Source organism: Pelophylax lessonae (assembly GCF_965119305.1).
Source record: "Pelophylax lessonae genome assembly, chromosome: 2".
NCBI classification, from domain to species: Eukaryota; Metazoa; Chordata; class Amphibia; order Anura; family Ranidae; genus Pelophylax; species Pelophylax lessonae.
In genome coordinates, this window is record NC_138769.1 from 722024153 (window position 1) to 722096241 (window position 72089).

At 46.5% G+C, this 72089-nt stretch overlaps 3 protein-coding genes and 3 pseudogenes across 6 annotated transcripts in view; all 6 read left to right on the forward strand.

Annotated features, from left to right (window-relative positions):
• LOC309548281 (sodium/potassium-transporting ATPase subunit beta-1-like) overlaps positions 1-798 on the forward strand; it is a 388713-nt pseudogene extending 387915 nt beyond the window's left edge. Inside the window, exon 3 of the transcript XR_014226163.1 lies at positions 1-798. This exon is cut by the window's left edge and continues 55 nt beyond it. The product of XR_014226163.1 is annotated as a sodium/potassium-transporting ATPase subunit beta-1-like (transcript).
• A 6847-nt stretch (positions 799-7645) lies between these two features.
• LOC309548282 (tetraspanin-2-like) lies at positions 7646-8585 on the forward strand (the record flags this gene model as incomplete). The annotated part of the gene is made up of 1 exon (XM_082248225.1): positions 7646-8585. A coding segment is annotated over one exon (699 nt), but the record flags the coding sequence as incomplete, so codon positions are not given.
• Positions 8586-9245: 660 nt separating this feature from the next.
• LOC309548283 (sodium/potassium-transporting ATPase subunit beta-1-like) lies at positions 9246-10429 on the forward strand (annotated as a pseudogene). Its single transcript has 2 exons — positions 9246-9256; positions 9579-10429. The product of its transcript is annotated as a sodium/potassium-transporting ATPase subunit beta-1-like (transcript).
• Positions 10430-17262: 6833 nt separating this feature from the next.
• On the forward strand, positions 17263-18282 carry LOC309547299 (tetraspanin-2-like). The gene has a single exon (XM_082247132.1). The coding sequence runs from the start codon at positions 17455-17457 to the stop codon at positions 17974-17976; it is 522 nt and encodes a 173-aa protein (XP_082103258.1). The 5' UTR covers positions 17263-17454; the 3' UTR covers positions 17977-18282.
• A 5949-nt stretch (positions 18283-24231) lies between these two features.
• Positions 24232-25690, forward strand: LOC309548284 (sodium/potassium-transporting ATPase subunit beta-1-like; annotated as a pseudogene). Its single transcript has 2 exons — positions 24232-24253; positions 24386-25690. The product of its transcript is annotated as a sodium/potassium-transporting ATPase subunit beta-1-like (transcript).
• A 9917-nt stretch (positions 25691-35607) lies between these two features.
• Positions 35608-55943, forward strand: LOC309548285 (sodium/potassium-transporting ATPase subunit beta-1-like; the record flags this gene model as incomplete). Its single annotated transcript, XM_082248226.1, has 3 exons — positions 35608-36126; positions 49423-49806; positions 55726-55943. The coding sequence occupies exons 1-3, from the start codon at positions 35826-35828 to the stop codon at positions 55941-55943; spliced, it is 903 nt and encodes a 300-aa protein (XP_082104352.1). The 5' UTR covers positions 35608-35825.
• Between the last annotated feature and the right edge of the window lie 16146 nt (positions 55944-72089).

A 72089-nucleotide genomic window follows, 5' to 3' on the forward strand; every position in this document is an offset into this window, starting at 1 on the left:
CTATGAACCAAAGTATCAAGATCGTGTAGTGCCACCAGGACTCACACAGGTGCCCAGAGCTTTAAAAACAGAAATCTCCTATTCATTAAATGACCCAAAGTCGTATGAAGAATATGTGAATAGTATATCTAGGTTTTTGGAGAAATACAACAGCAGCAAGCAGTTAGATCCAGAGATTTTTAAAGACTGCTCTGAAAAACCTACAACCTACACAGACCAAGGACCAATTCCTGAAGATGGTAGCAAGAAATTATCATGCAGGTTTGATAGGAGTTGGCCTGGAAATTGTTCTGGTTTACAAGATCCAACCTTTGGCTTTAAGGAAGGCAGGCCTTGTGTAATCATCAAGATGAACAGAATCTTGGGATTTAAGCCAAAGCCCCCAAAAAATTGATCTTTTCCTGAAATCCCCTGAGCAACTTACAATCCATTTGTTATCCCTATTATTTGTGCAGGAAAGAAAGAGGAAGATCAACCTAAGATTCTAGATGTGGAATACTTTGGAATGGCCAGAATTGCTGGATTCCCACTGAACTACTATCCTTACTATGGAAAGCGGATACAGTCCTACTATCTCCAGCCCCTTATTGCTGTTCAATTTAATGTCACCATGGGCACTGAAGTCCGCATTGAGTGCAAGGCGTTTGGCGAAAACATACACTATAGTGATAAAGACCGCTTTCAGGGACGTTTCGATGTCAAGTTTGACATAAAGAGCTGATTATAGGCACAGCTTGGGTAATACCATAATTAAATTCAATTTAACAAAAAAACAAAACAAAAAAAAAAACCCAAAAAAACTTTTAGTCTTGAACAGTCAGTCATGTATGGGACCTACACTAAATATACAGTGGTTACGGAAAGTATTCAGACCCCCTTAAATTTTTCACTCTTTGTTATATTGCAGCCATTTGCTAAAATCATTTAAGTTCATTCTTCTTCCTCATGAATGTACACATAGCACCCCATACTGACAGAAAAACACAGAATTGTTGACATTGTTGCAGATTTATTAAAAAAGAAAAACTGAAATATCACATGGTCCTAAGTATTCAGACCCTTTGCTGTGACACTCATATATTTAACTCAGGTGCTTTCCATTTCTTCTGATCATCCTTGAGATGGTTCTACACCTTCATTTGAGTCCAGCTGTGTTTGATTATACTGATTGGACTTGATTAGGAAAGCCACACACCTATCTATACAAGACCTTCCAGATCACAATGCATGTCAGAGCAAATGAGAATCATGAGGTCAAAGGAACTGCCTGAAGGGCTCAGAGACAGAATTGTGGCAAGGCACAGATCTGGCCAAGGTTACAAAAAGATTTCTGCTGCACTTAAGGTTCCTAAGAGCACAGTGGCCTCCATAATCCTCAAATGGAAGACGTTTGGGACGACCAGAACCCTTCCTAGAGCTGGCCGTCCGGCCAAACTGAGCTATCGGGGGAGAAGAGCCTTGGTGAGAGAGGTAAAGAAGAACCCAAAGATCACTGTGGCTGAGCTCCAGAGATGCAGTCAGGAGATGGGAGAAAGTTGTAGAAAGTCAACCATCACTGCAGCCCTCCACCAGTCGGGGCTTTATGGCAGAGTGGCCCGGCGGAAGCCTCTCCTCAGTGTAAGACACATGAAAGCCTGCATGGAGTTTGCGAAAAAACACCTGAAGGACTCCAAGATGGTGAGAAATAAGATTCTCTGGTCTGATGAGACCAAAATAGAACTTTTTGGCCTTAATTCTAAGCGGTATGTGTGGAGAAAACCAGGCACTGCTCATCACCTGTCCAATACAGTCCCAACAGTGAAGCATGGTGGTGGCAGCATTCATGCTGTGGGGGTATTTTTCAGCTGCAGGGACAGGACGACTGGTTGCAATCGAGGGAAAGATTCATGCGGCCAAGTACAGGGATATCCTGGACAAAAACCTTCTCCAGAGTGCTCTGGACCTCAGACTGGGCCGAAGGTTTACCTTCCAACAAGACAATGACCCTAAACACACAGCTAAAATAACGAAGGAGTGGCTTCACAACAACTCCGTGACTGTTCTTGAATGGCCCAGCCAGAGCCCTGACTTAAACCCAATTGAGCATCTCTAGAGAGACCTAAAAATGGCTGTCCACCAACATTTACCATCCAACCTGACAGAACTGGACAGGATCTGCAAGGAGGAATGGCAGAGGATCCCCAAATCCAGGTGTGAAAGACTTGCTGCATCTTTCCCAAAAAGACTCCTGGCTGTATTAGATCAAAAGGGGGCTTCTACTAAATACTGAGCAAAGGGTCCGAATACTTAGGACCATGTGATATTTCAGTTTTTCTTTTTTAATAAATCTGCAACAATGTCAACAATTCTGTGTTTTTCTGTCAGTATGGGGTGCTATGTGTACATTCATGAGGAAGAAGAATAAACTTAAATGATTTTAGCAAATGGCTGCAATATAACAAAGAGTGAAAAATTTAAGGGGGTCTGAATACTTTCCGTACCCACTGTATATGCTTTACACTAGCTTTCTGCATTTACTAGGGTTAGAATGTAAAATCAAGGTGTAGCAATAGCAGCGAGTATTTATTATACTGTAAATTTAGAAAAACGAATAAATGAATTGAACCTTGGGACATGCCCATTTTGCTGTAAATTATAATTCCATAATCGAAATGTAGTAAGCAGTGTTTCTGGCCCCAATATATATTGCTACATTGTGTATATTATTTTTTTTGTGTACTTGTACAGTAGCATATGTGCAGACTCTACAGCACGGGTGGCAAACACAAGGCCCGCAGGCCGATTCCGGCCCGCCAGGCCTTTTCATGCGGCCCGCGGCTGCCTGCCACCTCTGTGTCAGTGTAAAGAGAAAAAAAACATCCTCCGCACCTCTTTGCGGCCGGCCAATCTCCAAGGAGACATCTCACGCTCCCTCTCCTAGCGGCGCCGCGTGTGTTTGTGTGCATGCTCGTGTGCCGGCCGGTCTCCATGGCATCCTACGCTCCCTCTGTCCTAGCGGCGCCGGCAGATCGAGCTGTGCGCATGCCCGAATCTCCTGCTCCGTCTCTTCAGTCCCTCTAGTGGCGCTGGCTTGTACTGTCAGTGCTTTTTTCTTTTTTTTTTTCCTGTCAGCTAGTTGCAACTCTGAGAGCGGGATTTTTGCCCAGTACAAACTACATAGGCAGAACTTGTACCAGAGCAGGGACAGATAGGAAGGTAGGATAATGTACAAATGTGAGAGAGTTCTTTTGGGTTTTTTTTGGCGAGGGACTGGGGTGGGGTGGTGAGGGCTTTGGACGCAGGTGGGAGGATGGGAGCAGAACGCACTCCTGAGCCCCGCACGCCAAAACTCCACACGCAACCCCGCACTCCAGGCGCAGCGCACTCCTGAACCCGCACTCCATATGCAGCACACTCCTGAACCCCACACTCCGTACGCAGCGCACGCCAAAACTCTTCACGCAACCCCGCACTCCATGCGCAGGGCACTCCTGAACCCGCACTCCATATGCAGCGCACTCCTGAATCCCGCACTCCGTACCCAGCGCACGCTAAAACTCCGCACGCAACCCCGCACTCCATGCAGAGGGCACTCCTGAACCCGCACTCCATATGCAGCGCACTCCTGAACCCCGCACTCCGTCACCAGCGCACGCCAAAACTCTGCACGCAACCTCGCACTCCGTACGCAACTCTGCACGCAACCCCGCACTCCATGCGCAGAACACTCCTGAATCCCGCACTCTGTCCCCAGCGCACACCAAAACTCTGAACGCAACTCCGCACGCAACCCCACACTCTGTACACAACCCCACACTCCGTACACAGCGCACTCCTGAACCCCACACTCTGTACGCAGTGCATTTCTGAACCTTGCACTCTGTGAATGAATGAAAGAATGAAACCTTGGAAACATCTGAACCCTTTACCGACTCCATCCAAATCTACAAGAAAACATTTTGAGTAGAGTTCCACTCTAAAATTTGTACTTAAGCTTACCATCTTTTTTTTCTCTTTAGATAATAAAATGGAAAGAGCAAACAAAGTGGAGGCAACTATGGAGGAGAAGCAAATTGCCTCACCTCCTGCCGTAATCAAAGACCTGACCAGGAGAATCCCAATAGTAAGTATTCTGGAACGTTCTACTGATTAGTTAGTTCTGGGTGACCAGGGTGAGGAAAGTCCCATGTCTATAAAGAACAGGTTTGTACCAACTACAGCAGAGGAAGGGAGAAGGAAACCCTCTGAATATCTGGAAGCCATGTTTCCTCATATGGGGAACATGTTTAGTGAATGTTCCATTCCTGGAGAATTGGGGATGAGCGGTGACGGCAGAATCGCCAAAACAACAGAACGAGAGCGGCGAAGAGGAAGAAGAGAACGGTGACGAGATGACTTGTTGTGACTGCTTTTCTGTCCTACATCCATTAAATGCTCTGTGTTGGCTCTTGAGACCGATACAGGAGCTGAGAAATACAGTAAGTACCCTAAAAATGATCCTGCTTAGTTAGTCCTATAGATAACTAGCAGTCTCTCACAAACAAGCAGTTTAGGACTAGAGCAGGGGTATTGAATTCAAATTCTCATAGGTCCGGCCATTAAAATGTTTATCCAGCAGAGGTCCGAGTCTCTATGACTCGGTTTCATCACATTACGGCCCCTCCCTATTATATTAAAGTTTCCCCTTTTACATCAGTGTCATCAGTCCTTCCCTTTACATCACAGCCTCCCCCTTTACACTACAGAGCCCCTTTTACATTGCAAAACCCCCGCTTTACATCACAGAACCCCCCTTTACAATACAGCCCCTATTTACATTACAGTGTCAGTTTACATCACCGTACCCCACTTTACATTACAGCACCCCCTTTACATCAGAGCACCCCTTTACAACAAAGCCCCTCTTTACAATACAGTGCCTTCACATTACAGTGCCTGCTTTACATCACAGCCCCCCTTTGCATCCAAGTCCACCCATTTTACATCACAGCCCCCCAGCTGCCCAAGCAGCTGTTCCCACTTGCTTTAAACGCACCTCCATTGTGCCAGTGCCGAAACACTCCAGCCCAACATGCCTGAACGACTACCGCCCTGTAGCACTGACACCCATTGTCATGAAGTGCTTTGAGCGGCTGGTCCTGGCTCACGTGAAGGACTCTCTGCCATCCACATTAGACCCTCACCAGTTTGCCTATTGCAGCAATAGGAGCACAGAAGATGCAGTTTCAATGGATATAATAGAGGGCCTCCACAGGAATATCCCCAATATAGAGGAGAAAGGAGCCCAATTCCAGTCTATAATCAATTCGCTCCCTTGGCCAATTACCAAGAAGAAGAAGAAGGAAGAAATGTACAAAGAAATGATGAAAATAGGAGAGAAAGGCACAGGGAAGAAGGGGAGAATAGGTCTTTTTTAGAGAAAGGAAGGGATGCTCACTCACCAAAGAAAAAAGACGAATCAAGAAACCCAAGAAGAAGCATGGAAAAAAGAGAGGGAGTAGAGGAGGAAAGAGAAAACAAGAGGAAAAGAGACAGATAGGACCGGGAGTATTCAATATCAGTAATAAAACATTAACACAGGAAGAATTAAAAGTCCTAGATAAAGGACTGAAATATGCTCCAAAAAAGAATTGGAATAAATTTGAAACCTATATAGGGATTCAAAAATATATTCGGCAATTAAATGTGAAAAAATATTTATTGAGTAACCCTATAAAAAGTACAACCTCTACCTCCAACTCGGACCAGATACAGCACTTTAAGAAATCGATCTGTTTTTAATCCTCAAATACATGACAATAGACACATAGGAGTTTTTAAAGACATGGTTTTAGAAGATATAAAAAATCTGAAAATAAAAAAATACGATGAATCAAGAGCTATACAAAGTGGATTAAAGAAATTGCAAAGAAGAAAGGATATTATAATAAGACCAGCAGATAAGGGGCGGAGGAATCGTTATTTTAACTAAGGAACAATACGAGAACACAATGAAAGAAATGCTGGAAGACTCGGTGACTTATGAAAAATTGTCTAGTAACCCCATTTTGAAACATAGAAAGGAACTCAAACAACTTTTACACTTAGGCCTCAAAAAGAACATATTGAATAAAAAAGAAGCCAAATATCTTTTACCAGAAGCCTGCAGGACTTCACAAGAATAAAGAAAATCCACCACCAAGACCAATAGTGAACGGTATAGAATCTTTAACATCAAGACTGGGTCAATATATTGACTCATACATGCAGCCAATAGTACCCCTTACAAAAGCTTTTGTCAAAGATACTAAACATATTTTACAGATTTTAGACGAACTACCTAAATTTGATAATAATATTTTTATGGCGACGGTTGATGTAGCAGCTTTGTACACTATAATTAATCACCAGGAAGCACGTGAATCAGTGAAATGGGCGCTGCGGAAGTATACAACGCTGGTCTGCAAGCAGAGGAAATTTATAGTAAGATGCCTAGATTTTTGTTTGGATTAAAACTATTTCTGGTACAATAAAACCTATTACCACCAAAAAAATTGGAGTTGCCATGGGCGCAAAATTTGCACCAAGCGTCGCTAATGTTTTTATGGCAAGATGGGAAGAAGACACGATTTTTAAAGACACTCCAAAGGAACTTTTTTTAAACAAAAGATTTATTGACGATGTATTTTTAATATGGAATGGCACTTTCGAAACATTGGAAAACTTTTTAATTAAATTAAATGAGAACGATAAAAACATTAAACTGACACGGGAGATCAGCAATAAACAAGTGACATATTTAGATCTTGGAATCATACAAGATGAAGAAGAAAAGAAGATTATCACGAAAACTCACTTCAAAGACGTTGATAAGAACAGCTATCTCCCCACAGATAGTTGCCACCATGCGAATTGGATATGCAATATCCCGAAAGGTCAATTACTAAGACTAAAAAGGAATTGTAAAAGAAAGAATGACTTTTAAGAACAAGCTAGAGTGATTGGAGATAGATTCGTTGAAAAAGGTTACGATCCAATCTTCATTGCAGACAAAATAAAGGAAGTTGGAAATTTAGAAAGAAAAACCCTAGTAATGAACAAAGAAAAAAAAAGAAAAAAAATTTACAGACAAATTACCCATTTTACTGGATTACAATATGCAATACAAAAAGATAGAAAAAATAATTAAAAAACACTGGGAGATTTTAAAATTAGATAAACACCTTGGCTGCAATTTACCTGAAAAACCCGTCTTTGTTTACAAAAAAGCACCAATAATCAAGAATATGATTGTTAAAATGGTGGTTGATCCGCCCAAAAGGAATCTCACGTTTTTTTCCGGAAAGGGATTTTATCCCTGTAAGCGATGCTATGCATGTTTAAAAACCAAAAACCCTAAAGAAAAAGACTTTGATTTTAAATCTACAAGAAATGGTCTTATTCATAAAATAAAAGACTTTGTATGCTGCAACACTGAAGGTGTAGTGTATGCTCTAGAGTGCGACTGCGGCTTACAATATGTCGGGAGAACAAAGAGGCTATTGAGAATTAGAGTGAAAGAACACATCAAAAATATAGAGAAAGGCTTCGAAAAACATAGCGTGTCTAGACACTTCGACAAACACCATAACAGAGATCCTTCTAAATTAAAATTTTGGGCAATAGGGTTGCTGTGCTGTGACATCTGTTGCTGATCGGGAGAGTAGCCGGGATAGGGAGACTCAGCGGATCTCTGCGATGTGTCAAGTACCTGCTACTCACCTTCAACCTCATCTTCCTGCTGGCAGGATCTGCAATAGTAGGTGTTGGCTTGTGGCTTCTATTTACTGGGAACATTAAAGAACTAAGTGAGGGCGACGAAGAGGTGTATATATTCTTTTTTGTTGGGCTTTATGTACTGATAGGAGCTGGTGCATTGATGAGGCTGATTGGCTTCTTTGGCTGCTGTGGAGCTGCCCGTGAATCTCAGTGTTTGCTTGGGGCGTTTTTTGCCTGCCTACTTGTCATTTTTGCTGCAGAAGTCACAGCAGGAGTATTCGCATTTTTGGGCAAACAACGGACTATTACAGATGCTCAGCATTTATACACTAAGGCATATGAAGACTATTTGAAAAAAGAAGGAGGAAATGAAACTGTGCAAGATTTTCACAAATTTGCAAAATGCTGTGGAAATGCAGACCCCCAGAGTGCACAGCGTGTGAGCAGCTTGTGCTTGGAGGATCATAAAGAACACAAGGACTGTTTGGAAGAGATTGCAAAGGTGCTACATCACAGTTTCCAAATAGTTGGAATTCTTGCGGTTGCCACAGCCGGAAAAACTATCTTCGGTATGATCTTCAGTATGGTCCTTTGTTGTGCCATACGAAATTCAAGAGATATGCTGTGATCTGCCTATTGTGCCTTCCACCCCAGATCATCACCGTGGTACCTGCTGGCACAGGGACTGTTACACACCTGTCGGCTTGGACAAACCTTATTACCCAAGTAATGTATAATAAGCAAAATGCTATAAGCTATGCTTTGTATAAAACTAAGCAATATATTATAAAAGCCGTTGCTCCGAGGAACTGTTATTGAATGATGTAGCCATTTTTAAATATTGCATTTTCCGGTTAATGCTCTAGGAATTGTCTCCTTAACATGTAATTTGCTACTTTATAAAGTTTCAATACGTCTTTTGATTTTGGTGTAAATTGAGGCCTTATCTTTATATCTAGCTACAGTTTTATTCTTTTATTTAACTAAAATGTTAATATTGCTGTAAAATTACTGTATACATAGTAGATGTTTAAGATCATCTTATGCATTTGTTATATACAAAGATAATAACTATTTGAAAAAAAAAAAATAAATTTTGGGCAATAGAACCTTATAAGAAACACTGGAGAGGAAGCCACAAAATACGCTCCCTTAGTCAACGTGAATCCTACTGGATTCACACTTTGGATTCCCTCACCCCTAATGGCTTGAATATAGAGTTCGATTTAAATTGTTTTATCAGTAATTTTTAACTAGATTTTAGAAAGATTTTATATCCTATTTATTGCCCTTTTTTTTTTAGACTAACGAAATAAAGATATTTATAATAATTTAAAATACATGAAAATTTTAAATAATTAGTTTTAGAAAGCTGTGCTGTAGAATTTAATTACCCTTCTTTGACCACTAAAAAAGATTTATTTATAGGTATAATGAATGAAGTTATCAATAGGCTAATAAAATATCCCTTGAATTTTAGAATAGATTTTAAATATACGGTTGGTTTAGTATATGTGAGTAGTGTAAGTATGACCCTTTGGTACACATATATCTTTTATTTTATTTTGGTCCGTATTTCCCTGAATAGATTTAGGAGTTTTTTAAGTGTATCACCTATCCAACATGAGATTGATATATGAGAATATTTATACTATATTGATTTCTTTAATTATTCATTTCTTTGGAACATTATCGATTTTATAGCGTGTTTTTATGAAGTTATTAGAAAGACCGTGTACGTCACTTCCGGTCTGTGTAGCCTCGGAACAAATATGATCCAAGAAGTTATGATCAAACTATTCGAAATATAGCCAAAATAGGGATTAAATAATAGACGAATACTTAAAAGATAAATTGATAAGTTTAGCTGGTATATTTATTGGGACCATTCAAGTGCTTCTGTTAACCATCAGTATCTATGAACCAAAGTATCAAGATCGTGTAGTGCCACCAGGACTCACACAGGTGCCCAGAGCTTTAAAAACAGAAATCTCCTATTCATTAAATGACCCAAAGTCGTATGAAGAATATGTGAATAGTATATCTAGGTTTTTGGAGAAATACAACAGCAGCAAGCAGTTAGATCCAGAGATTTTTAAAGACTGCTCTGAAAAACCTACAACCTACACAGACCAAGGACCAATTCCTGAAGATGGTAGCAAGAAATTATCATGCAGGTTTGATAGGAGTTGGCCTGGAAATTGTTCTGGTTTACAAGATCCAACCTTTGGCTTTAAGGAAGGCAGGCCTTGTGTAATCATCAAGATGAACAGAATCTTGGGATTTAAGCCAAAGCCCCCAAAAAATTGATCTTTTCCTGAAATCCCCTGAGCAACTTACAATCCATTTGTTATCCCTATTATTTGTGCAGGAAAGAAAGAGGAAGATCAACCTAAGATTCTAGATGTGGAATACTTTGGAATGGCCAGAATTGCTGGATTCCCACTGAACTACTATCCTTACTATGGAAAGCGGATACAGTCCTACTATCTCCAGCCCCTTATTGCTGTTCAATTTAATGTCACCATGGGCACTGAAGTCCGCATTGAGTGCAAGGCGTTTGGCGAAAACATACACTATAGTGATAAAGACCGCTTTCAGGGACGTTTCGATGTCAAGTTTGACATAAAGAGCTGATTATAGGCACAGCTTGGGTAATACCATAATTAAATTCAATTTAACAAAAAAACAAAACAAAAAAAGAAACCCAAAAAAACTTTTAGTCTTGAACAGTCAGTCATGTATGGGACCTACACTAAATATACAGTGGTTACGGAAAGTATTCAGACCCCCTTAAATTTTTCACTCTTTGTTATATTGCAGCCATTTGCTAAAATCATTTAAGTTCATTCTTCTTCCTCATGAATGTACACATAGCACCCCATACTGACAGAAAAACACAGAATTGTTGACATTGTTGCAGATTTATTAAAAAAGAAAAACTGAAATATCACATGGTCCTAAGTATTCAGACCCTTTGCTGTGACACTCATATATTTAACTCAGGTGCTTTCCATTTCTTCTGATCATCCTTGAGATGGTTCTACACCTTCATTTGAGTCCAGCTGTGTTTGATTATACTGATTGGACTTGATTAGGAAAGCCACACACCTATCTATACAAGACCTTCCAGATCACAATGCATGTCAGAGCAAATGAGAATCATGAGGTCAAAGGAACTGCCTGAAGGGCTCAGAGACAGAATTGTGGCAAGGCACAGATCTGGCCAAGGTTACAAAAAGATTTCTGCTGCACTTAAGGTTCCTAAGAGCACAGTGGCCTCCATAATCCTCAAATGGAAGACGTTTGGGACGACCAGAACCCTTCCTAGAGCTGGCCGTCCGGCCAAACTGAGCTATCGGGGGAGAAGAGCCTTGGTGAGAGAGGTAAAGAAGAACCCAAAGATCACTGTGGCTGAGCTCCAGAGATGCAGTCAGGAGATGGGAGAAAGTTGTAGAAAGTCAACCATCACTGCAGCCCTCCACCAGTCGGGGCTTTATGGCAGAGTGGCCCGGCGGAAGCCTCTCCTCAGTGTAAGACACATGAAAGCCTGCATGGAGTTTGCGAAAAAACACCTGAAGGACTCCAAGATGGTGAGAAATAAGATTCTCTGGTCTGATGAGACCAAAATAGAACTTTTTGGCCTTAATTCTAAGCGGTATGTGTGGAGAAAACCAGGCACTGCTCATCACCTGTCCAATACAGTCCCAACAGTGAAGCATGGTGGTGGCAGCATTCATGCTGTGGGGGTATTTTTCAGCTGCAGGGACAGGACGACTGGTTGCAATCGAGGGAAAGATTCATGCGGCCAAGTACAGGGATATCCTGGACAAAAACCTTCTCCAGAGTGCTCTGGACCTCAGACTGGGCCGAAGGTTTACCTTCCAACAAGACAATGACCCTAAACACACAGCTAAAATAACGAAGGAGTGGCTTCACAACAACTCCGTGACTGTTCTTGAATGGCCCAGCCAGAGCCCTGACTTAAACCCAATTGAGCATCTCTAGAGAGACCTAAAAATGGCTGTCCACCAACGTTTACCATCCAACCTGACAGAACTGGACAGGATCTGCAAGGAGGAATGGCAGAGGATCCCCAAATCCAGGTGTGAAAGACTTGCTGCATCTTTCCCAAAAAGACTCCTGGCTGTATTAGATCAAAAGGGGGCTTCTACTAAATACTGAGCAAAGGGTCCGAATACTTAGGACCATGTGATATTTCAGTTTTTCTTTTTTAATAAATCTGCAACAATGTCAACAATTCTGTGTTTTTCTGTCAGTATGGGGTGCTATGTGTACATTCATGAGGAAGAAGAATAAACTTAAATGATTTTAGCAAATGGCTGCAATATAACAAAGAGTGAAAAATTTAAGGGGGTCTGAATACTTTCCGTACCCACTGTATATGCTTTACACTAGCTTTCTGCATTTACTAGGGTTAGAATGTAAAATCAAGGTGTAGCAATAGCAGCGAGTATTTATTATACTGTAAATTTAGAAAAACGAATAAATGAATTGAACCTTGGGACATGCCCATTTTGCTGTAAATTATAATTCCATAATCGAAATGTAGTAAGCAGTGTTTCTGGCCCCAATATATATTGCTACATTGTGTATTTTATTTTTTTTGTGTACTTGTACAGTAGCATATGTGCAGACTCTACAGCACGGGTGGCAAACACAAGGCCCGCAGGCCGATTCCGGCCCGCCAGGCCTTTTCATGCGGCCCGCGGCTGCCTGCCACCTCTGTGTCAGTGTAAAGAGAAAAAAAACATCCTCCGCACCTCTTTGCGGCCGGCCAATCTCCAAGGAGACATCTCACGCTCCCTCTCCTAGCGGCGCCGCGTGTGTTTGTGTGCATGCTCGTGCGCCGGCCGGTCTCCATGGCATCCTACGCTCCCTCTGTCCTAGCGGCGCCGGCAGATCGAGCTGTGCGCATGCCCGAATCTCCTGCTCCGTCTCTTCAGTCCCTCTAGTGGCGCTGGCTTGTACTGTCAGTGCTTTTTTCTTTTTTTTTTTCCTGTCAGCTAGTTGCAACTCTGAGAGCGGGATTTTTGCCCAGTACAAACTACATAGGCAGAACTTGTACCAGAGCAGGGACAGATAGGAAGGTAGGATAATGTACAAATGTGAGAGAGTTCTTTTGGGTTTTTTTTGGCGAGGGACTGGGGTGGGGTGGTGAGGGCTTTGGAGGCAGGTGGGAGGATGGGAGCAGAATGCACTCCTGAGCCCCGCACGCCAAAACTCCACACGCAACCCCGCACTCCAGGCGCAGCGCACTCCTGAACCCGCACTCCATATGCAGCACACTCCTGAACCCCACACTCCGTACGCAGCGCACGCCAAAACTCTTCACGCAACCCCGCACTCCATGCGCAGGGCAGTCCTGAACCCGCACTCCATATGCAGCGCACTCCTGAATCCCGCACTCCGTACCCAGCGCACGCTAAAACTCCGCACGCAACCCCGCACTCCATGCAGAGGGCACTCCTGAACCCGCACTCCATATGCAGCGCACTCCTGAACCCCGCACTCCGTCACCAGCGCACGCCAAAACTCTGCACGCAACCTCGCACTCCGTACGCAACTCTGCACGCAACCCCGCACTCCATGCGCAGAACACTCCTGAATCCCGCACTCTGTCCCCAGCGCACACCAAAACTCTGAACGCAACTCCGCACGCAACCCCACACTCTGTACACAACCCCACACTCCGTACACAGCGCACTCCTGAACCCCACACTCTGTACGCAGTGCATTTCTGAACCTTGCACTCTGTGAATGAATGAAAGAATGAAACCTTGGAAACATCTGAACCCTTTAACGACTCCATCCAAATCTACAAGAAAACATTTTGAGTAGAGTTCCACTCTAAAATTTGTACTTAAGCTTACCATCTTTTTTTTCTCTTTAGATAATAAAATGGAAAGAGCAAACAAAGTGGAGGCAACTATGGAGGAGAAGCAAATTGCCTCACCTCCTGCCGTAATCAAAGACCTGACCAGGAGAATCCCAATAGTAAGTATTCTGGAACGTTCTACTGATTAGTTAGTTCTGGGTGACCAGGGTGAGGAAAGTCCCATGTCTATAAAGAACAGGTTTGTACCAACTACAGCAGAGGAAGGGAGAAGGAAACCCTCTGAATATCTGGAAGCCATGTTTCCTCATATGGGGAACATGTTTAGTGAATGTTCCATTCCTGGAGAATTGGGGATGAGCGGTGACGGCAGAATCGCCAAAACAACAGAACGAGAGCGGCGAAGAGGAAGAAGAGAACGGTGACGAGATGACTTGTTGTGACTGCTTTTCTGTCCTACATCCATTAAATGCTCTGTGTTGGCTCTTGAGACCGATACAGGAGCTGAGAAATACAGTAAGTACCCTAAAAATGATCCTGCTTAGTTAGTCCTATAGATAACTAGCAGTCTCTCACAAACAAGCAGTTTAGGACTAGAGCAGGGGTATTAAATTCAAATTCTCATAGGTCCGGCCATTAAAATGTTTATCCAGCAGAGGTCCGAGTCTCTATGACTCGGTTTCATCACATTACGGCCCCTCCCTATTATATTAAAGTTTCCCCTTTTACATCAGTGTCATCAGTCCTTCCCTTTACATCACAGCCTCCCCCTTTACACTACAGAGCCCCTTTTACATTGCAAAACCCCCGCTTTACATCACAGAACCCCCCTTTACAATACAGCCCCTATTTACATTACAGTGTCAGTTTACATCACCGTACCCCACTTTACATTACAGCACCCCCTTTACATCAGAGCACCCCTTTACAACAAAGCCCCTCTTTACAATACAGTGCCTTCACATTACAGTGCCTGCTTTACATCACAGCCCCCCTTTGCATCCAAGTCCACCCATTTTACATCACAGCCCCCCAGCTGCCCAAGCAGCTGTTCCCACTTGCTTTAAACGCACCTCCATTGTGCCAGTGCCGAAACACTCCAGCCCAACATGCCTGAACGACTACCGCCCTGTAGCACTGACACCCATTGTCATGAAGTGCTTTGAGCGGCTGGTCCTGGCTCACGTGAAGGACTCTCTGCCATCCACATTAGACCCTCACCAGTTTGCCTATTGCAGCAATAGGAGCACAGAAGATGCAGTTTCAATGGATATAATAGAGGGCCTCCACAGGAATATCCCCAATATAGAGGAGAAAGGAGCCCAATTCCAGTCTATAATCAATTCGCTCCCTTGGCCAATTACCAAGAAGAAGAAGAAGGAAGAAATGTACAAAGAAATGATGAAAATAGGAGAGAAAGGCACAGGGAAGAAGGGGAGAATAGGTCTTTTTTAGAGAAAGGAAGGGATGCCCACTCACCAAAGAAAAAAGACGAATCAAGAAACCCAAGAAGAAGCATGGAAAAAAGAGAGGGAGTAGAGGAGGAAAGAGAAAACAAGAGGAAAAGAGACAGATAGGACCGGGAGTATTCAATATCAGTAATAAAACATTAACACAGGAAGAATTAAAAGTCCTAGATAAAGGACTGAAATATGCTCCAAAAAAGAATTGGAATAAATTTGAAACCTATATAGGGATTCAAAAATATATTCGGCAATTAAATGTGAAAAAATATTTATTGAGTAACCCTATAAAAAGTACAACCTCTACCTCCAACTCGGACCAGATACAGCACTTTAAGAAATCGATCTGTTTTTAATCCTCAAATACATGACAATAGACACATAGGAGTTTTTAAAGACATGGTTTTAGAAGATATAAAAAATCTGAAAATAAAAAAATACGATGAATCAAGAGCTATACAAAGTGGATTAAAGAAATTGCAAAGAAGAAAGGATATTATAATAAGACCAGCAGATAAGGGGCGGAGGAATCGTTATTTTAACTAAGGAACAATACGAGAACACAATGAAAGAAATGCTGGAAGACTCGGTGACTTATGAAAAATTGTCTAGTAACCCCATTTTGAAACATAGAAAGGAACTCAAACAACTTTTACACTTAGGCCTCAAAAAGAACATATTGAATAAAAAAGAAGCCAAATATCTTTTACCAGAAGCCTGCAGGACTTCATAAGAATAAAGAAAATCCACCACCAAGACCAATAGTGAACGGTATAGAATCTTTAACATCAAGACTGGGTCAATATATTGACTCATACATGCAGCCAATAGTACCACTTACAAAAGCTTTTGTCAAAGATACTAAACATATTTTACAGATTTTAGACGAACTACCTAAATTTGATAATAATATTTTTATGGCGACGGTTGATGTAGCAGCTTTGTACACTATAATTAATCACCAGGAAGCACGTGAATCAGTGAAATGGGCGCTGCGGAAGTATACAACGCTGGTCTGCAAGCAGAGGAAATTTATAGTAAGATGCCTAGATTTTTGTTTGGATTAAAACTATTTCTGGTACAATAAAACCTATTACCACCAAAAAAATTGGAGTTGCCATGGGCGCAAAATTTGCACCAAGCGTCGCTAATGTTTTTATGGCAAGATGGGAAGAAGACACGATTTTTAAAGACACTCCAAAGGAACTTTTTTTATACAAAAGATTTATTGACGATGTATTTTTAATATGGAATGGCACTTTCGAAACATTGGAAAACTTTTTAATTAAATTAAATGAGAACGATAAAAACATTAAACTGACATGGGAGATCAGCAATAAACAAGTGACATATTTAGATCTTGGAATCATACAAGATGAAGAAGAAAAGAAGATTATCACGAAAACTCACTTCAAAGACGTTGATAAGAACAGCTATCTCCCCACAGATAGTTGCCACCATGCGAATTGGATATGCAATATCCCGAAAGGTCAATTACTAAGACTAAAAAGGAATTGTAAAAGAAAGAATGACTTTTAAGAACAAGCTAGAGTGATTGGAGATAGATTCGTTGAAAAAGGTTACGATCCAATCTTCATTGCAGACAAAATAAAGGAAGTTGGAAATTTAGAAAGAAAAACCCTAGTAATGAACAAAGAAAAAAATAGAAAAAAAATTTACAGACAAATTACCCATTTTACTGGATTACAATATGCAATACAAAAAGATAGAAAAAATAATTAAAAAACACTGGGAGATTTTAAAATTAGATAAACACCTTGGCTGCAATTTACCTGAAAAACCCGTCTTTGTTTACAAAAAAGCACCAATAATCAAGAATATGATTGTTAAAATGGTGGTTGATCCGCCCAAAAGGAATCTCACGTTTTTTTTCGGAAAGGGATTTTATCCCTGTAAGCGATGCTATGCATGTTTAAAAACCAAAAACCCTAAAGAAAAAGTCTTTGATTTTAAATCTACAAGAAATGGTCTTATTCATAAAATAAAAGACTTTGTATGCTGCAACACTGAAGGTGTAGTGTATGCTCTAGAGTGCGACTGCGGCTTACAATATGTCGGGAGAACAAAGAGGCTATTGAGAATTAGAGTGAAAGAACACATCAAAAATATAGAGAAAGGCTTCGAAAAACATAGCGTGTCTAGACACTTCGACAAACACCATAACAGAGATCCTTCTAAATTAAAAATTTGGGCAATAGGGTTGCTGTGCTGTGACATCTGTTGCTGATCGGGAGAGTAGCCGGGATAGGGAGACTCAGCGGATCTCTGCGATGTGTCAAGTACCTGCTACTCACCTTCAACCTCATCTTCCTGCTGGCAGGATCTGCAATAGTAGGTGTTGGCTTGTGGCTTCTATTTACTGGGAACATTAAAGAACTAAGTGAGGGCGACGAAGAGATGTATATATTCTTTTTTGTTGGGCTTTATGTACTGATAGGAGCTGGTGCATTGATGATGCTGATTGGCTTCTTTGGCTGCTGTGGAGCTGCCCGTGAATCTCAGTGTTTGCTTGGGGCGTTTTTTGCCTGCCTACTTGTCATTTTTGCTGCAGAAGTCACAGCAGGAGTATTCGCATTTTTGGGCAAACAACGGACTATTACAGATGCTCAGCATTTATACACTAAGGCATATGAAGACTATTTGAAAAAAGAAGGAGGAAATGAAACTCTGCAAGATTTTCACAAATTTGCAAAATGCTGTGGAAATGCAGACCCCCAGAGTGCACAGCGTGTGAGCAGCTTGTGCTTGGAGGATCATAAAGAACACAAGGACTGTTTGGAAGAGATTGCAAAGGTGCTACATCACAGTTTCCAAATAGTTGGAATTCTTGCGGTTGCCACAGCCGGAATAACTATCTTCGGTATGATCTTCAGTATGGTCCTTTGTTGTGCCATCCGCAATTCAAGAGATATGCTGTGATCTGCCTATTGTGCCTTCCACCCCAGATCATCACCGTGGTACCTGCTGGCACAGGGACTGTTTCACACCTGTCGGCTTGGACAAACCTTATTACCCAAGCAATGTATAATAAGCAAAATGCTATAAGCTATGCTTTGTATAAAACTAAGCAATATATTATGAAAGTCGTTGCTCCGAGGAACTGTTATTGAATGATGTAGCCATTTTTAAATATTGCATTTTCCGGTTAATGCTCTAGGAATTGTCTCCTTAACATGTAATTTGCTACTGTATAAAGTTTCAATACGTCTTTTGATTTTGGTGTAAATTGAGACCTTATCTTTATATCTAGCTACAGTTTTATTCTTTTATTTAACTAAAATGTTAATATTGCTGTAAAATTACTGTATACATAGTAGATGTTTAAGATCATTTTATGCATTTTGGTTATATACAAAAGATAATAACTATTTGAAAAAAAGAAAAAAAAAATTTTGGGCAATAGAACCTTATAAGAAACACTGGAGAGGAAGCCACAAAATACGCTCCCTTAGTCAACGTGAATCCTACTGGATTCACACTTTGGATTCACTCACCCCTAATGGCTTGAATATAGAGTTCGATTTAAATTGTTTTATCAGTAATTTTTGAATAGATTTTAGAAAGATTTTATATCCTATTTATTGCCCTTTTTTTTTTTAGACTAACGAAATAAAGATATTTATAATAATTTAAAATACATGAAAATTTTAAATAACGGAATTTTTGTAAAATCTTACCTGTAAAATTCCTTTCTCTGAGTCCTCCGACAGTCGCCGCCTCTTCATATTCGTCACATATGGGGTATTAGACTTTGCTCCGAAGGAGTAGCTAGGCAACAGAATATGTTAACAATAAAGCTTTTAACATATCCCACCCTCAAGGGGTGGTCCCCTCAGTCAATACCCTCCTACTTCCTGCAACCATATCTCAGTTTTAGTGGAATAGCAGTAGAGTATACAATCAAACCCCAAAAGAGGGGCGAGGGCGGCGACTGTCGGAGGACTCAGAGAAAGGAATTTTACAGGTAAGATTTTACAAAAATTCCGTTTTCTCTTACGTCCTCCGACAGTGGCCGCCTCTTCATATTCGTCACATATGGGGACGTCCCAAAGCAGTGCAAACATGAGGGGTGGGAAACGCATCCGCGCCGAAAGGCAACGCAGTCTCCGCATCAAAGAAGGAACCTTACCAAAGGTAGGAAACCAGCTGGGCAACAGCAAAAAACAAGTGCTCAACAGGAGCAACAACTCAGGAAAAGACAAAAAACCAGGGGATACAAAACTTATCCCAACAGCCAGGAGTCCCCAACAAGGGACCCTAGGGAACAGCCGCACTAAGAACCTTGCGGCCAAAGGAAGCATCCGCCGATGCCTGAACATCTACTTTGTAGAATTTTGTGAAAGTGTGCACGGTCGACCAAGTCGCCGCCTTACACACCTGGGCTACAGAAGCCCCATGACGACAGGCCCAAGACGTACTCAGAGATCTAGTAGAGTGCGCCTTCACAGGCACAGGGGGAACCTTCCCCTGCAAAGCATAGGCCTGTTCAATGGTCTGCCTGATCCATTTGGCGATGGTAGAGGCCGAAGCCGCCATGCCCTTCCGAGGACCCTCTGGAAGAACAAACAAGGAGTCCGTCTTTCGAAAAGACTCAGTCGATTTAAGGTAAACCTTAATCGCCCGAACAACATCCAGAGAGTGCAATCTCACCTCCTTTGGATGTTTAGGCTTCGTGCACAACGAAGGCAAGACAATATCCTCATTAAGATGGAATTCCGAAACTCGTTTCGGAAGAAAAGAAGGATTAGGTCGCAAGACCACCTTATCCAAATGAATAACCAGGTACGGAGACTTGCAGGACAAAGCCGCCAGCTCCGACACTCTGCGAGCCGAAGTGATCGCCACCAAAAAGGCGACCTTTTTGGACAACATAGACAACGAGATCTCCCTGATCTGTTCAAAAGGAGCACGTTGTAACACAGATAGAACGAGATTCAAGTCCCAAGGGGGCAGAGGATCCCGCCTCGGGGGAACCAGATGCCGCACACCCTGAACAAAGGTGCCAACCAATGGGTTGGAAGCCACGGGACGTTGAAACAGAACGGCCAGAGCAGACACCTGACCCTTTATCGTAGCCAGCGCCAAACGCTGATCAACACCCGTTTGAAGGAAAGACAGCACACGGGACACCGAGTACGTGCGGGGTGAAAACCCCCTGGACTCACACCAGGCAAAATAGGCCTTCCAAGTACGGTAATAAACCTTCCCCGAGGAAGACTTCCTCGCGTTGATTAAAGTATGAACGACCTCCGGAGAGAGACCCCTCTCCTTCAGGACCTCGGTCTCAACAGCCAGGCCGTCAAAGCCAGCGACTGTAAAGCAGGATGGTATATCGGTCCTTGAGACAGTAGATCGTCTCGAAGAGGCAGACGCCACGGGGCGTCGACCGCCAGATTCACGAGGTCTGCGTACCAGGACCGGCGAGGCCAGTCCGGTGCCACAAGAATCACCGTGTTGCGTTCCGAATGTAACCTGCGAAGGAACCTGGACAGCAACTGAATCGGTGGAAACGCGTACATCAGCCTGTACTGATGCCACGGGGCCACTAACGCGTCCGACGCGTCTGCCCGAGGGTCGCGCGTCCTTTCCACGAACCTCATCACCTTGTTGCTGAGACGAGACGCGAACAGGTCCACATCTGGAAGACCCCACTTCGCGCACAACATCTGGAAGACAGCCGGATGGAGACACCATTCCCCCTGATCCAGGGTCTGGCGACTCAGATAGTCCGCCTGCCAGTTCTCCACACCCGGAATGTGAACCGCCGTTATCGCCGGGACATGAGTCTCGGCCCAAGACAGAATGTCGGCCACTTCTCGAGCCGCTCGGGCACTCCTGGTGCCCCCTTGGTGGTTGATGTAGGCCACCGCCGTGGCATTGTCCGTCTGCACCCGAACCGGGCAACCCTGCAGCCGGTCCGTCCAGCGATGAAGACAGAGACTTATCGCACGCAATTCCAGAATGTTGATCGGAAGGGAAGACTCCCCCTCCGACCAAGTCCCCTGAGCGGACAGAACGCCCAGAACACCACCCCAGCCCGACAGGCTGGCATCCCTGGTGATCACCGTCCACGAGATCGGACGAAACGACTTGCCCCCGGACACCAACGGGGACTGGAGCCACCACAGAAGGTTTTCCCTGGTGCGAAGACTCAACGAGATTTGAAGATCCAGAGATTGAGGTCGCCCGTCCCACCTGGACAGGATCTCCGCTTGGAGACCCCGCGTGTGAAACTGGGCGAAAGGAATCGCCTCGAAGGCCGAGACCATCAATCCCAGACATCTCATACACGTCCGCAGAGACGAGTTCGGAACGTCCCTGAGGGACCTGACTTCCTCCCGGAGAGTCCTGAGTTTGTCTTCCGGCAGGAAGACCTTCGCCTGCACCGAGTCCAGTATCATTCCCAGATAGGGGAGACGAACCGACGGACTCAGTGTCGACTTTGGAAAATTTATCGTCCAACCAAACTCCTGCAGAGTTTGCATCGTGACAGACAGGTCCTCCTCCAGACCCTGGCTGGTCGCAGACCGAACCAGAATGTCGTCCAGATACCCCAGGACAGAAACGCCCTGGGCCCTCAATAATGCCAGAACCGGTGCAAGCACCTTGGTGAAGACCCGCGGAGCCGAGGCGAGACCAAAAGGCAATGCCACGAACTGGTAGTGATCCCCCGCAATGGCAAATCGAAGGTACCTCTGATGACCCTCGAATATGGGGATGTGAAGGTACGCATCCTTCAAATCGATGGAGGCCATGAATTCCCCCGGAACCAGGGCAGCCACCACCGACCGCAGGGATTCCATGCGGAACTTGCGAACCCGCACAGAGCGGTTCAGAGCCTTCAAGTCCAGAATCGGACAAACCTTGCCCTCCTTTCTGGGCATGGTGAACAGATTGGAATAAAACCCCCGAAACCTGTCCCGATGAGGCACCGGAACCACCACTCCCTGAGCCCTCAGGTCCCGCACCGCCAGGTGCAGGTCCCGCAAGCGCTCTGGAGACAGCTGAAGATTTGAGGGAAAAAATCTGCTCTCCGGCCGAGAGAGAAACTCGATCTTGTAACCAGATCGAACGATTTCCAGAACCCATCTGTCCCGCACACGGGCCAACCAGGGCTGAAGAAAACCGAGCAAGCGTCCCCCCACCCCAAAACTGGGTGAGGGCGCCCCTTCAGGCCGAACTGTTATGGGCTGCAGGTCCGGATTGGCCGGACTTCTGTTTACCAGACCAGGGCTTCTTCAGAGAGCCTTGACCTTTGAACGGTTTGCCCTTGTAGTGCGGCCGAAAGGCACGAAAGGACCCCTGAGGGGGCCGAAAATTAGCATGCTTCTTCCCAGAAGCCCCCTTAGCCTTGGGGAAATGGGGCAAGAGAGTGCTCTTACCCCCGGTGATCCCCTTAATCAACACATCCAGGGACTCCCCAAAAAGGCGAGACCCATCATAAGGCAGATTGGCTAAGGTCTTACGTGAAGATTGGTCCACCGACCAACATTTTAACCAAACCAGGCGACGAGACAACACCGCCACGCTGTGCACACGTGCAGCCAACGGAATCAGGTCCAGGTCCGCATCACACAGATACATGACACCCTGGTGGATCTGATCCACCATATCCAGGGTCGCCGGCGAGGCCGAATCGGCCACTAGGACGCGCCTAAGCATCTGCGTCCAACTTGCGATCGCCTGGGCCGCCATGAGAGAAGCAAACAGAGCCTTAAGCATAGAACCCGTAACAGAATAAGTATGACGGGCAAGAGACTCCAGTCTCCTATCCGTGGCATCACGGAAAACAGGGGAACCCTCTGCAGGAATCGCAGTGGCTTTGTTCAAAACCGCAATTGCATGATCCACTGGTGGAGGCACACACCACCTTTCATCAGTGGCAGGCGAAAAAGGATAACGCAGCTTGAATTTACTTGGTACCGCAAAAGGTTTGCGCAGATCGCGCCATTGATCCTTAACAGCGCGCTGAAAATCAGCATTGCAGGGAAAAACCTGCGGCGTCCTGCGTTTCCTCTGCGTCCCATAAGCCGCCAAGGCAGCGGGGGGACACACTTCGTCCTGCAAACGCAGCGTTTGCTTAATGGAAGCAATCAACTCATCCATGATTGCAAGCTCTTCAGGCGAGCCAGGGGGAGAAGTATCAACCCCCTCAACTTCAGCCTCCACCTCAGACCCCACTAGATCAAGAGAGGAGCGGGACCCCGATAAGGAGGCCCCCGCCATAACAGCCCCATCACCTTCACCCTCAGAATCAGAGGAAAGAGCAACTCTGGGCCTTTTAGTAGATTGAGCAGCCACCAGCATTTGCACCTGAGCAGCAAGGCCAGCCACAATAGTGGCTAAATCCCCCCCTGGGGGGGAAACAGCGGTCCCCTGGCTTTCCACCAATACTGTAGGAAATTTGCCCTCCTGAGAATCCATTGCCCCTGTAATGCCAGACAACCAAGGGTTAACTGCCCCTTTTAAGCAAGCGCGGCAAGCGCAGCCCACCGCACCACACTCAAGCACAATGAGACCCCCACAGGGAATATGCAAACTGAACACAGGCAATGGATAGCAAGAACAGAAGGATAAAACCTGAGGAGACCCTCGCCGCTGCTGCTGCCTCGATCGGTGTTCCTGGACATTAAAACTGAGATATGGTTGCAGGAAGTAGGAGGGTATTGACTGAGGGGACCACCCCTTGAGGGTGGGATATGTTAAAAGCTTTATTGTTAACATATTCTGTTGCCTAGCTACTCCTTCGGAGCAAAGTCTAATACCCCATATGTGACGAATATGAAGAGGCGGCGACTGTCGGAGGACGTAAGAGAAAATTAGTTTTAGAAAGCTGTGCTGTAGAATTTAATAACCCTTCTTTGACCACTAAAAAAGATTTATTTATAGGTATAATGAATGAAGTTATCAATAGGCTAATAAAATATCCCTTGAATTTTAGAATAGATTTTAAATATACGGTTGGTTTAGTATATGTGAGTAGTGTAAGTATGACCCTTTGGTACACATATATCTTTTATTTTAATTTGGTCCGTATTTCCCTGAATAGATTTAGGAGTTTTTTAAGTGTATCACCTATCCAACATGAGATTGATATATGAGAATATTTATACTATATTGATTTCTTTAATTATTCATTTCTTTGGAACATTATCGATTGTATAGCGTGTTTTTATGAAGTTATTAGAAAGACCGTGTACGTCACTTCCGGTCTGTGTAGCCTCGGAACAAATATGATCCAAGAAGTTATGATCAAACTATTCGAAATATAGCCAAAATAGGGATTAAATAATACACGAACACTTAAAAGATAAATTGATAAGTTTAGCTGGTATATTTATTGAGACCATTTAAGTGCTTCTGTTAACCATCAGTATCTATGAACCAAAGTATCAAGATCGTGTAGCGCCACCAGGACTCACACAGGTGCCCAGAGCTTTAAAAACAGAAATCTCCTATTCATTAAATGACCCAAAGTCGTATGAAGAATATGTGAATAGTATATCTAGGTTTTTGGAGAAATACAACAGCAGCAAGCAGTTAGACCCAGAGATTTTTAAAGACTGCTCTGAAAAACCTACAACCTACACAGACCAAGGACCAATTCCTGAAGATGGTAGCAAGAAATTATCATGCAGGTTTGATAGGAGTTGGCCTGGAAATTGTTCTGGTTTACAAGATCCAACCTTTGGCTTTAAGGAAGGCAGGCCTTGTGTAATCATCAAGATGAACAGAATCTTGGGATTTAAGCCAAAGCCCCCAAAAAATTTATCTTTTCCTGAAATCCCCGGAGCAATTTACAATCCATTTGTTATCCCTATTATTTGTACAGGAAAGAAAGAGGAAGATCAACCTAAGATTCTAGATGTGGAATACTTTGGAATGGCCAGAATTGCTGGATTCCCACTGAACTACTATCCTTACTATGGAAAGCGGATACAGTCCTACTATCTCCAGCCCCTTATTGCTGTTCAATTTAATGTCACCATGGGCACTGAAGTCCGCATTGAGTGCAAGGTGTTTGGCGAAAACATACACTATAGTGATAAAGACCGCTTTCAGGGACGTTTCGATGTCAAGTTTGACATAAAGAGCTGATTATAGGCACAGCTTGGGTAATACCATAATTAAGTTCAATTTAACAAAGAAAAAAAAAAAAAAAAAAACTTTTAGTCTTGAACAAACAGTCATGTATGAGACCTACACTAAATATATATGCTTTACACTAGCTTTCTCCATTTACTAGGGTTAGAATGTAAAATCAAGGTGTAGCAATAGCAGCGAGTATTTTTTATACTGTAAATATAGAAAAACAAATAAATGACTTGAACCTTGGGACATGCCCATTTTGCTGTAAATTATAATTCCATAATCGAAATGTAGTAAGCAGTGTTTCTGGCCCCAATATATATTGCTACATTGTGTATTTTATTTTTTTTGTGAACTTGTACAGTAGCATATATGCAGACTCTACAGTATCCGCAAAGCCATGTTTCTGTTGTATGATCTTCCTTTATGTGATCAAACCTGCAGTCCAAGGTGTAAATACTCTATCATGGGAATAAAACTGGCATGGTATTTTTGTTTTTGTAAAAGAGATGGCCACCAATAAGAATATTTAATAGCACTCCATAAAGTCATGTCAGTGTGGCTTTGATGTTATTTAGGGGGGAAGGGGGTTCTTTCCTATTTTCTGTTTAGCTTCAGTTACATTTATGAGGTGATGGGTTGTTCTGCGCTTTGTATTTAATGCATTTTTTTTTTAATTCAATCCTCCCTTTATTTCTTATTTCATGAAGGTGTGTTGAGGCCTGGGTCAGACTGTCACTTTTTTGCAAGGAATAGGGCTAATTGTTTTGAGTTATATGTTTTTTTTTTTTTTTAGATTTTTTAGGAAGCATCAACGTTTGGTGCTGTGTCTTTACAAATGTTTTAACCATTTTCATGGTGGAAGAATTTTAAATTTATGCAGTTGTACAATTTTATTTTTCCTCAAGAGAAAAACGAATGTATGAAATAAACCAAAGTCACGTGTTGAAAAATAAATCTTTATTTAAAAAAAGAAAAATGCAATGCAGTATCCATAGGATGTATTATGTGTCTACTGTGTGCACATTGTTCAAAAATCTGTAATATTTGCAAAGAGTACAGTGCTCTTTCAGTCAAAACATCAGACAATAAAATGAATAAATAAAAAAAAAAAAAAAATAGTAAGCATCGGAGACCGGACGGTCTCTTAAGGCGAGGCATTCTATGCAGACTCCACCCCTACCGAGGAAGTCACAGCTGAGAGAACATTGACGTAACACGTATAGGGGGCGGAGCCTGCATACCCGACGTCACATCCCTTCCTGAACTGTGATGAGAGGCTTTAGAGGGAGAGACCAGAGCAAATAAGAATACTTAAAATGCAATACCACACCCAAGAATTTAAATTTTGGAATAACTCAAGTTTTAGGGGGATTGTACCTGAAGAGGGAATTTGGGAGTTTGTGTTAAAGGGGGGGATTTGGGAGCAGGACCACTGATAGAATTCATGGGGCCCCGTACAGTCAACCTGACGAGGCCCCACTTCAGCCCCACCCTCAACCCCACCCCAGACCCGCCTTCAAACAAAGTGTTTGTTTTTCAAGTTTTAAAAAGAGAAGTTAAAAGAAGAAGAGTGGAGAGAAAAGATAGAAAGGGCATTGAAAGCAGAGGAGAAGTCGATTCCTGCACCATTTGACAGTTCGCACTGCGATCTGGGGGTGTCATTGCCTTTACATTGACACCCCCAGCGGTTTGCAGAGAGCAGTGTGAACCAGTGTGCGATACAGGTGCGATGCGGTAGCTGACACCGAAACGCAGGGTTTCCCTTATAGCACCAGGGTGAACCGTCACTAAGAGCCCCTCCAAGTTCCCTCAGGGCTCCTAGTAATGTCCTCCCCCTCTGGCATTTATACTCCTAAAAGTACTAAACTCACCACACTGGCTGAACATATAGAAAGGGTCCAAGAGGAAGAAGAGAACGGTGATGAGATGACTTGTTGTGACTGCTTTTCTTTCCTACATCCATTAAATGCTCTGTGTTGGCTCTTGAGACCGATACAGGAGCTGAGAAATACAGTAAGTACCCTAAAAATGATCCTGCTTAGTTAGTCCCATAGATAACTAGCAGTCTCTCACAAACAAGCAGTTTAGGACTAGAGCAGGGGTATTGAATTCAAATTCTCAGAGGTCCGGCCATTAAAATGTTTATCCAGCAGAGGTCCGAGTCTCTATGACTCGGTTTCATCACATTACAGCCCCTCCCCATTATATGACAGTAATAAGCAGTGACAGGTACTCTTTATGGAGGGATCGGGGGTCTAAAAGACCCCAAACCCCTCCTCAGTATTCAAAAATGCAATTTTCTGCCTTTTGAATACATTGAAATGCAGTCACTTTTTTAAATTCGGCGTCTTTAGCCGCCAAGTAACCCGGACGTGACATCATGGACGCCGCTTCTGGATTACATCATCGGAGACCCGATCGAAGCCAAATCCGCTATGTACAGAGTGCAGAGTTCAGGGGTGCATTACATATAGAATGCAGGGTTCAGGGGCGCATCACACACAGCGTTCAGGGTTCAGGTTTGCGCTATGTACTGTAAGATTCTGGTACCTTTGGTACCCTTATTTTCCATTTTCCTTTCAATATTGCGTCCCACCTTTCTAGTTAGGTGGAACGCATACACCTTTAAGACGGATGACATCATCGCTGAGCGCCGCTGAGCGGCTATTTCAATCGCCGGCGTTCTCTCTCATGTTGTTCGTTCAATGCCATCTGTGAAGCAGCCATACCTGATGTCACTCGCTCTTGTATCTCGCTACCTGAACTTGTTTCACTATCTGATCCTGTATTTCGCTACCCGATCACTCTTGGCATACTGCTTTCACTCTATTGTGCCTACATGCTTACAAGCCTTGTCTTGCTGCCGGAACCTCCAGCTATTTGCCTTTACCTGGAACAGACCGGAACATCGCTACTGATCCCGTATCTCGCTACCGGATCACTCCCTCACTACTGGACCCCTCTACTTACTAACCTTACTAGTGATAAGTACCCCACAGGGGAATCCTCCATAACTAACTTACACTATCTACCTCTGCACATTAAGGACTGTTACTATCTATGCATACTAATTCTATCATCTGCACTGTTACATAGATTGCTAGCTCTTGAGTCTACTACCATCTATCCTTGCACTGGGTTAGTCATCTGCTGTCCTTACCACCTGTTACCATACATGATTACTAACCTATCTGCATTCTACCTACTACCATCTACTACTCTCCTGAACAATACTATCAAGTGCTTACCATTACTGTCACTGCTCACACCTGTCCCTTCAGCACATCACCTCCATACTATCATATACATCCTATCACTCCAGGAACATCTTATTGAGTGTGTGTATATCTGTATGCTGAAGCAGACAGGCCCACAGTGATGAGTCTGGAGAGTTGGATCTGGTATTCCAACACATCTCTACATGACTACTGAGTGGAGATTCTGCAGCTGCAAATCCAGCTTACTATAAAAACGCAGGAGCGTTACATGTACAGAGTGCAGGGTTCAGGGGTGCATTACACACAGAATGCAGGGTTCAGGGGTGCGCTATGCACAGAGTGCAGAGTTCCAGGGTGCATTACACACAGAATGCAGGGTTCAGGAGAAAATGCTTTCGAAAATTGTATTATAATATTAAAGCAACACAGTTTCGAATGGAATGGGGACGGGTTAGTAGGTTCGCACCTCATATGAGTTACTGATGTCTGCGACCCCACTGGGAGGATTCTGCTCACTTCTTCTCCTGCTGAGATGACAGGAAGTGAGAAGAAACTATCCCGGTTTAGGACACAGAAAAGAATGAAACCTTGGAAACATCTGAACCCCTTACCCACTCCATCCAAATCTACAAGAAAACATTTTGAGTGGAGTTCCACTCTAAAATGTGTACTTAAGCTTACCATCTTTTTGTTTTTCTCTTTAGATAAGAGCAAAAAAAGTGGAGGCAACTATGGAGGAGAAGCAAATTGTCTCACCTCCTGCCGTAATCAAAGACCTGACCAGGAGAATCCCAATAGTAAGTATTCTGGAACGTTCTACTGATTAGTTAGTTCTGGGTGACCAGGGTGAGGAAAGTCCCATGTCTATAAAGAACAGGCTTGTACCAACTACAGCAGAGGAAGGGAGAGGGAAACCCTCTGAATATCTGGAAGCCATGTTTCCTCATATGGGGAACATCTTTAATGAACGTTCCTTTCCTGGAGAATTGGGGGATGAGCGGTGACGGCAGAATCGCCAAAACAACAGAACTTGAGCGGCGAAGAGGAAGAAGAGAACGGTGACGAGATGACTTGTTGTGACTGCTTTTCTTTCCTACATCCATTAAATGCTCTGTGTTGGCTCTTGAGACCGATACAGGAGCTGAGAAATACAGTAAGTACCCTAAAAATGATCCTGCTTAGTTAGTCCCATAGATAACTAGCAGTCTCTCACAAACAAGCAGTTTAGGACTAGAGCAGGGGTATTGAATTCAAATTCTCAGAGGTCCGGCCATTAAAATGTTTATCCAGCAGAGGTCCGAGTCTCTATGACTCGGTTTCATCACATTACAGCCCCTCCCTATTATATTACAGTTTCCCCTTTTACATCAGTGTCATCAGTCCTTCCCTTTACATCACAGCCTCCCCCTTTACACTACAGAGTCCCTTTTACATTGCTAAACCCCCGCTTTACATCATACAATACAGCCCCTATTTACATTACAGTGTCAGTTTACATCACCGTACCCCACTTTACATTACAGCACCCCCTTTACATCAGAGCACCCCTTTACAACAAAGCCCCTCTATACAATACAGCCCCTTTTCATTACAGTGCCTGCTTTACATCACAGCCCCCCTTTGCATCCAAGTCCACCCATTTTACATCACAGCCCCCCAGCTGCCCAAGCAGCTGTTCCCACTTGCTTTAAACGCACCTCCATTGCGCCAGTGCCGAAACACTCCAGCCCAACATGCCTGAATGACTACCGTCCTGTAGCACTGACACCCATTGTCATGAAGTGCTTTGAGCGGCTGGTCCTGGCTCACCTGAAAGGACTCTCTGCCATCCATATTAGACCCTCACCAGTTTGCCTATTGCAGCAATAGGAGCACAGAAGATGCCGTTTCCATGGCACTGCACTAACAATGGATATAATAGAGGGCCTCCACAGGAATATTCCCAATATAGAGGAGAAAGGAGCCCAATTCCAGTCTATATTCAATTCGCTCCCTTGGCCAATTACCAAGAAGAAGAAGGAAGAAATGTACAAAGAAATGATGAAAATAGGAGAGAAAGGCACAGGGAAGAAGGGGAGAATAGATCTTTTTTAGAGAAAAGAAGGGATGCCCACTCACCAAAGAAAAAAGACGAATCAAGAAACCCAAGAAGAAGCACTGAAATATGCTCCAAAAAAGAATTGCAATAAATTTGAAACCTATATAGGGATTCAAAAATATATTCGGCAATTAAAATGTGAAAAAATATTTATTGAGTAACCCTATAAAAAGTACAACCTCTACCTCCAACTCGGACCAGATACAGCACAGCACTTTAAGAAATCGATCTGTTTTTAATCCTCAAATCCATGACAATAGACACATAGGAGTTTTTATAGATATGGTTTTAGAAGATATAAAAAAACTGAAAATAAAAAAATACGATGAATCAAGAGCTATACAAAGTGGATTAAAGAAATTGCAAAGAAGAAAGGATATTATAATAAGACCAGCAGATAAGGGCGGAGGAATCGTTATTTTAACTAAGGAACAATACGAGAACACAATGAAAGAAATGCTGGAAGACTCGGTGACTTATGAAAAATTGTCTAGTAACCCCCTTTTGAAACATAGAAAGGAACTCAAACAACTTTTACACTTAGGCCTCAAAAAGAACATATTGAATAAAAAAGAAGCCAAATATCTTTTACCAGAAGCCTGCAGGACTCCAATTGTATATATGTTACCAAAAATTCACAAGAATAAAGAAAATCCACCACCAAGACCAATAGTGAACGGTATATTATCTTTAACATCAAGACTGGGTCAATATATTGACTCATACATGCAGCCAATAGTACCACTTACAAAAGCTTTTGTCAAAGATACTAAACATATTTTACAGATTTTAGACGAACTACCTAAATTTGATAATAATATTTTTATGGCGACGGTTGATGTAGCAGCTTTGTACACTATAATTAATCACCAGGAAGCACGTGAATCAGTGAAATGGGCGCTGAGGAAGTATACAACGCTGGTCTGCAAGCAGAGGAAATTTATAGTAAGATGCCTAGATTTTTGTTTGGATAAAAACTATTTCTGGTACAATAAAACCTATTACCACCAAAAAATTGGAGTTGTCATGGGCGCAAAATTTGCACCAAGCGTCGCTAATGTTTTTATGGCAAGATGGGAAGAAGACACGATTTTTAAAGACACTCCAAAGGAACTTTTTTTATACAAAAGATTTATTGACAATGTATTTTTAATATGGAATGGCACTTTCGAAACATTGGAAAACGTTTTAATTAAATTAAATGAGAACGATAAAAACATTAAACTGACATGGGAGATCAGCAATAAACAAGTGACATATTTAGATCTTGGAATCATACAAGATGAAGAAGAAAAGAAGATTATCACGAAAACTCACTTCAAAGACGTTAATAAGAACAGCTATCTCCCCACAGATAGTTGCCACCATGCGAATTGGATATGCAATATCCCTAAAGGTCAATTACTAAGACTAAAAAGGAATTGTACCAGAAAGAATGACTTTGAAGAACAAGCTAGAGTGATTGGAGATAGATTCGTTGAAAAAGGTTACGATCCAATCTTCATTGCAGACAAAATAAATGAAGTCGGAAATTTAGAAAGAAAAACCCTAGTAATGAACAAAGAAAAAAATCGAAAAAACTTTACAGACAAATTACCCATTTTACTGGATTACAATATGCAATACAAAAAGATAGAAAAAGTAATTAAAAAACACTGGGAGATTTTAAAATTAGATAAACACCTGGGCTGCAATTTACCTGAAAAACCCGTCTTTGTTTACAAAAAAGCAACAATAATCAAGAATATGATTGTTAAAACGGTGGTTGATCCGCCCAAAAGGAATCTCACGTTTTTTTCCGGAAAGGGATTTTATCCCTGTAAGCGATGCTATGCATGTTTAAAAACCAAATATCCTAAAGAAAAAGTCTTTGATTGTAAATCTACAAGAAATGGTCTTATTCATAAAATAAAAGACTTTGTATGCTGCAACACTGAAGGTGTAGTGTATGTTCTAGAGTGCGACTACGGCTTACAATATGTCGGGAGAACAAAGAGGCTATTGAGAATTAGAGTGAAAGAACACATCAAAAATATAGAGAAAGGCTTCGAAAAACATAGCGTGTCTAGACACTTCGACAAACACCATAACAGAGATCCTTCTAAATTAAAATTTTGGGCAATAGAACCTTATAAGAAACACTGGAGAGGAAGCCAGATTTACCCCATTATACCACCAAGCAGATGAAGGTCCCCCAGGTTTTTTTTTTTTTTTTAGGGAAACCTAGCACCCCATGGGGATACAGGGGATCCACTGGAAATCCCTCTGGGGGAAAAAGAAACAACAAAGATGAAGGAGAGCCGGCCGACGCCTCCAAAAAAAGAAAACACCATTAGGCACTGGTGTTTTTAATATCAGCGGAACTCCCTCGAATAAGGAAGAAATTATGGTTTTAGATAAGGGGCTGAAATATGCCCCTGTCAATAACCTCAATAAGTTTAACACCTATGTCAATTTACAAAAGTAGGTACGGACTCTTAATCAAAAGAAGTATTTCTTGGCTAAACCAGATAACCGTCCCTCCGTAGTGGAGAGATCACATCATTCCACCCTCAAAAATAAATCGGTCTTTAATCCACTGAATAAGGACAACAAGTACTTGGAGGTGTTTAAAAATTTGGTGACACATGATCTGGAACACTTAAAAGTAAAAAAGATTCACGATCCTCAATGGATTAAGACTGGGATAACTAGCTTGGAAAACAACAAGCAGTTAGTAATAAGACCAGCTTGTAAGGGTGGGGGAATAGTAGTTATGAGTGCGAAATATTATAGAAATGAAATGATGAGACAGTTGTCCGATAGAGAAACGTATTCCCCACTCAACCACAACCCCATGAGTGAATACAAATTAGTGTTGGAGAGACTGATTAAAAAAGGTCTGAGTAAGGAAATCTTGAAAAAAAAAGAAGCTTTATACCTGAACCCTATGGCGTGTAGAACCCCTGTTATATATTTCCTTCCCAAGATACAGAAGGATATTAATAAACCTCCCGGGAGAACAATTATTAATGGCATAGACTCTAAGTTCAAGACTTGGCCAATATATTGATTTCTATTTGCAACCTCTAGTCACACTGACAGAAGCATTTGTGAAGGATACCAAGCATATCATCCAATCCCTGCAACACTTAAAGAGTACCGAGGACTGTATTCTGGCTACAGCAGACGTCAGTTCTCTGTACACTATTATTGGACATAAAGCTGCTTTAGGAGCAGTAAAGTGGACTTTGCAGGATACAGAACTTGATGAAGACCATGCTAAATTTATTTTGGAGTGCCTGAAGTTTTGTTTAGGCCACAATTATTTTTGGTATGCAGAAGACTATTTCCTTCAGATCAGGGGGGTTGCTATGGGGGCAAGGTTTGCCCCATGTGTAGCAAATCTTTTTATGGCCCAGTGGGAGAGTGGTCATTTTTTTTGGATAGACCCACTGAACTTATATGTTATAAAAGGTTAATTGATGATTTACTGATTATATGGAAGGGTGATATCGATTCTTTTAAAAAATTAAAAAATAAGATGAATGATAACAATAGGGGCATTACACTAACCTGCACTGAAGCCATACATTTCCTTGATTTGGAAATATATAAAAAAGATGGACAGGTTTGTACAAGAACTGGCTGTTTAATATCCCCAGAGGACAACTGGTCCATATTAAGAGGAACTGCTCTAGCCAGGAGGATTATATTACTCAGTCCAAAGTGTTGATTGATCGCTTTCGGGCTAAAGGCTATAATATGAATAAAGTTTCTTCAGATCAGGAAGGAGTTAAAGCATTGGACAGGAATGCACTTCTGACTGACACAATCAGATCTGTACCTGACAAAAGGGATTATAGACTTATCTTTGACTATAATTTTCAACACAAAGCAGTGGAACGGATCATCAAAAAGCATTGGGATGTTTTGAAACAGGATAGGGTTTTGGGCCCCCATCTCCCAGAAAAGCCAGGGTTCATATATAAGAGAGCGCCAATTCTCAAGGACCACCTTGCTCCGGGAGTTATTGATCCCCCGGTTATGAGAAAGAGCACTCTTTTTGCATTTTTATCTGGTTTTCACACCTGTGGGAGAGGTGGGGTATGTCGCCAGACCAAACATAATCTTTAGAAGAGGAAAGCATTCATCTCCAATAGCACGGGTAGAGAATATCAGATTAAGGACCTGATTACCTGCTCTACAATAGGGGGTGGTCTACATGTTGGAATGCAGATGCAGACTCCAATATGTTGGCCGCACATCCAGACCCCACACTGTAAGGATAGCCAAACACGTTAAAAATTTTAAAAAGGGTGAGATTTCACAAACCGTGTCACGAAATTTTAAGGAGGTACACGATAAAAAACCCGACTCTCTGGGGTATAGAGAAAGTAAAAAACATTGGAGAGGCGGCAATTATATACGCCAATTGAGTCCTTTTGGATCTATGAAACTAAGGTTTTATCGCCAGAGATTTAAATATTGATTTTGATTTGAACTGCTTTATTAGCGATAGATAACATATTTATCCTTTATAGTTTCGAGATTCATTGATTATAGTTATTTTTGGAGGAGGAAGGGATTTTCCCTTCCCCATCATCCCTGCGCTTGACATAGGTGTAGAATATGTAATTTTACTCTAATTTTATATACAATATATATATATATATATATATATATATATATATATATATATATATTTTTATTTTTTTTTTTTTTTTAAACATTTTTTGAATATTTTAATAAAAGTATTTTTTATATAATTATTTTTTTATATAATATTTTAATACATTTGTATATTTATGAGGTATTAATTTATGTAAAGGCTGCTATTTGTTTAATATGTTTTGAAAATTAAAAAGTTTTTGTTTATATATTGATATTAATTATGCTATTGCAAATGTAGATGTGATGTCCGGGATGCTGTCTCTGAGAGATATGTATATATATACATATCTTGCCGGGGTACCATTTATTTATTTATCTAGTGACTGAGTGATAGTGTTATATGTGTCACCTTTGGATTAGTTGTTTTATATCAGTTCCGGTGTCCCGCACTCAGGCTTAATGTCGGGCGGGCGCCCCCTCCATTGTCCAATCAATAGTAAGCAGATCTCGCCGGGTCCAAGTTTTTCCCCGTGCTTTCGCTGGCAGCGCCTGTCATTGTAAATGCTGCCCCCTTTCCCTACGCCTTCTTCTTATGTGATCGCCACCAGCATTGCCAACCCCGATCACCTCAAAGCTTTCTTAGCCCTCGTAACCAGGAAGCAGCACAACTTTTTTTTTTTTTTCCCGATCGGCACAAGGGAGGGACATCTGAGCAATCTACAAAGCACAAGAATAAGAAGTCAAGTTAAAAAAAAAAAAGAAGCAGCATGGCCAGGGATAAGGCAAAGGAGAGCGATGGAGGCTGGAAGAAATTCATCTGGAACCCGGAGAAGAAGGAGTTCCTGGATAGAACAGGTGGCAGCTGGTTTAAAATCCTACTATTCTATTTGGTCTTCTATGGGTGTTTTGCTGGTATATTTATTGGGACCATTCAAGTGCTTCTGTTAACCATCAGTATCTATGAACCAAAGTATCAAGATCGTGTAGCGCCATCAGGACTCACACAGGTGCCCAGAGCTTTAAAAACAGAAATCTCCTATTCATTAAATGACCCAAAGTCGGGGCATGGTCTCGGCATGATGGCGTGAAGATGCACTGAAGGAGAGCTCCCGGCACTTCGCCCGAAAAACCACTCATAATAGCCTCGGAGACACCCACCTTGCTCCTTCCCGGATGCCTCCCAAGCGGCGACAGTCCCCGCAGCCTCCGCGGACACCCCGGCCACGCTCAAACTCCATCGGTGACTTCTTTTCCGGCAGTCGCCGGTCCGGGCCTACAGCTTCCAAGATGGCGGCGGACCTCCGGGAGCCTGTGGTGAGCGCGCTTTCCCCCATCCTCTCCCCATACCTAGATCCCACGGCACCGCCTTCCCCAGCCTCCACTAGCTCTGTCCCCGATCGGGCCGACCCTGCTGCTGCAGCATCCCTGGCGGACACCATAGAATTGCGGGCTCACATTCTCTCCCTCCCCATGGCCGCCGACCTGGACAGGCTGGCTGATAGGGTTGAAAAGGCCCTGCGCCAAGAGATAGAGGCAGTGAAGGCAGACACCACGCACCTAGGCCACAGAGTGGAGACTATCGAGACTAAGATAGATTACATCATCCCTGCGATGCAGGCCCTCTCGGATCGCTGCAAACGCCAGGAAAGACGTATCGACTCCCTCTTGGATCAAATTGACGATATGGAGAACAGGAGCTGCAGGGGGAACATCCGCATCCGGGGCCTGCCCGAAGCTACTGCAGCGAGAGACATTGTCCCTACTCTCCAGGGAGTCTTTAAGCAGATTCTTGGGAGGGACGCCCCGGACCACAATGAAATTGACAGAGCACATAGGGCGCTGCGCCCTCCCTCCGATGATCCTGATAGACCTCGGGACATTATCTGCAAACTCCACAAATACAAGGTGAAGGTTCGCATAATGTATCACATGCGAGGGGTCTCTACCATTGACTTTGATGGAGCGCAACTGTCCTTGTACCCGCCGCACTTTGATGCAGCGCAGGGCCCTAAAGCCCCTGCTGGAGACGATTAGGGAGGCCGACCTGACTTACAGTTGGGGCCTCCCCTTCAGTCTCTCGGTCACCAAGAATGGTAAACAGCATGTCCTGAGGAACCGGGATGACCTGCCGCACTTTCTTGCCCAACTTGACCTTCCTCCAGTGGACATTCCGGATTGGCGCACCGACCCTGACCTACCCTTGCCGGCCCGCTCACCACCTTGGCGCTCGGAGCGCCGGCGAGGCCGCAACCGTTCCCGCAACAGGCCGTCCCGCTCGGATCCTTTTGCGGCCGCATCAGGAACTTTGCAAGTTGCCCTGGTTATGGGGTCCTGCCTCTGGACCTAACTCTGTCGAGCTGGCTTCGCTGGTGGGGCTGTGGCGGTGAGCCCCTGCCGGTGGGTCCTATGTGCTTATGATAGCGGGACCCCCCTTCTTCAATTGCGGACTGTCGTTTGCAGTCGAATCCCTTCCTCTGTTTGGCTCCGGTTGGACCTGGTGGACTTAACCTGTTCTCCTCTCAAGACCTTGGCGGAGTGCCCTCGCTCCTCCTGCCCTACCATTTTCCCCCCTTTTATGCACAGGTTTTTCTTATGTTCTGGCGCTCCAGCTAGCGCGAGTCTGGCCCTGCTTTTTTGGGGCGTCTGCTGTTGGCGGACGGGGCTGGGACCCTTCCCTCCACACCCCTTCCGGGTGGGGTGGTCGGGGTCCCCCCTGTTCGGCAACGGTATTTTTCTGGGGTGGTGGGTGGCCCCCGGCTTATCCGGGGTGCCCTCGCTCCAGCACTGTATTTGTTGGGTTGTACTGTTAATGTTCTGTCTCCCCCCCTCCCTCCCCCCGTCTTTTGAGTCTGTGGGTCACGTGTTGTTGATTTCTGTTTTGCAGGGTCTGCTGCCGGGTGGTGCAGCTGGGTCTCTCTCCCGCTTCAGCGCTGGGCGCTCGGGTCCTTGGTTCTGACACCTTCTGAATGGCTCCGTTAAAGATCTTGACGTACAACGTTCGAGGCCTGAGCTCCCAATTTAAGAGGTAAGTTGTGGCTTGAACTGCGTAGACTGAGCGCGCAGGTGGTTTTCTTGCAGGAGACGCATTTTACCCCCCAATCCGTGCCCACACTCCCCACTCACTTGTACGACCAGTGGTTCCACAGTCACTCTCCACGACCGAAATCTGTGGGAGTTGCCATTGCGCTCCACAGAGACTTCCCTTTTCTCCCTTCGGACTCCCTCTCGGACGCTCAGAGCCGGTACATTTTCCTGAAGGGGACTCTGTATGTCGCCCTCTGACCCTGGCCTCCCTTTATGCCCCGAACTCGAGACAGCTGTCCTTTCTCGAGTCGACCTTGGACTCTGGCTGCGTTTCGCGAGGGCCAGTTAGTCCTTGGGGGGGATTTTTATTTTTGCCTGGACCCTCGTACTGATATGTCCACGGGAAGATCAGCACACTTGTTTGCGGCGCACCGCCGACTCCTCGGGCTGCTGCAGATGCACGGCCTGGTGGACTGCTGGCGACTTCTCCACCCTTCCCGGCGTGATTATAGCTACTACTCAGCGACTCACAACTCCTACACCCGTATTGACATGCTTTTAATTGACCAGTCTAGACTGGACTCTCTGACAGGAGCGGATATTTCTGTCCATACTCTCTTGGATCATGCCCCAGTGACCATACAGCTGGACTTCCTTCACAGTGGGGAACGTGACTGGACGTGGCGCCTGAACGAGAACCTCTTAGACGACGCGGTGGTGACTCAATCGGTGACTGACACGATCTCCAATTATTTCCGCTAAAACGACAACGAGGATGTTACCCCGTCGGCGATCTGGGAAGGGCATAAGGCAGTCGTGCGTGGCGAGTTGATCTCGCAGGGGGCGTGCTTGCGGAAGGGCCGCCTGGGGAACCTTAATTGGCTTTTAGAGCAGATCCGGGAGGCCGAACTTTCTCATAAGCAATCACGGGAATCGGGAGCCCTTAAAAAATGAGCTGTCCGCTCTCTTGGAGGCGCAGATACGTAGCCGCCTCAGGTACTTATCCCATAAGTTTTACGAGTTTGGCAACAAGTGCGGGCGCTTGCTGGCTAGAGCGCTCCATAGACAACGGGCCTCTACCCATATTCCTAAATTGCAGACTCCTCAGGGCCAGGTAACCCAGATTCCCTCTCAGATTGTGGACGCATTCCGGGACTATTATTCCCAGCTCTATGACCTTTCGCCCCCCCCCCCTCTCTAGGGCTGCAGAGGCGGCAAAGAGTGATAGGATTCGGCAATACCTGGCGGAGGCTGATGTCCCCCATCTGACTACTTGTTCAGTTGCGACCCTCGAACGACCCATCTCGGAACAAGAGCTCGAACTGGCCCTTAAGGCTTTACCGAAGGGCAAGAGCCCGGGCCCCGACGGCTATACCAATGCTTACTATCTCAAATTTCGCTCCTCCCTGATGTCCCCTATGTGTAAGTACTTTAATGCCCTGGCGCTAGGCTCCCCGACCACTAGAGATGCCCTTCTGGCACACATCACCGTCCTCTCCAAAGAAGGTAAGGACCTCACACTGCCCAGTAGCTACCGGCCTATATCGCTGATCAACACGGACGTCAAGATCCTAGCTAGGATCTTGGCCGACCGCCTGAAGCCACTGTTACCTTCGGTGATCCACCCCGACCAGACTGGGTTTATTGCGGGCCGGGAGGCTCGTAAAAATGCCAACAGGGCACTTCAACTCATACACTGGGTTGGGTCCCATCCCCATCATCCACCCTGTCTTCTGCTGTCCACGGACACCGAGAAGGCATTCGACAGGGTGGATTGGCTGTACATGCGCCTGTTTCTGGAGCAACTGGGCCTGGGTCCCCGGATGACGAGCTGGGACACCTGTCCCTCCCCTTCCCGATCCGCAACGGTACGCGCCAGGGCTGTCCTCTTTCACCGTTGCTCTTCGCCCTGACCCTGGAGCCTTTTTTGGCGAGAGTCAGGGCGAACCCGGATATTGGGGGGGTTACGGTGGGCCCCACGGAACACAAACTGTCTGCATATGCAGAAGATGTCCTATTTTATATCTCCAGACCCCAGACGTCGCTTCCTGTCCTGATGTCTGAGCTCCGGTCCTTTCATACGCTATCCAATTTTAAAATGAACTTTGACAAGTCGGAGATCCTGCCCCTCTCTGTTCCACGGGACACGGCTGCAGCCTTGAAATCCTCTTTCCCGTTCACTTGGTGCCATTCCAAACTCAAATACTTGGGGGTCTACTTGCCTGATTGCTCCGCGGACGTGTTTGGGCTCAACTATGCGCCCCTGCTGAATGTGATTCGGCGGGACCTGACTGACTGGACCAAATTGACTAGGACATGTATTGGGAGGGTGAATGTGCTCAAAATGAACATCCTGCCGTGCATTCTCTTTTATTTACAGATGCTTCCTGTGCGCCTGCCCGGATCTTTCTTTTCAAGCCTCAACAGCCTATTTATCCGTTTTGTGTGGAATGGCAAACATCCCCGCCTGGCTTTTCGCCTCATGCAGCGTTCCAAACGGGCGGGTGGCTTGGGGATCCCAGTGGTCCGGAGATACTATGAAGCTATAGCTTTACAGAGGATCCTGGACTGGCACCACCATGTCCGGGACAAACTCTGGGTCCCTCTGGAAAAATACATGGCAGGCAGGAACCTGGCTCACGCCCCTTGGCTCCCTGGAGCGCATAGGGGCCTCTCTACATGGGTTTCCCCATCCACGACCCACGCCCTGCGGATCTGGGATGAAGTTAATGCCAAACTACAGCTGTCGGTGGTGATCTCTCCGCTGGCGCCGCTCGGGGGTTACCCGTGGTTCCTTCCAGGGGAGGAGGTTTCCTTCTTTGGAACGTGGGAAGCTGGTGGGGAGACGCGCTGCGGACGCTTTGCACAGGAGGGGAGGATATTACCCCTCTCGGAGCTTAGGGAGCGGTACGGGAGATTCCCGTTGGACTCATGGCGTTACCATCAGCTGACTCCCTTCTTCCTAAGATGGGGGTGATTCGCTCACCAACGCTGATGTCCCCGTATGAGAAGCTATGCATCTCCAAGGACCCGATCTGCCACTCCATTGCGCTACTGTACCAACTTCTCTGCCCTGTAGACCGGGAGTCTAAGCCCTTGTTTGTAAGGGAGTGGGAGAGGGACCTACAATGTACCTTTTCCGAGCAGCAGCTGACCCACATATACCACCTGACCCACTCTAGTACGGTCGATACCAAGATGCAGGAAAATGGATATAAACTCATGACAAGGTGGTACAGGGTGCCCTCCCGGCTCGCACGGATCATTAACATTTGGTGGGAGTGCCCGGTCCTACGGCCTTTCTGGACTGACATCCGGGCGCAGGTTCTGGCGATCTTGGATGTGGACATCCCAGATGACCCACGACACTTTCTGCTGCACGTGCCGTCCATCCCTCTTAGCCGATATAGGAAGAGTGTTTTGCCGCACCTGCTGAACGCTGCTCGTCGCCTGGTCCTGATTTTCTGGAAGCAGGCGAGGGTGCCAGACAGGGCGGCCTGGATTACGTTAATGAACAATGTCATGGCGGCTGAGGAGTGGATGGCCCGCTGCAAGGACCGGTACGATAAATTCTATATGAAATGGGCGGTGTGGATTGACTATACATCCTCAGGCTCGGGTAGCTCTGCCTCTGTGCCAGCTGCTGCCTCTGACCCAGGACACTCCCTTACGGCATACCCGGGCCAACCTGGTCCGCATTGTGACGCTGTTGCATTATAATCATGCCTATTTACTGTGTTTTAGCCTTGTGACCTATGGACTCACCCTTCCCTCCTTCCTGTACCTCCCTCCTGCTCCTCTACCTTCTCCCCTTCCCTTCGCCCTCTCCCCCTCATGTGGCCGCCTCTTCATTTCAGGCCCTGGTTTTTTTACTTCGCCTGCCTTACCCCTGGAGCGTAGAGCAGGTATCATGGTGATAGATATGTTTAGTTGTTGCACGTTAGGGCTACGGCCCTTGCCCATACTTGCTTGTTACCATGCACGAGATTTTTCAGTTCCCTGATTTCCTTGGTCTCATGTTATCATTGGTTAAACTACCACTGAGGGGTTGCCCCCCATGTGTCGTCTATTGTATGCATTGTCTCTGACTTGTATGTTTTTTTTTTCTCGTGTGTTTGCATTTGAAATCATAATAGAGATTATATAAAAAAAAAAAATGTACTGCCTCCTCTGACACACCGCCATGCATTACGAGAAGTTTGTACACTATAGTTGTTTTATGTGTGACATGTTGATGAATAAGCGACATATCCAGTCGTGAAACGCGTCCACCGATTGTCCTGCAATCACAGTGTGTACCTGTACCTGCCATTTGATTGATGTGGAATAAAGATACTCCTTTCCTTGAAAATTCATCAGAAGTGCGGTCATTCTTTTTTGTCTGAAGCTATCCTGGATTGCGGATCCGACCTGCACCTGATCCTAGCCTCACCTGGAGCGGTCTACCCTGTTTGGACTTTGCTTATGTGTGACATGTTGTTATCCCTTTTTTGTGTATCTTAATAAACCATATTTGAAAAAAAAAAAATGACCCAAAGTCGTATGAAGAATATGTGAATAGTATATTTAGGTTTTTGGAGAAATACAACAGCAGCAAGCAGTTAGACCCAGAGATTTTTAAAGACTGCTCTGAAAAACCTATAACCTACACAGACCAAGGACCAATTCCTGAAGATGGTAGCAAGAAAACGGAATTTTTGTAAAATCTTACCTGTAAAATTCCTTTCTCTGAGTCCTCCGACAGTCGCCGCCTCTTCATATTCGTCACATATGGGGTATTAGACTTTGCTCCGAAGGAGTAGCTAGGCAACAGAATATGTTAACAATAAAGCTTTAACATATCCCACCCTCAAGGGGTGGTCCCCTCAGTCAATACCCTCCTACTTCCTGCAACCATATCTCAGTTTTAGTGGAATAGCAGTAGAGTATACAATCAAACCCCAAAAGAGGGGCGGGGGCGGCGACTGTCGGAGGACTCAGAGAAAGGAATTTTACAGGTAAGATTTTACAAAAATTCCGTTTTCTCTTACGTCCTCCGACAGTCGCCGCCTCTTCATATTCGTCACATATGGGGACGTCCCAAAGCAGTGCAAACATGAGGGGTGGGAAACGCATTCGCGCCGAAAGGCAACGCAGTCTCCGCATCAAAGAAGGAGCCTTACCAAAGGAAGGAACCAGCTGGGCAACAGCAAAAAACAAGTGCTCAACAGGAGCAACAACCCAGGAAAAGACAAAAAACCAGGGGATACAAAACTTATCCCAACATCCAGGAGTCCCCAACAAGGGACCCTAGGGAACAGCCGCACTAAGAACCTTGCGGCCAAAGGAAGCATCCGCCGATGCCTGAACATCTACTTTGTAGAATTTTGTGAAAGTGTGCACGGTCGACCAAGTCGCCGCCTTACACACCTGGGCTACAGAAGCCCCATGACGACAGGCCCAAGACGTACTCAGAGATCTAGTCGAGTGCGCCTTCACAGGCACAGGGGGAACCTTCCCCTGCAAGGCATAGGCCTGTTCAATGGTCTGCCTGATCCATTTGGCGATGGTAGAGGCCGAAGCCGCCATGCCCTTCCGAGGACCCTCTGGAAGAACAAACAAGGAGTCCGTCTTTCGAAAAGACTCAGTCGACTTAAGGTAAACCCTTATCGCCCGAACAACATCCAGAGAGTGCAATCTCACCTCCTTCGGATGTTTAGGCTTCGTGCACAACGAAGGCAAGACAATATCCTCATTAAGATGGAAGTCCGAAACTCGTTTCGGAAGAAAAGAAGGATTAGGTCGCAAGACCACCTTATCCAACTGAATAACCAGGTACGGAGACTTGCAGGACAAAGCCGCCAGCTCCGACACTCTGCGAGCCGAAGTGATCGCCACCAAAAAGGCGACCTTTTTGGACAACATAGACAACGAGATCTCCCTGATCTGTTCAAAAGGAGCACGTTGTAACACAGATAGAACGAGATTCAAGTCCCAAGGGGGCAGAGGATCCCGCCTCGGGGGAACCAGATGCCGCACACCCTGAATAAAGGTGCCAACCAATGGGTTGGAAGCCACGGGACGTTGAAACAGAACGGCCAGAGCAGACACCTGACCCTTTATCGTAGCCAGCGCCAAACGCTGATCAACACCCGTTTGAAGGAAAGACAGCACACGGGACACCGAGTACGTGCGGGGTGAAAACCCCCTGGACTCACACCAGGCAAAATAGGCCTTCCAAGTACGGTAATAAACCTTCCCCGAGGAAGATTTCCTCGCATTGATTAAAGTATGGACGACCTCCGGAGAGAGACCCCTCTCCTTCAGGACCTCGGTCTCAACAGCCAGGCCGTCAAAGCCAGCGACTGTAAAGCAGGATGGTATATCGTTCCTTGAGACAGTAGATCGTCTCGAAGAGGCAGACGCCACGGGGCGTCGACCGCCAGATTCACGAGGTCTGCGTACCAGGACCGGCGAGGCCAGTCCGGTGCCACAAGAATCACCGTGCTGCGTTCCGAATGTAACCTGCGAAGGAACCTGGACAGCAACTGAATCGGTGGAAACGCGTACATCAGCCTGTACTGATGCCACGGGGCCACTAACGCGTCCGACGCGTCTGCCCGAGGGTCGCGCGTCCTTGCCACGAACCTCTTCACCTTGTTGTTGAGGCGAGACGCGAACAGGTCCACATCTGGAAGACCCCACTTCGCGCACAACGTCTGGAAGACAGCCGGATGGAGAGACCATTCCCCCTGATCCAGGGTCTGGCCACTCAGATAGTCCGCCTGCCAGTTCTCCACTCCCGGAATGTGAACCGCCGTTATCGCCGGGACATGAGTCTCGGCCCAAGACAGAATGTCGGCCACTTCTCGAGCCGCTCGGGCACTCTTGGTGCCCCCTTGGTGGTTGATGTAGGCCACCGCCGTGGCATTGTCCGTCTGCACCCGAACCGGGCAACCCTGCAGCCGGTCCATCCAGCGATGAAGACAGAGACTTATCGCACGCAATTCCAGAATGGTGATCGGAAGGGAAGACTCCCTCTCCGACCAAGTCCCCTGAGCGGACAGAACGCCCAGAACTCCACCCCAGCCCGACAGGCTGGCATCCGTGGTGATTACCGTCCACGAGATCGGACGAAACGACTTGCCCCCGGACACCAACGGGGACTGGAGCCACCACAGAAGGTTTTCCCTGGTGCGAAGACTCAACGAGATCTGAAGATCCAGAGATTGAGGTCGCCCGTCCCACCTGGACAGGATCTCCGCTTGGAGACCCCGCGTGTGAAACTGGGCGAAAGGAATCGCCTCGAAGGCCGAGACCATCAATCCCAGACATCTCATACACGTCCGCAGAGACGAGTTCGGAACGTCCCTGAGGGACCTGACTTCCTCCCGGAGAGTCCTGAGTTTGTCTTCCGGCAGGAAGACCTTCGCCTGCACCGAGTCCAGTATCATTCCCAGATAGGGGAGACGAACCGACGGACTCAGTGTCGACTTTGGAAAATTTATCGTCCAACCAAACTCCTGTAGAGTTTGCATCGTGACAGACAGGTCCTCCTCCAGACCCTGGCTGGTCGCAGACCGAACCAGAATGTCGTCCAGATACCCCAGGACAGAAACGCCCTGGGCCCTCAATAATGCCAGAACCGGTGCAAGCACCTTGGTGAAGACCCGCGGAGCCGAGGCGAGACCAAAGGGCAACGCCACGAACTGGTAGTGATCCTCCGCAATGGCAAATCGAAGGTACCTCTGATGACCCTCGAATATGGGGATGTGAAGGTACGCATCCTTCAAATCGATGGAGGCCATGAATTCCCCCGGAGCCAGGGCAGCCACCACCGACCGCAGGGATTCCATGCGGAACTTGCGAACCCGCACAGAGCGGTTCAGAGCCTTCAAGTCCAGAATCGGACGAACCTTGCCCTCCTTTCTGGGCATGGTGAACAGATTGGAATAAAACCCCCGAAACCTGTCCCGATGAGGCACCGGAACCACCACTCCCTGAGCCCTCAGGTCCCGCACCGCCAGGTGCAGGTCCCGCAAGCGCTCTGGAGACAGTTGAAGATTTGAGGGAAAAAATCTGCTCTCCGGCCGAGAGAGAAACTCGATCTTGTAACCAGATCGAACGATTTCCAGAACCCATCTGTCCCGCACACGGGCCAACCAGGGCTGAAGAAAACCGAGCAAGCGTCCCCCCACCCCAAAACTGGGTGAGGGCGCCCCTTCAGGCCGAACTGTTATGGGCTGCAGGTCCGGATTGGCCGGACTTCTGTTTACCAGACCAGGGCTTCTTCTGAGAGCCTTGACCTTTGAACGGTTTGCCCTTGTAGTGCGGCCGAAAGGCACGAAAGGACCCCTGAGGGGGCCGAAAATTAGCATGCTTCTTCCCAGAAGCCCCCTTAGCCTTGGGGAAATGGGGCAAGAGAGTGCTCTTACCCCCGGTGATCCCCTTAATCAACACATCCAAGGACTCCCCAAAAAGGCGAGACCCATCATAAGGCAGATTGGCTAAGGTCTTACGTGAAGATTGGTCCACCGACCAACATTTCAACCAAACCAGGCGGCGAGACAACACCGCCACGCTGTGCACACGTGCAGCCAACGGAATCAGGTCCAGGTCCGCATCACACAGATACATGACACCCTGGTGGATCTGATCCACCATATCCAGGGTCGCCGGCGAGGCCGAGTCGGCCACTAGGACGCGCCTAAGCATCTGCGTCCAACTTGCGATCGCCTGGGCCGCCATGAGAGAAGCAAACAGAGCCTTAAGCATAGAACCCGTAACAGAATAAGTATGACGGGCAAGAGACTCCAATCTCCTATCCGTGGCATCACGGAAAACAGGGGAACCCTCTGCAGGAATCGCAGTGGCTTTGTTCAAAACCGCAATTGCATGATCCACTGGTGGAGGCACACACCACCTTTCATCAGTGGCAGGCGAAAAAGGATAACGCAGCTTGAATTTACTCGGTACCGCAAAAGGCTTGCGCAGATCGCGCCATTGATCCTTAACAGCGCGCTGAAAATCAGCATTGCAGGGAAAAACCTGCGGCGTCCTGCGTTTCCTCTGCGTCCCATAAGCCGCCAAGGCAGCGGGGGGACACACTTCGTCCTGCAAACGCAGCGTTTGCTTAATGGAAGCAATCAACTCATCCATGATTGCAAGCTCTTCAGGCGAGCCAGGGGGAGAATTATCAACCCCCTCAACTTCAGCCTCCACCTCAGACCCCACTAGATCAAGAGAGGAGCGGGACCCCGATAAGGAGGCCCCTGCCAGAACAGCCCCATCACCTTCACCCTCAGAATCAGAGGAAAGAGCAACTCTGGGCCTTTTAGTAGATTGAGCAGCCACCAGCATTTGCACCTGAGCAGCAAGGCCAGCCACAATAGTGGCTAAATCCCCCCCTGGGGGGGAAACAGCGGTCCCCTGGCTTTCCACCAATACTGTAGGAAATTTGCCCTCCTGAGAATCCATTGCCCCTGTAATGCCAGACAACCAAGGGTTAACTGCCCCTTTTAAGCAAGCGCGGCAAGCGCAGCCCACCGCACCACACTCAAGCCCAATGAGACCCCCACAGGGAATATGCAAACTGAACACAGGCAATGGATAGCAAGAACAGAAGGATAAAACCTGAGGAGACCCTCGCCGCTGCCTCGATCGGTGTTCCAGGAAAGAGGAAGTGATGCTGCCAGGGCGCTTCTATGTAAGCCTATGGAGGCTACAAGAAAATGGCCGCCATGCATGTAAACCATGCGGCCGGAGCAGGTGTAGGCAAAATGGCGTCGTTTGGCGCCGAAACCGCCGCTCCACAGTGCATTAAAACACACATTACATTCCAATATCAGAATACATGTCAGATCGCCGCAGCGATCGCCGTATATGCCCAAACATGCCAAAAAAACATGCCCCACAGCACACAGCTTCTCACACTGACCAGTCTGACACACACAGTGTCATACAGCTCCCCCCCCCCTTGCAGCCCACAGCATGCAGCCGAGAGATAGGGAGACAAGCAGTGTGAATAGAGGCAGGTTACACAGTCCCAGACTGACACCCCCCCAGACAGACAGGTCCCCACATAGATACACTTACCTCACATGGCGTGGGGGACCCGCACAGGCGAACAAGCCGCTGCACATGAGGCAGGCAGAGTCGCAATTCAAGACGCACAAAATGGGGGTTAAGAAACCGCACAGCGCCCAGTGAGGTAGCCACCTCACCAATCATCCCTGCACCGAACAGGGATGGGTCGTTCACTGTGCCAGGAGCGTTACCTGGTTGAACGCTCGATGGCAGACTGGGAAGCCACTGACCCACGACCAGGGGGATCAGCCCGAGACCCAGTCCGCATGATCCTCTTCGTCCGAAGAACTAACGCTGACAAAATAACAGCTAAATAAAGGTAGAGAGAAAAACTCAAACAAAATATTAAAAAGAAGAAAGAGTCTGGGACAGAAAGTCCCAGCACAGAGAGAGCCAGCCACTCCTGACAAGCTAGACATTAAAACTGAGATATGGTTGCAGGAAGTAGGAGGGTATTGACTGAGGGGACCACCCCTTGAGGGTGGGATATGTTAAAGCTTTATTGTTAACATATTCTGTTGCCTAGCTACTCCTTCGGAGCAAAGTCTAATACCCCATATGTGACGAATATGAAGAGGCGGCGACTGTCGGAGGACGTAAGAGAAATTATCATGGCGGCTGAGGAGTGGGCCGCTGCAAGGACCGGTATGATAAATTCTATATGAAATGGGCGGTGTGCATTGACTATACATCCTCAGGCTCGAGTAGCTCTGCCTCTGTGCCAGCTGCTGCCACTGACCCAGGACACTCCCTTACGGGATACCCGGGCCAACCTGGTCCGCATTGTGACGCTGTTGCATTATAATCATGCCTGTTTACTGTGTTTTAGCCTTGTGACCTATGGACTCACCCTTCCCTCCTTCCTGTACCTCCCTCCTGCTCCTCTACCCCCTACCCCCTTCCTTCTCCCCTTCCCTTCGCCCTCTCCCCCTCATGTGGCCGCCTCTTCATTTCCGGCCCTGGTTTTTTTACTTCGCCTGCCTTACCCCTGGAGCGTAGAGCATGTATCATGGTGATAGATATGTTTAATTGTTGCACGTTAGGGCTACGGCCCTTGCCCATACTTGCTTGTTACTATGCACGAGATTTTTCAGTTCTCTGATTTCCATGGTCTCATGTTATCATTGGTTAAACTACCACTGAGGGGTTGCCCCCCATGTGTCGTCTATTGTATGCATTGTCTCTGACTTGTATGTTTTTTTTTTCTTGTGTGTTTGCATTTGAAATCATAATATAGATTAAAAAAAAAAAAAAATGACCCAAAGTCATATGAAGAATATGTGAATAGTATATCTAGGTTTTTGGAGAAATACAACAGCAGCAAGCAGCTAGACCCAGAGATTTTTAAAGACTGCTCTGAAAAACCTATAACCTACACAGACCAAGGACCAATTCCTGAAGATGGTAGCAAGAAATTATCATGCAGGTTTGATAGGAGTTGGCTTGGAAATTGTTCTGGTTTACAAGATCCAACCTTTGGCTTTAAGGAAGGCAGGCCTTGTGTAATCATCAAGATGAACAGAATCTTGGGATTTAAGCCAAAGCCCCCACAAAATGGATCTTTTCCTGAAATCCCCGGAGCAACTTACAATCCATTTGTTATCCCTATTATTTGTGCAGGAAAGAAAGAGGAAGATCAATTGGAGGGGGAGGAGACCTGTAAGAGGAGGCCCCTTCAGAGGAAGGGGAAGAGGACAGTGGAGGAACAATCGGGGTTCCTATCATTATGCTCAGGAGAACTGGTATCACCCTGAGCCTAACGGACCCCCTAATCAATATAAAGAAAGGAGGGAGGAGTCATTATATGATTCCCCACAACCCTCTACATCTTATAATATCTCCATGGGTAACAGATTTACCCCATTATACCACCAAGCAGATGAAGGTCCCCCAGGTTTTTTTTTTTTTTTAGGGAAACCCAGCACCCCATGGGGATACAGGGGATCCACTGGAAATCCCTCTGGGGGAAAAAGAAACAACAAAGATGAAGGAGAGCCGGCCGACGCCTCCAAAAAAAGAAAACACCATTAGGCACTGGTGTTTTTAATATCAGCGGAACTCCCTCGAATAAGGAAGAAATTATGGTTTTAGATAAGGGGCTGAAATATGCCCCTGTCAATAACCTCAATAAGTTTAACACCTGTGTCAATTTACAAAAGTAGGTACGAACTCTTAATCAAAAGAAGTATTTCTTGGCTAAACCAGATAACCGTCCCTCCGTAGTGGAGAGATCACATCATTCCACCCTCAAAAATAAATCGGTCTTTAATCCACTGAATAAGGACAACAAGTACTTGAAGGTGTTTAAAAATTTGGTGACACATGATCTGGAACACTTAAAAGTAAAAAAGATTCACGATCATCAATGGATTAAGACTGGGATAACTTGGAAAACAAAAAGCAGTTAGTAATAAGACCGGCGGATAAGGGTGGGGGAATAGTAGTTATGAGAAATATTATAGAAATGAAATGATGAGACAGTTGTCCGATAGAGAAATGTATTCCCCACTCAACCACAACCCCATGAGTGAATACAAATTAGTGTTGGAGAGACTGATTAAAAAAGGTCTGAATAAGGAAATCTTGAAAAAAAAAGAAGCTTTATACCTGAACCCTATGGCGTGTAGAACCCCTGTTATATAGTTCCTTCTCAAGATACATAAGGATATTAATAAACCTCCCGGGAGAACAATTATTAATGGCATAGACTCTAAGTTCAAGACTTGGCCAATATATTGATTTCTATTTGCAACCTCTAGTCACATTGACAGAAGCATTTGTGAAGGATACCAAGCATATCATCCAATCCCTGCAACACTTACGGAGTACCGAGGACTGTATTCTGGCTACAGCAGACGTCAGTTCTCTGTCTCTGTATTATAGGACATAAAGCTGCTTTAGGAGCAGTAAAGTGGGCTTAGCAGGATACAGAACTTGATGAAGACCATGCTAAATTTATTTTGGAGTGCCTGAAGTTTTGTTTAGGCCACAATTATTTTTGGTATGCAGAAGACTATTTCCTTCAGATCAGGGGGGTTGCTATGGGGGCAAGGTTTGCCCCATGTGTAGCAAATCTTTTTATGGCCCAGTGGGAGAGTGGTCATTTTTTTTGGATAGACCCACTGAACTTATATGTTATAAAAGGTTAATTGATGATTTACTGATTATATGGAAGGGTGATATCGATTCTTTTAAAAAATTAAAAAATAAGATGAATGATAACAATAGGGGCATTACACTAACCTGCACTGAAGCCATACATTTCCTTGATTTGGAAATATATAAAAAAGATGGACAGGTTTGTACAAGAACTGGCTGTTTAATATCCCCAGAGGACAACTGGTCCGTATTAAGAGGAACTGCTCTAGCCAGGAGGATTATATTACTCAGTCCAAAGTGTTGATTGATCGCTTTCGGGCTAAAGGCTATAATATGAATAAAGTTTCTTCAGATCAGGAAGGAGTTAAAGCATTGGACAGGAATGCACTTCTGACTGACACAATCAGATCTGTACCTGACAAAAGGGATTATAGACTTATCTTTGACTACAATATTCAACACAAAGCAGTGGAACGGATCATCAAAAAGCATTGGGATGTTTTGAAACAAGATAGGGTTTTGGGCCCCCATCTCCCAGAAAAGCCAGGGTTCATATATAAGAGAGCGCCAATTCTCAAGGACCACCTTGCTCCGGGAGTTATTGATCCCCCGGTTATGAGAAAGAGCACGCTTTTTGCATTTTTATCTGGTTTTCACGCCTGTGGGAGAGGTGGGGTATGTCGCCAGACCAAACATAATCTTTAGAAGAGGAAAGCATTCATCTCCAATAGCACGGGTAGAGAATATCAGATCAAGGACCTGATTACCTGCTCTACAATAGGGGTGGTCTACATGTTGGAATGCAGATGCGGACTCCAATATGTTGGCCGCACATCCAGACCCCTCACTGTAAGGATAGCCAAACAAGTTAAAAATATTAAAAAGGGTGAGATTTCACAAAACGTGTCACGAAATTTTAAGGAGGTACACGATAAAAAACCCGACTCTCTGGGGTATAGAGCAAGTAAAAAACATTGGAGAGGCGGCAATTATATACGCCAATTGAGTAAGAGAGAGTCCTTTTGGATCTATGAAACTAAGGTTTTATCGCCTAGAGATTTAAATATTGATTTTGATTTGAACTGCTTTATTAGCGATAGATAACATATTTAACCTTTATAGTTTAGAGATCCATTGATTATAGTTATTTTTGGAGGAGGAAGGGATTTTCCCTTCCCCATCATCCCTGCGCTTGACATAGGTGTAGAATATGTAATTTTACACATTATATATATATATATATATATATATATATATATATATATATATATATATATATATATATATATATATTTTTTTTTTTTATTTTTTTTTTTTAACAACTTTTTTTAAACACTTTTAGAATATTTTAATAAAAGTATTTTTTATATAATTATTTTTTTATATAATATTTTAATACATTTGTATATTTATGAGGTATTAATTTATGTAAAGGCTGCTATTAGTTTAATATGTTTTAATAATTAAAAAGTTTTTGTTTATATATTGATATTAATTATGCTATTGCAAATGTAGATGTGATGTCCGGGATGCAGTCTCTGAGAGATATATATACATATCTTGCCGGGGTACCATTTATTTATTTATCTAGTGACTGAGTGATAGTGTTATATGTGTCACTTTTGGATTAGTTGTTTTATATCAGTTCCGGTGTCCCGCACTCAGGCTTAATGTCGGGCGGGCGCTCCCTCCATTGTCCAATCAATAGTAAGCATCGGAGACCGGACGGTCTCTTAAGGCGAGGCATTCTATGCAGACTCCACCTCTACCGAGGAAGTGGCAGCTGAGAGAGCATTGACGTAACGCATATAGGGGCGAAGCCTGCATACCCAACGTCACATCCCTTCCTGAACTGTGATGAGAGGCTTTAGAGGGAGAGACCAGAGCAAATAAGAATACTTAAAATGCAATGCCACACCCAAGAATTTAAATTTTGGAATAACTCAACCTGACGAGGCCCCACATAAGCCCCACCCCTGGCCCTGCCACAGACCCGGCCTTCAAACAAAGTGTTTGTTTTTCAAGTTTTAAAAAGAGAAGTTAAAAGAAGACAAGTGGAGAGAAAAGATAGAAAGGGCATTGAAAGCAGAGGAGAAGCCAATTCCTGCACCATTTGACAGTTCGCACTACGATCTGCGAACTGGGGGTGTCATTGCCTTTACATTGACACCCCCAGCGGTTTGCAGAGAGCAGTGTTAACCAGTGTGCGATTCAGGTGCGATGCGGTAGCCAACACCGAAACGCAGGGTTTCCCTTATAGCACCAGGGTGAACCGTCACTAAGGGCCCCTCCAAGTTCCCTCAGGGCTCCTAGTAATGTCCTCCCCCTCTGGCATTTATACTCCTAAAAGTACTAAACTCACCACACTGGCTGAACATATAGAAAGGGTCCCAATACCGTACACCAAATTCTCAGCCACCAATCATGCCCACCTCCTCTATGGAATAAACTACCTGATAAAAAATGGCATTTTTGGGGAAACACATTTATCCCCTTTTACATCAGTCCTTCCCTTTACATCACAGTCCCCCCTTTACACTACAGAGCCCCTTTTACATTGCAAAACCCCCCGCTTTACACTACAGAGCCCCTTTTACAATGCAAAACCCCCACTTTACATCACAGCCCCCCCCCCCTTTACACTACAGAGCCCCTTTTACACTGCAAAACCCCTGCTTTACATCACAGAACCCCCCTTTACAATACAGCCCCCATTTACATTACAGTGTCAGTTTACATCACCGTACCCCACTTTACAATACAGCACCCCCTTTTTTTCAGAGCACCCCTTTACAACAAAGCCCCTCTTTACAATACAGCCCCTTTACATTACAGTGCCTGCTTTACATCACAGCCCCCCTTTGCATCCAAGTCCACCCATTTTACATCACAACCCCTCTTTACATCACAGTGCTTCCTTTACTTAAATGTTCTCTGTCACCCTTCACATCACAGCACCCCCACCTTACATCAGATACCTACATCCTTTACAGCCCCCCTTCCTTGCACCTCAGTCCCCTTTGTAGCCCCCCCCCCATATTACATGCATCCCAATCCCCTTACAGACCCCCTTCCCTGCATCCCAGTCAATATCATAGCCCCCCTTCCTTGCACCTCACTCTCCTTTACAGCCCCTCTTCCTTGCACCTCAGTCCCCTTCACAGGCCCCCTGTACTTGCATCTCAGTCCCTCCTTACTTTCATCTCAGTCCTCTTTACAGCCCCTACTTTTATCTCAGTCTCCTTCACCCCCCCCCTTTCTTGTATCCCAGTTTCCCAGTTCCCTTCATAGCACCCCCCCCCCTTTTTTTTCTTTTACTGGTTTAACAGCCTCTCTTCCATCCCTGTAATTCTCCTCCTACCTTCCTCAGCATTTGTCCGTAGCATGCAGAAGGCACGGAATGTCCAGACAGAGGGCGGGACATGCTTTTCATATTAACAGGCAGGGGATTGGCTGCTAGGAGTGCTCCGCATCCTAGCAAAAAATCACTGGCTTGTTAACTTGAAAAAGATATCCCGACCTCTGTCCGGGCATGCCGTGCCTTTTGCATGCTATGGACGGATGCAGTGGCAGCAGCAGATGGAAGTGGTCAGCCGGGAGAGGATACCCAGGCTGCTGAGTGGCAGAGCCGCAGTCCAGGTAGAATTGCTTTGTGGTCCGCTTTCGACCCGCAGTCCGCCATTTAGTGATGCCTGGACTAGAGGAAGAACAAAGCCCTCTGGGTTGCTGGAGATGGTTCTTCCTCATGGGGGGGGGGGGGGGGGGTCACAATTACAGTTCATAAGAAATTGCCCAGTGTTCATTTACAGATCTTTACCCACATCATGCCGGCCACACACATATATGCAGCTCTGTGAAAACCACTTACCGTGCTGGGAGCGAACCAGCGGGTACCGAAAAGCTCCCGATGCATACTAGTGATTGGGAGCTTTCCAATCATGTGACCCAAATGCCCGCCTCCTGGCTTTTAGAACCCTACAGGTGGTTGGCGGCGGGAAGAGGATAATGAATGTTCCTTTCCTAGTGAATTGGTGATGGCGGGGGTGATTGGCAATTGCAGAATCTGATTCCAGGGGGATGAATAGTAATTAGGAAATGTTTTTTCTAGCTTTCTCAATAGTGGTCATTCAGCGTGGTCAGGGCGTCCCATTAAGGGCCCCTCCAAGTTCCTTCAGGGCACATCGTAATGTCCTCCCCTCTGGCATTTATACTCCTAAAACTACCAAACTCATGACATTGGCTGAACATATAAAAAGGCTTCCCATACTGTACACAGAATTCCCAGCCACCAATCAGGCCGACCTCCTCTATGGAATAAACTACCCGATAAAAATGCGCATTTTTGGGGAAACCCATAAATCATAAATGAGATAAAGTCCTAAACTGATAAGTATTGCAGAAGTGACCGGCTGTCTGATGTAGCTGAAAGGTGATACTGCTGTGTTCTATCAACTAATCATTACCTTTTCTTTTCCATAGCACTATTTCAAATGCATGATCCTCTGCTTCTGCAAATATATGCAAAAAGATGCAGACCAGAGTGGGAGAATGAAGAACGGTCCGATGAGCAAATGGAGGACCATTCCAAAGAGCAAATGGAGGACCAGTTGGATGAGGCAATAGAGTACTGGTCAGATGAGGAAATGAAGGAAAGAAAGGAAAGAGGAGGAAAAGGAAGAAAGGGAAGTGGGAAATAAAGAGATGCACTGCAACCCGTGTGACCTGGCCAATATAAAGGTTAAATTGCAGTATAAGATAGATAGAAATGAAGAGGACTCGGAAGTGAGTGGTGGAGAAGAGAATGGAGAAGACTTTACATGGAAAGCAAGATTCTTCTATTTCCCTACAAAAGAAAAGAACAGCGAAGATGACGAGCAGACAGAAGAAGAGAAGAGTGAGGAGGACGAGCAGGCAGAAGAACAGGAGAAGAGTGAGAAGGCTGAGAAGACAGAAGAACTGGAGAAGAGCGAGGGGGCCGAGAAGACAGAAGGCTCATGTCGCTGTTCTTATTATATACACCCACTTCTAATTGCAGGTTGGGTACTCGGACTTGTGTGGAAGGTGGTGAAAAGAGTAAGTACCCTATAAAATAATACTTAGGTAGTCCCATATATAACTAGTAGTCTCTCACAAACAAGCAGTTTAGGACTAGAGGAAGACATGGGCATCCGCAGAACTTTTTTTTTTTTTTGGGGGGGGGGCATTATTTTAGGGTCACACATGCTCTGCCCCTTTTTGATGATGTCATAAATGGGAGGGGCTTTTTACTGTGGAGGGCTTTTAACTGTTTGTGTGTAACTTTATTTTTACACTATTTTTACATTTTTTTAATAAACTTTTTTTATCACATGTGGGGCGAAAAGCCCCCTATGTGATGCATTTTGTTGGTGACAGGTCCTCTTAAATACATCAGGGGTCTAAAAGACAGTCGCCGCCTCTTCATATTCGTCACAATGGGGTAATTGACCTTTGCTCCGTAGGAGTAGCTAGGCAACAGAATATGTCAATATTAAAGTTTTTAGCATATCCCACCCCCAGGGGGTGGTCCCCTCAGTCAATACCCTCCTGCTTCCTGTATCCATACCTCAGTTTCAGTAGTATAGCAGTAGAGTACATAAACAAACCCCAAAAGAGGGGCGGGGGCGGCGACTGTCGGAGGACTCAGAGAAAGGAATTTTACAGGTAAGATTTTACAAAAATTCCGTTTTCTCTTACGTCCTCCGACAGTCGCCGCCTCTTCATATTCGTCACAATGGGGACGTCCCAAAGCAGTGCAAACATGAGGGGTGGGAAACGCAGCCGCGCCTAAGGCAACGCAGTATCCACAGCAGAAAAAAAGGAACCTTACCAAAGGAAGGAAACCAGCTGGGCAGCATGAAAAAAACTTGCTCAACAGGAGCAACAACCCAGGAAAAACAAATAACCTAGGGATAAAAAACATCCCAAACAGCCAAGGGCCCAAAATCAAGGGACCCTAAGGCACTGCCGCACTAAGAACCTTGCGGCCAAAGGAAGCATCTGCCGATGCCTGAACATCCACTTTGTAGAATTTTGAGAAGGTGTGAACGGACGACCAAGTCGCCGCCTTACACACCTGGGCCACAGAAGCCCGATGATGACAGGCCCAAGACGTACTCAGAGATCTGGTAGAGTGCGCCTTCACAGGCATGGGGGGAACTTTTCCCTTCAAAGTATATGCCTGTTCAATGGTCTGTCTGATCCATTTGGCGATGGTAGAAGCCGACGCCGCCATGCCCTTCCGAGGCCCCTCTGGAAGGACAAATAGAGAATCCGTCTTGCGAAAGGATTTTGTTGATGACAGGTAAACCCTAATCGCCCGAACAACATCCAAGGAGTGTAAATCCACCTCCTTTGGAGGTTTAGGCTTCGCGCAAAGCGAAGGCAAGACAATGTCCTCATTAAGGTGAAATTCCGAGATCCTTTTCGGAAGAAAAGAAGGGTTAGGTCGCAAGACCACCTTATCCAAGTGAACCACCAAATACGGAGATCTGCAGGACAAAGCCGCCAGCTCCGACACTCTGCGAGCCGAAGTGATCGCCACCAAAAAGGCGACCTTCTTGGACAACATAGACAACGAGATCTTCCTGATCTTTTCAAAAGGAGCATGTTGCAACACGGACAGAACAAGGTTCAAGTCCCATGGAGGCAAAGGCTCCCTCCTAGGAGGGACCAGGTGTCGCACCCCTTGAACAAAAGTGCTAACCAAGGAGTTAGACGCCACAGGGCGTTGAAAAAGAATGGCCAGCGCAGAAACCTGACCCTTAATCGTAGCCAACGCCAAACGCTGGTCCACACCCGTTTGAAGGAAAGACAACACCCTAGACACCGAGTATGAGCGAGGGGAATACCCCCTGGACTCACACCAGGCAAAATAGGCCTTCCAAGTACGGTAGTAGACCTTCCCCGAAGAGGACTTTCTAGCGTTGATCAAAGTGTGAATGACCTCAGGGGAGAGACCCCTATCCTTCAGGACCTCGGTTTCAACAGCCAGGCCGTCAAAGCCAGCGACTGTAAAGCAGGATGGAATATCGGTCCTTGAGACAGGAGATCTTCTCGAAGAGGCAGACGCCACAGAGCGTCGACCGCCAGATTCACGAGGTCTGCGTACCAAGACCGGCGAGACCAGTCCGGTGCCACCAGAATCACCGTGTGCGGTTCCGAGGTCAACCTGCGAAGGAACCTGGATAGTAGTTGAATCGGTGGAAATGCATACATCAGTCGATACTGATGCCACGGAGCCACCAACGCGTCTGCCCGAGGATCGCGCGTCCTTGCCACGAACCTTTCCACCTTGTTGTTCAGACGAGACGCGAACAGGTCCACATCCGGAAGACCCCACTGCGCGCACAACATCTGGAAGACATCCGGGTGGAGTGACCATTCTCCCTGGTCCAGGGTCTGGCGACTCAGATAATCCGCCAATTCCAGAATGTTGATCGGAAGGGAGGATTCCTCCTCCGACCAAGTTTCCTGGGCGGACAGAACGCCCAGAACACCACCCCAGCCCGACAGGCTGGCATCCGTGGTGATCACCGTCCACGAGAAAGGGCGAAAAGACTTGCCCCCCGACACCGCCGGGGACTGTAGCCACCACAGAAGGTCCCTTCAGGTGCGATGACTCAATGAAATCTGGAGATCCAGAGATTGCGGTTGCCTGTCCCACCTGGACAGGACCTCCGCTTGGAGACCCCGCGTGTGAAACTGGGCGAAGGGAATCGCCTCGAAAGCCGAGACCATCAATCCCAGACACCTCATGCACGTCCGGAGGGACGAGCACGGAACGTCCCTGAGGGACCTGACTTCTTCCTGAAGTGTCCTGAGCTTGTCGTCCGGCAGGAAGACTCTCGCCTGGACCGAGTCCAGGATCATTCCCAGGTAGGGAAGACGAACCGACGGACACAGGGTCGATTTTGGAAAGTTTATCGTCCAACCAAACTCCTGTAGAGTTTGCATCGTGACGGACAGGTCTTTCACCAGACCCTGACTGGTCGCAGACCGAACCAGAATGTCGTCCAGATACCCCAGGACAGAGATGCCCTGGGCTCTCAATAAAGCCAGAACCGGTGCAAGCACCTTGGTGAACACCCATGGAGCCGAAGCGAGACCAAAAGGTAGCGCCACGAATTGGCAATGATCCTCCGCAATGGCGAATCGAAGGTACCTCTGGTGACCCTCGAAAATGGGGATGTGAAGGTACGCATCCTTCAAACGATGGAGGCCATGAATTCTCCCGGAACCAGGGCAGCCTCCACCGATCGCAGGGACTCCATGCGGAACTTGCGAACCCGCACAAAGCGGTTCAGAGCTTTTAAGTCCAGAATTGGATGTACCTTGCCCTCCTTCCTGGGCACAGTGAACAGATTTGAATAGAACCCCCGAAATCTGTCCCGATGAGGCACCGGAACCACCACCCCCTGAGCCCGCAGGTCCCGCACCGCCAGGTGCAGATCCCGCAAACGCTCCGGAGACAGTTGAAGATTTGAGGGAAAAAATCTGCCCGCCGGCCGAGAGAGAAACTCGATCTTGTAACCGGACCGAACGATCACCTGAACCCACCTGTCCCGAACGCGGGCCAGCCAGGGTTGAAGAAAACCGAGCAAACGTCCCCCCACCCCAGAACTGGGTGAGGGCGCCCCTTCAGGCCGCAGTGTTATGGGCAGCGGACCCGGACTGGCCGGACTTCTGCTTACCTGTCCACGGCTTCTTCTGGGAGCCTTGACCTTTGAAGGGTTTGCCCTTATAGTGCGACCAAAAGGCACGAAAGGACCCCTGAGAGGGTCTAAACGAAGCATGCTTCTTACCATGAGCAACCTCAGCCTTGTGAGACTGGGGCAAGAGCGTGCTCTTACCCCCAGTGATCCCCTTTATCAGTGTATCCAAGGATTCGCCAAAAAGACGAGATCCCGTATAGGGTAGATTAGCTAAAGTTTTGCGAGAAGATTGGTCCACAGACCAACATTTCAGCCAAATCAGGCGGCGTGTCAACACCGCAACGCTGTGCACACGTGCAGCCAAAGGGACTATATCTAAGTCCGCATCACACAAATACATGACACCCTGATGAATTTGATCTACCATAGCCAACGTAGTCGGAGGGGCAGAGTCAGCCACCAGGACGCGCCTGAGTACCTGCATCCAATCCGCGACAGCCTGAGCTGCCATAAGTGAAGCAAAAATAGCTTTCAGCATGGAACCGGTAACCGAGTAAGTATGGCGGGCAAGAGACTCCAGTCTCCTGTCCGTGGGATCCCGGAACACCGGGGTATCCTCCGCCGGAATCGCAGTAGATGTATTCAAAACTGCCACCGCGTGATCCACCGGAGGCGGTACACACCAACGTTCATCAGTAGCGGGTGTGAAAGGATAACACAGCTTGAACCTACTTGGCACAGCAAAAGGCTTTTTTATATTGCGCCATTGTTCACTAACAGCGCGCTGAAAATCCGCAGTGCAAGGAAAAACCTGCGATGATTTGCGTCTCCGCTGCGTCCCATAAGAGGCCAGGACGGCAGGAGGACATGGTTCATCCTGCAAATGCAGTGTTTGTTTGATAGAAAAAAACAATTCATCAATGATTGCAAGCTCTTCAGACGAGCCAGGGGGGGAATTATCAACCCCTTCAACCTCAGCCTCCACTTCAGACCCTACAAGGTCCAGGGACGAACGGGACCCCGATAAGGGGACCCCAGCCATAGCAGCCCCATCACCATCGCCCTCTGAATCAGAGGAAATTGAAACTCTGGGCCGTTTTGTGGATTGAGCAGCCACAAGCATCTGCACCTGAGCAGCTAGGTTAGCCACAATGGTAGCCAAATCACCCCCCTCGGGGGAAGCAGCAGCCCCTTGGCCCCCCACTAAACTGGGAGGAAATTTGCTTTCCTGAGAATCCATGCCCCAAAAGTTTGCAGGAAAAAAAGGAGTACTGCCCCTTTAAGATCGCGGCGAGCGTAGCCCACCGCACACACAGCACACACCGACCCCCACAGGGAGAAGTACAAAACTTAGGCAAGGAATACAGGAATAAGGAAGATAAACCTGGAGAGACCACTCAGGCTGCTGCACCGATCGCTGTTCTCAGGGTAAAGGAAGTGATGCAATACAGACCGCTCCTATAAAGCCTATGGAAGGCTCCACAAACATGGCCGCCGGTGGGGGACTGCAAAGGCAGAGCATGCAGCGCTGACATGTGGCCTGAGCGATCGCCGCCAAAATGGCGGCGCTTGGCGCCAAAAACGCCGCTCTCATCATACAGTATTGGCCATCATACTCCTGCAGTAATAAAAAATGGCGGACCGCAGCAGCGGCCGCCACATGTATGCACAAACATGTCTCACATCATGCCCCACAGCATACAGCATGTCACACAGAAAAGCACACAGCCTGTAACACAGAACAGTGCAGGATAACCCCCCTCCTTGCAGCCCACAGAAAGCAGCAAACCAGACAGGGAGCCCAATAGTGTGTACAGAAATGCAGGGTTACACAGTCCCAGACTGACACCCACTAAACAGACAGGTCCCCACACAGAGTACACTTACCTTCTGAATGGCGTGGGGAGCCCGCACAAGCGATCAAGCCGCTGCACAGAGGACAGGGAGAGTCGCAGCCAGGACGCAGCAGAACTGCGGTGCGAAACCGCATGGCGTCCAGTGAGGTAGCCACCTCACCGCAGCATCCCTGTAGCGAACAGGGATGGGTCGTTCACACATGCCAGGAAAAAACCTGACTGAACGCTCGATGGCAGGCTGGGAAGCCACTGGCCCACAACCTGCGACCAGCCCGAGACCCAGCCCGCACGATCCTCTTCATCAGAAGAACTAAATAATGCTGAAAAAATTAACAGCTAAGTAAAGAGAGAGAAAAACACTCAAATAAAATCAAAAAGAAGATAAAGGCTGAGACAAAAAGCCCCAGCACAGAAACAGCCTGCTAACTCCGAATAGCTAGACAATGAAACTGAGGTATGGATACAGGAAGCAGGAGGGTATTGACTGAGGGGACCACCCCCTGGGGGTGGGATATGCTAAAAGCTTTAATATTGACATATTCTGTTGCCTAGCTACTCCTACGGAGCAAAGGTCAATTACCCCATTGTGACGAATATGAAGAGGCGGTGACTGTCGGAGGACGTAAGAGAAAACGGAATTTTTGTAAAATCTTACCTGTAAAATTCCTTTCTCTGAGTCCTCCGACAGTCGCCGCCTCTTCATATTCGTCACATATGGGGTATTAGACTTTGCTCCGAAGGAGTAGCTAGGCAACAGAATATGTTAACAATAAAGCTTTTAACATATCCCACCCTCAAGGGGTGGTCCCCTCAGTCAATACCGTCCTACTTCCTGCAACCATATCTCAGTTTTAGTGGAATAGCAGTAGAGTATACAACCAAACCCCAAAAGAGGGGCGGGGGCGGCGACTGTCGGAGGACTCAGAGAAAGGAATTTTACAGGTAAGATTTTACAAAAATTCCGTTTTCTCTTACGTCCTCCGACAGTCGCCGCCTCTTCATATTCGTCACATATGGGGACGTCCCAAAGCAGTGCAAACATGAGGGGTGGGAAACGCATCCGCGCCGAAAAGGCAACGCAGTCTCCGCATCAAAGAAAGGAACCTTACCAAAGGAAGGAAACCAGCTGGGCAACAGCAAAAAACAAGTGCTCAACAGGAGCAACAACCCAGGAAAAGACAAAAAACCAGGGGATACAAAAAACTATCCCAACAGCCAGGAGTCCCCAACAAGGGACCCTATGGAACAGCCGCACTAAGAACCTTGCGGCCAAAGGAAGCATCCGCCGATGCCTGAACATCTACTTTGTAGAATTTTGTGAAAGTGTGCACGGCCGACCAGGTCGCCACCTTACACACCTGGGCTACAGAAGCCCCATGACGACAGGCCCAAGACGTACTCAAAGATCTAGTAGAGTGCGCCTTCACAGGGACAGGAGGAGCCTTACCCTGCAAAGCATAGGCCTGTTCAATGGTCTGCCTGATCCATTTGGCGATGGTAGAGGCCGAAGCCGCCATGCCCTTCCGAGGACCCTCTGGAAGAACAAACAAGGAGTCAGTCTTACGAAAAGACTCAGTCGATTTAAGGTAAACCCTTATCGCCCGAACAACATCCAGAGAATGCAATCTCACCTCCTTTGGATGTTTAGGCTTCGCGCACAGCGAAGGTAAGACAATATCCTCATTAAGATGGAATTCCGAAACACGTTTCGGAAGAAAAGAAGGATTAGGTCGCAAGACCACCTTATCCAAATGAATAACCAGGTACGGAGACTTGCAGGACAAAGCCGCCAGCTCCGACACTCTGCGAGCCGAAGTGATCGCCACCAAAAAGGCGACCTTTTTGGACAACATAGACAACGAGATCTCCCTGATCTGTTCAAAAGGAGCACGTTGTAACACAGATAGAACGAGATTCAAGTCCCAAGGGGGCAAAGGATCCCTCCTAGGAGGAACCAGATGCCGCACACCCTGAATAAAAGTGCCAACCAAGGAGTTGGAAGCCACGGGACGTTGAAACAGAACGGCCAGCGCAGACACCTGACCCTTTATCGTAGCCAGCGCCAAACGCTGATCAACACCCGTCTGAAGAAAAGACAGCACACGGGAAACCGAGTACGTGCGGGGTGAAAACCCCCTGGACTCACACCAGGCAATATAGGCCTTCCAAGTACGGTAATAAACCTTCCCCGAGGAAGACTTCCTCGCGTTGATCAAAGTATGAACGACCTCTGGAGAGAGACCCTTCTCCTTCAGGACCTCTGTCTCAACAGCCAGGTCGTCAAAGCCAGCAACTGTAAAGCAGGACGGTAAATCGGTCCCTGAGACAGTAGATCGTCTCGAAGAGGCAGACGCTAGGGGGCGTCGACCGCCAGATTCACGAGGTCTGCGTACCAGGACCGGCGAGGCCAGTCCGGTGCCACAAGAATCACCGTGCTGCGTTCCGAGAATAACCTGCGAAGGAACCTGGACAGCAACTGAATCGGTGGGAACGCGTACATCAGCCTGTACTGATGCCACGGGGCCACTAACGCGTCCGACGCATCTGCCCGAGGGTCGCGCGTCCTTGCCACGAACCTTCTCACCTTGTTGTTGAGACGAGACGCGAACAGGTCCACATCTGGAAGACCCCACTTCGCGCACAACATCTGGAAGACAGCCGGGTGAAGAGACCATTCCCCCTGATCCAGGGTCTGGCGACTCAGATAGTCCGCCTGCCAGTTCTCCACCCCCGGAATGTGAACTGCCGTTATCGCCGGGACATGAGTCTCGGCCCAAGACAGAATGTCGGCCACTTCTCGAGCCGCTCGGGCACTCCTGGTGCCCCCTTGGTGGTTGATGTAGGCCACCGCCATGGCATTGTCTGTCTGCACCCGAACCGGGCAGCCCTGCAGCCGGTCCGTCCAGCGATGAAGACAGAGATTTATCGCACGTAATTCCAGAATGTTGATCGGAAGGGAAGACTCTCCCTCCGACCAAGTCCCCTGGGCAGACAGAACGCCCAGAACACCACCCCAACCCGACAGGCTGGCATCCGTGGTGATCACCGTCCACGAGATAGGACGAAACGACTTGCCCCCGGACATCATCGGGGACTGGAGCCACCACAGAAGGTCTCTTCTGGTGCGATGACTCAACGAGATCTGAAGATCCAGAGATTGAGGTCGCCCGTCCCACTTGGACAGGATCTCCGCTTGGAGACCCCGCGTGTGAAACTGGGCGAAGGGAATCGCCTCGAAGGCCGAGACCATCAATCCCAGACATCTCATGCACGTCCTTAAAGACGAGTGCGGAACGTCCCTGAGGTACCTGACTTCCTCCTGAAGCGTTCTGAGTTTGTCTTCCGGCAGGAAGACCTTTGCTTGTACCGAGTCCAGAATCATTCCCAGGTAGGGAAGACGAACCGACGGACTCAGCGTCGACTTTGGAAAATTTATCGTCCAACCAAACTCCTGTAGAGTTTGCATCGTGACAGACAGGTCCTCCTCCAGACCCTGGCTGGTCGCAGACCGAACCAGGATGTCGTCTAGATACCCCAGGACAGAAATGCCCTGGGCCCTCAACAATGCCAGAACCGGTGCAAGCACCTTGGTGAAGACCCGCGGAGCCGAGGCGAGACCAAAAGGCAACGCCACGAACTGGTAGTGATCCTCCGCAATGGCGAATCGAAGGTACCTCTGGTGACCTTCGAAAATGGGGATGTGAAGGTACGCATCCTTCAAATCGATGGAGGCCATGAATTCCCCCGGAACCAGGGCAGCCACCACCGACCGCAGGGATTCCATGCGGAACTTGCGAACCCGCACAGAGCGGTTCAGAGCCTTCAAGTCCAGAATTGGGCGAACCTTGCCCTCCTTCCTGGGCACGGTGAACAGATTGGAATAAAACCCCCGAAATCTGTCCCGATGAGGCACCGGAACCACCACTCCCTGAGCCCTCAGGTCCCGCACCGCCAGGTGCAGGTCCCGCAAACGCTCTGGAGACAGTTGAAGATTTGAGGGAAAAAATCTGCTCTCCGGCCGAGAGAGAAACTCGATCTTGTAACCAGATCGAACGATTTCCTGAACCCATCTGTCCCGCACACGGGCCAACCAGGGCTGAAGAAAACCGAGCAAGCGTCCCCCCACCCCAAAACTGGGTGAGGGCGCCCCTTCAGGCCGCACTGTTATGGGCTGCAGATCCGGATTGGCCGGACTTCTGTTTACCAGACCAGGGCTTCTTCTGAGAGCCTTGACCTTTGAACGGCTTGCCCTTGTAGTGCGGCCGAAAGGCACGAAAGGACCCCTGAGGGGGCCGAAAATTAGCATGCTTCTTCCCAGAAGCCCCCTTAGCTTTGGGGAAATGGGGCAAGAGAGTGCTCTTACCCCCGGTGATCCCCTTAATCAACACATCCAGGGACTCCCCAAAAAGGCGAAACCCATCATAAGGCAGATTGGCTAAGGTCTTACGTGAAGACTGGTCCACCGACCAACATTTTAACCAAATCAGGCGGCGAGACAACACCGCCACACTGTGCACACGTGCAGCCAACGGAACCAGGTCCAGGTCCGCATCACACAGATACATGACACCCTGGTGGATTTGATCCACCATATCCAGGGTCGCCGGTGAGGCCGAATCGGCCACTAGGACGCGCCTAAGCATCTGCGTCCAACTTGCGATCGCCTGGGCCGCCATGAGAGAAGCAAACAGAGCCTTAAGCATAGAACCCGTAACAGAATAAGTATGACGGGTAAGAGACTCCAGTCTCCTATCCGTGGCTTCACGGAACACAGGGGAATCCTCTGCAGGAATCGCAGTGGCTTTGTTTAAAACCGCAATTGCGTGATCCACTGGGGGTGGCACACACCACCTTTCATCAGTGGAAGGCGAGAAAGGATAACGCAGCTTGAATCTACTTGGTACAGCAAAAGGTTTGCGTAGATTGCGCCATTGTTCCTTAACAGCGCGCTGAAAATCATCATTGCAGGGAAAAACCTGCGGCGTCCTGCGTTTTCTCTGCGTCCCATAAGCCGCCAAGGCGGCGGGGGGACACACCTCATCCTGCAAACGCAGCGTTTGCTTTATGGAAGCAATCAACTCATCCATGATTGCAAGCTCTTCAGGCGAGCCAGGGGGAGAATTATCAACCCCCTCAACTTCAGCCTCCACCTCAGACCCTATTAGATCAAGAGAGGAGCGGGACCCCGATAAGGAGGCCCCCGCCATAACAGCCCCATCACCTTCACCCTCAGAATCAGAGGAAAGAGCAACTCTGGGCCTTTTAGTAGATTGAGCAGCCACCAGCATCTGCACCTGAGCAGCAAGGCCAGCCACAATAGTGGCCAAATCCCCCCCTGGGGGGGAGACAGCGGTCCCCTGGCTTTCCACCAAGGCTGTAGGAAATTTTCCCTCCTGAGAATCCATTGCCCCTGTAATGCCAGACAACAAAGGGTTAACTGCTCCCTTTCAAGCAAGCGCGGCAAGCGCAGCCCACCGCACCACACTCAAGCACAATAAGACCCCCACAGGGAATACACAAACTGAACACAGGCAATGGATAGCAAGAACAGAAGGGTAAAACCTGAGGAGACCCTCGCCGCCGCTGCTGCCTCGATCGGTGTTCCTGGAAAGAGGAAGTGATGCTGCCAGGGCGCTCTATGTAAGCCTATGGAGGCTACAAGAAAATGGCCGCCATGCATGTAAAACATGCGGCCGGAGCGGGTGTAGGCAAAATGGCGCCGTTTGGCGCCGAAACCGCCGCTCCACAGTGCAGTAAAAAAACACACATTACATTCCAGTATCAGAATACATGTCAGATCGCCGCAGCGATCGCTGTATAGTGCCCAAACATGCCAAAAAACATGCCCCACAGCACACAGCTTCACACACTGACCAGACTGACACACACAGTGTCACACAGCTCCCCCCCCCCCCCTTGCAGCCCACAGCATGCAGCCGAGAGATAGGGAGACAAGCAGTGTGATTAAAGGCAGGTTACACAGTCCCAGACTGACACCCCCCCAGACAGACAGGTTCCCACATAAATACACTTACCTCACATGGCGTGGGGGACCTGCACAGGCGAACAAGCCGCTGCACATGAGGCAGGGAGAGTCGCATTCAAGACGCACAAAATGGGGGTTAAGAAACCGTACAGCGTCCAGTGAGGTAGCCACCTCACCAATCATCCCTGCACCGAACAGGGATGGGTCGTTCACTGTGCCAGGAGCGTTACCTGGCTGAACGCTCGATGGCAGACTGGGAAGCCACTGACCCACGACCTGCGATCAGGGGGATCAGCCCGAGACCCAGTCTGCATGATCCTCTTCATCCGAAGAACTAACTAATGCTGACAAAAATAACAGCTAAGTAAAGGTAGAGAGAAAACTCAAACAAAATATTAAAAAGAAGAAAGAGTCTGGGGCAGAAAGCCCCAGCACAGAAAAAGCCAGCCACTCCTGACAAGCTAGACATTAAAACTGAGATATGGTTGCAGGAAGTAGGAGGGTATTGACTGAGGGGACCACCCCTTGAGGGTGGGATATGTTAAAAGCTTTATTGTTAACATATTCTGTTGCCTAGCTACTCCTTCGGAGCAAAGTCTAATACCCCATATGTGACGAATATGAAGAGGCGGCGACTGTCGGAGGACGTAAGAGAAATTACCTTTTACATGTTGCTTTTGGGTCATCAAACAGGCAGGGGAGATCAGCAAACGGGCATTCGCTGATCTCCCTTCCCTCCACCTGTTGGTACCTGCCATGCCAGTCCCAGGTCTGCAAATGAGTGCATGGAGCCCAGGAAACATGGCTGAGGTGCGTGTGTGTGTGTGGAGAGGAGGTGGCTGGCACTAACAGAGGTGTGTGGAAGTGATCTGGTGGCTACACTGCTGATGGATTGTTTCCATATGACAAGAAACACTTGGCTTATCAGGTTTATACATAGTAAGTGAGATGCTTTCTTTTAGGTCTTGTTTTCATTTAGGTTTTCAGGGCAGTAAAAATGCATGGCTGAGCCACATTTATCACAACTCAACCACTCCCCCTTATGCTACAAAGGCACTGCCACCATAGTATGCAGTATGGCAGTGGCGGCTGAGGGTTAACATCGACTTAACAGGGGGGCCGGGCCGATACAGGAGGACCGATTGTACTTGCTCATCAGCGGCCCTGGGTGGGTGACTTGCATGTATGGTGACAAGAGTAGGCGACTGATAGGCAGGTGCAATGGCAAAAGCAGGTGAGTGGTGTGCAGGAACAGGGATAAAAGCAATATAAGGGGGGGGGGGAGTGGAAATGAGGTACAGTGATGAGATCAGGACAAGAATTTGGGTCTGGTGAGGTGGTGGAGGGATGATCATGACCAGGATGGGCAGGACGCAGGCTTGATACAGACAGTGAGGGACATATCTTTTCATACCACCCTCCCATCACCACTCTTTCACTACCACACATTAGATATGTGGTAGTGAAAGAGTGGTGATAGGAGGGTGGTGTGAAAAGATGGTAGTTAGATTGAGGCCAGGCAGGGGCAGCAAATGTTCAGGGACAAGTGCTTCCTCCAGCCCCTCATCATACCATACAGGGTTAATGTTCCTGCATGGTATGTGCTGAGGCTGAGGTTTTGGTGGAGGAAGAGAGCAGTGAAGCTGGCTGGAGCATGGAAACAGGTAGGTTAACCACTTAAAGCGGAGTTCCGGGCACAGATGTCAATTTTTAACAAACATACCCAGTGGTAGTTATTATAAAAAAGAGATGTTAAGACTCCTGAGTGACCGCTCCACCTATCAAATCCTATCAAAGGACCCTATGTTAGAGTACAAAGAGGAACTACACAATTTAACGACTAGAGGTGAACTAAGTGGAGTCCTTACTCACAAGGAAGCCCAATTTTTGGACCCTTTATTTTGCAGGAGGCCTATAATATATTTTTTACCCAAAATACACAAGCAATTGGAAAACCCACCTGGCCGTCCTATAGTTAATGGAATTGATTCCATCACGGCCAGATTGGGACAATACATAGATTTTTTCCTTCAGCCTGTTGTACGCAAGACCAAGTCCTTCCTTAAAGACACTAAACACATTATTCAAATACTCAACGTGTTGCCCAACACATCTGAATGTATATTGATCACAGCAGATGTTGGATCCTTATACACAATAATAGACCACTCCGATGCTCTTTGTGCAGTAAAGTGGGGTTTATCACAAACACAGATATCCAGGAAACAAATTAGGTTCCTTCAAAGAAGTCTAAAGTTTTGTTTGAATAAAAACTACTTTTGGTATGACCACAGTTTTTACTTACAAGTCAAAGGTGTTGCGATGGGGGCTAAGTTTGCTCCCAGTGTGGCCAATCTTTTTATGGCCCACTGGGAGGAACAAGCTGTTTTTGCTGACTTACCCCCCCAACTGGTTTGTTATCGTCGCTACATCGACGATCTGTCCATGGTTTGGCAAGGAGATATGATTAGTTTGGAGGCCTTCATGAACAGATTAAATAGTAATGAAAAAAACATTGTTTTAACGTGGAACATACAACAGGAAAATATTGTGTTTTTAGACTTGGAAATTTTTAAAGTTGATGGTGGTTTTAAAACTAAGAATTATTTTAAACCCACTGACAGAAACTCTTTTATCCCCTTGGATAGTTGTCACCATAGACAATGGTTGTGCAACATACCTCGTGGACAGTTTACACGCCTAAGGCGTAACTGCACCTCAGAGGAGGATTTTATTGCACAGACACTTTAACCGGAAGGTTTTTAGAAAAGGGATACGATAAAAATGATATAAAGAAAGAACTTGAATGGGTTAAGAACACAGATCGAGACCGCCTCCTTGAGAATTCCGGATCTAAGGAAATTGATATACAGTCTCGACTTGTTTTAGATTTCAATATTCAACACAAAAAAGTGGAACAAATTGTACGTAGGCATTGGGCTATTCTCAGAGAAGACAGGATCTTGGGTCCTGTCTTGTCTGAGCAGCCTAAGTTTATTTACAGAAAAGCCCCCTCGTTAAGAGATAAAGTGGCTCAAGGAGTAATTAATCCACCCCGGGTAAAAAACAATGGCATTTTTCCGTTTCTGGCAGGTTTTTATGCCTGTGGAAAGTGCGCAACTTGTAAAAGCTGTAGAAAAAACATTAAAAAACGAAAAAGTTTTACATCCACGGTCACACAAAAAAATTACAATATTAAAAATTTGATAACATGCGCTACACTTGGCGTAGTCTACATGCTAGAGTGTGACTGTGGGCTACAGTACATAGGTCGCACGTCTAGAGCCTTACATGTAAGAGTTGGAGAACACGTAAATAATATACGTAAGGGACTCACTACCCACAGTGTATCCAGACATTTTAAAAATTACCATCATAAGAACCCTAGCACCTTAAAATTTTGGGGCATCGAAAAAGTCAGCTATCATTGGCGGGGTGGTAATTTTATCAGACAACTCAAGCCCCGTACACACGTACCGATGGTCGGCTTACAAATGTTCCTCTTTTCTCCCCGGGATGTCGGTGTCTGCTGAAAAGTGCAAAGACAGCACAAGGACAGCACAAGAATTTTGTCCGCCGACTGCAGAAGTGATGTCATGTAATGGTTAACTTTCCCTGTGTTTTCTATTTTCTGAGCATGCCCAGTCTTGCAAATCTGCGGTCTGTCGGCCGAATTGTGTACTGACAGGCGAACAATCGTCCGTTCTGGTGTCGGCATACAAATATTTTCATGTTTGCACGAAAGACTTTTGTCCGCGGATTGTGCGCAGACATCTGTCGGAGGCACCATACTAACACGCGTACAATCGGCAGATCCTTCGTCCACCGACGTTTGTATGCCGACGATCGGTACGTGTGTACGGGCCTTTAGTCGCCGCGAATCCTTTTGGATCTATGAGACGAAGGTTTTAACTCCTTGGGGCTTAAATGTTGATTTTGATCTTAATTGTTTTATTTCTGACAGATGAGTTTTATGGTCATTTTATTCAATTAACTGTTATATGTATGTTATTTAAATATTTTTTAGCATAAAGTTTTATCCTATAATAAATTTTGATTGTATTTATATGTATTTTTAATAGCCATGTTAATTGGTTTTTCACATTCCTCAGAATATGCAGTATGCTGCCATCTAGTGCCTGGTCAATAGTATGGCCGCCAGGTCCGATGGACCATTATTATTATCAGAGATTGATAGTATAAGGTGAATCCTTAATTGGCCAGTAAATTACATGAGGAAGTGGTTTAAACCTTCTTTCCCATTATGTAGATTGCTGCCGTTTTTATTTTAGATCGTTTTTTTTCGGAGAACGCTTGTTCCCATAGCAA

Bases quoted from the DNA above. Each gene is read 5' to 3' on its own strand.
- LOC309547299 (XM_082247132.1), top strand. From the start codon at position 17,455: ATGTATATATTCTTTTTTGTTGGGCTTTATGTACTGATAGGAGCTGGT.